The sequence below is a fragment of the Neophocaena asiaeorientalis genome, unplaced genomic scaffold (assembly GCF_003031525.2).
Source record: "Neophocaena asiaeorientalis asiaeorientalis breed wild unplaced genomic scaffold, Neophocaena_asiaeorientalis_V1.1 scaffold280, whole genome shotgun sequence".
NCBI lineage: Eukaryota > Metazoa > Chordata > Mammalia > Artiodactyla > Phocoenidae > Neophocaena > Neophocaena asiaeorientalis.
This window is the reverse complement of record NW_020185321.1, coordinates 5,965,821-6,037,909: the sequence shown is the minus strand read 5'-3', so window position 1 is coordinate 6,037,909 and position 72,089 is coordinate 5,965,821. Positions and strand designations below refer to the sequence as shown.

Here is a 72,089-nt window from a genome sequence, read left to right as displayed (position 1 = left end):
TGGTTGAGAGTCCGCCTGCTGATGCAGGGGACACGGGTTCATGCCCCGGTCCGGGAAGATCCCACATGCCGCGCAGCGGCTGGGCCCGTGAGCCATGGCCGCTGAGCCGGCGCATCCGGAGCCTGTGCTCCGCAATGGGAGAGGCCACAACAGTGAGAGGCCCGCATACCGCAAAAAAAAAAAAAAAGAAAAATACATGATTAATCCAAAAATAGGCAGGAGATGGAAAAAAGGAAGAAAGGACATGTTGAACAAACAGAAAAAACTAGGAAGACAGCAGATTTAAGCCCAAATATATAAGAAAATTACTTAAATGTAGATGGATAAAATATACCAATTAAAAGACAAAGATGCTCCTTATCTACATAGGGGGGAGGAGGCTGTGTGGGGCGTCCAATCTGGGTAAAGAGGACATCCACTTGTGGGGGCAGCCTTGTATAGGTTGTTAGGGAGTACCAGTGAGAAGAGGAGAGGATCCAGACAGAGGAGCAGCCCAGTATCTTCTGGACAAACCCACCATGAACCTAATATCTGTCATCCCACCAGTACCATTCAAATCACTATCAGGGACTTCCCTGGTGGCACAGTGGTTAAGAATCCACCTGCCAATGCAGGGGACACGGGTTCGAGCCCTGGTCTGGGAAGATCCCACATGCCACGGAGCAACTAATCCCATGGGCCACAACTACTGAGCCTGCGCTCTAAAGCCTACGAGCCACATCTACTGAGAACTCGTGCCACAACTACTGAAGCCCCCGTGCCTGGAGCCCATGCTCCACAACAGGAGAGGCCACTGCAATGAGAAGCCTGTGCACCGCAACAAGGAGTAGCCCCCACTTGCTGCAACTAGAGAAAGCCCACATGCAACAACAAAGACCCAATGCAGCCATAAATATAAATAAATTAATTAATTAAAAACCACTACCATATTCCACTGGGACAAATGAAATAGCCTCCTAATTGGTCTTCCTACTCTCCATCTTGCCCCCATTCGATCTATTCTCCATAGAGTGATAATTATAAAATAATTCAGCTCATGTCATTCCCCTGCTCAGAAACCTCCAATGCCTATCACACTTAAAAATCACATGCCAGGAGTTCCCTGGTGGCCTAGGGGTTAGGATTTCAGGCTTTCACTGCTGTGGCCCGGGTTCAATCCCTGGTTGGGGAACTGAGATCTGGCAAGCGGTGCAACAGGGCAAAAAATAAAAATAAAAGTCACATGCCTTCCCCTATGACATACAAACGTTTACAAGATTTAGCCCTTGCCTAACTTTCTGACTTCATCTTGTTACTCTACTTTTCACTTACCTTTTGAGTAATCATCCTGGTCTTCTTGCTGTTCCTCAAACATCAAAGCCTTTTTTCCTCCGACCCAAGACCTCTGCATTTACTGTTCCATTAGGACTGCTCTTGCTTCTTGCTTTAGATATTCATATGGTTTGAGCTCTTTTTTCATGTTTCCACTCGAATATCACCTCCTCAAAAAGCCCCAACAACCCTAAAACAAACCTGTTTACACCTGCCAATTTCTATCCCTCTTCTTCTCACTTTTCTTAGTAATAACACTTGTCAGTATATAATATTGTTTATTCATTTACTTGTTTAGTTAATGTCCTTTCTCCTATTAAAATGTAAACAGCAAGACTGCTGGAAACTACCACTCTTGCTCACGATTGTCCTACTGGTGTCTAGGACAGTGCTTGTTTCAGACTGGGCACACAAGTATTTGCCGAATAAATGAACGAACATATTTTTAGGCAAGCAAATATATATATATTAGTTAGACTGGAAAGAAACTGGATCCCATATAGATATTGCTATGGACCAAATTGTGTCCCTCCAAAATTATACATTTAAGCCCTGACACCCAATGTGACTGTATTTGGAGAAAGTGCTTTTAGGAGGTAATTAAGGTTAAGTGAAGTAATAAGGGTGGAGTCCTAATTCACAGGACTGGTGGGTAGAATAGGATAGGATAGGACTGGTGGTCTTACAGGAGGAAGAGAGAGATTGTGCTCTCTCTCTTCACCATGTGAGGACAGTGTGAGAACAGGGCCATCTGCAAGCCAGGAAGAGAGCCCTCATCAGGCCCCAAAATGCCAATCTCAGAGTTCTAGTGACCAGAATTAGGAGAAAATACATTTCTGTTGTCTAAGTCACTCAGTCCATGGTATTTTGTTATGGCAGCCTGAGCTGCCTAATACAGATTTAGATATAGATGAATTGTAGTCATTGATCAAGAAAAAAGAGTAGCTCCTCTCTTTGTCAAATCTTTTACCTATCACCCCCAACAGGACATTTTTATTTACTTTTTATTTTGAAATAACTGTAGATTCACAGGAGGTTGCAAAGAAATGTACAGGAAAGTCTCATGCAGGCTTCACCCAGCCCCTTTCAATGTTAACATCTTACAAACTATAGTACAATATTCAAACCAAGAAATTACCCTTGGTATAATCCATAGGGCTTACTTAGATTTCACCAGTTATACATGCCATCATGTATGTGTATGTATATAGTTCTATGCAATTTTATCACATGTATAGCCTTGCATAACCACTACCACAATGAACATACTCAACTATATCATAACCACAAGACTCCCTTGTGTTATTCCTTTATAGCCCAACCATCTCCTCCCCTCCCTATGTTCCTAACCCCTGGCAACCACTAATCCATTTCCCATCTCTGTAATTTTATTATTTCATAAATATTAGACAATTAGTCATACAGTATATAACCTTTTGTGATTGGTTTTTCTCACTCAGCATAATTTCCTTGAGGTTCATCCAAGTCGTTGTGTGTATTAATGATGTATTCCTTTTTGTTGGTGAGTATTATTCCATGGTATGGATGTACCTTTTACCCATTTTTTAATTGGGTTGTTCATCATTATACTGTTGAGTTGTAGTGTAGAGGCTGGATACTGGTCCTTTGTTTTACTACCGTTTTCTCTCAGTCTCTGACTCACCTATTCATTTTTTTATTAGTATATTTTGATGAGACAAAGTTTTTAATTTGGATAAATTGTGACATCAATTTTTAATTTTTATGGTTATTGCTTTCTCCTAAGAAACCTTTGCCTACTACCAAGTCATTCCCCTATGTTTTCCTCTAAAAGCTTTATATTTCTTATATATAAAATGTATACTTAGTTCTTAAATTTTCATTTTATTTTTTATACTTAGCTTTTATATTTGGCTTTTAAGATTTTTTAATGTTTATTTTTTATATTTATGTTTAAAATACATCTCAAATTAATTTTGGAATGAGACAGAGTTCAAGATTTTTTTTCCAGCTATTCCAGCATCAGTTGTTGAAAAGACTTTCCTTTCTCCACTAGAATGCTTTGATGCCTTTGTCAATAAATAAATGACCCTTTAAGCGCATGTGAGGTTTACATCTAGGGTCTCTGTTCTGTTTGTTGATCCTTAGCCAACACCATAATGTCTTGATTATTAGAGTTTTATAATATATCTTGAAGTATCTTGAAGTCATGTAGTCTAAGTTCTATAATATGCTCTTCCTTTTTCAAGATTGTTTTAGACATGCTAAGTCCACTGCTTTTCCATATAAATTTTAGAATCAGCTTGTTAATGTCTACAACAAAAGTTCCTAGGATTATGACTGGAATTGTGTTGAATCTATACAATAGACATTTTTACAATACCGAGTCCCCATCCCCAAAATGGTATCTTTCTATTCACTAGGTCTTCTTTTATTTCTCTTAGCAATGTTCCATCATTTTTATTATAGAGGTTTTACACATTTTGTCAAATTTATTCCTTAGTATTTTGTTTTTTTGACACTACTGTAAATTGACTTGACTTTAATTTTTCTTAATTGACTTTAATTTTCTAATTTTTTTCACTCTTAGTTTATAATAACACAATTGATTTTTGTAGCTCAACCTTGTATCCTGTGATCTTACTGTGATCTTCAAGTATTGCTTTGAGTAGCTGTTATTTTGATTCCTTATAATTTTCTAAGTATATAATTATGCCATCTCCAAATAGTTTTACTTCTTCCTTTCTGATCTTTACAATATCTCTTATCTCTTTTTCTTGCCTTATTGCAACGCTAGAACCTTCAATACAATGTTAAGTAGAACTGGGGAGACTGGGCATCCTTGCCTTGCTCACAATCTTGGGGGAAACTCTTCAATCAAGTATGATGAAGTTTATGATGTAGTATTTTTTCAGCAGATGTCCCTTATCAGATTGAGGAAGCTCCCCTCAGTTTCCTGAGAATTTTTATTATGAATGGATGTTGAATTTTGTCATATGCTATTTTTACATCTATGGAGATGATCACATGGTTTCTCACATTTCTGTTAATATGTTAAATTACACTGATTAATTTTTTAATGTTAAACCAAGATAGGGTTTTCCTGGGATAAACCCTACTTGGTCATCATTTTTATATATTGCTGGATTTAATTTCCTGATATTTTTTAAGCATTTTACATCTACATTCACAAAGGATAGAAATTACCAAAGGGAAAAAAATTATAGACTTATATCCTTCATGAACTTAGTAAAAGAGTTATAGTAGTCTCATAAAATGAATTGGAAGGAGTTCTTTCTTTTTCTGAAGGAATTTGTGTAATACTGTAATATTTCTTCCTTAAATATTTAATAGAATTCACCAGTGAAACCATCTGAGCCTAGCATTTTCTTTCTGGAAAGACTTCTGATAATGGATTCAATTATTTTAGCAAATATGAAGTTATTCATATTTTCTTTTTTCTCTTGTGTCAGGTCTGGTAAGCTATATTTTTCAAGGAATTTTTCCATTTCATTGAAGTTGTCAAATTTACTGACATAAAGTTATTCATGGTATTCTCTTTTTTTTTTTTTGCGGTACGCGGGCCTCTCACTGTTGTGGCCTCTCCCACTGCAGAGCACAGGGTCCAGATGCACAGGCTCAGCGGCCATGGCTCACAGGTGCAGCAGCTCCGCGGCATGTGGGATCTTCCAGGACCGGGGCACGAACCTGTGTCCCCTGCATCGGCAGGCAGACTCTCAACCACTGTGCCACCAGGGAAGCCTCTCTTATTTTTTTAATGGTTGTAAAAATGTGAAGTGAAAACCTCTCTTTCATTCCTGGTGTTAGTAATTTACATTGTCTCTCTTTCTTTCTTGATTAGTCAAGTTGGTGTTTATCAATTTTGTTGATCTTTTCAAGAAATCAACTCTAAGCTTTATTAATTTTCACTTTTTTCTTTTTCTATTTTGTTGATTTTAACTCATATTTATTATCATTTTTTTCCTTCTACTGAGAACAGTTTCTCTCTTTCAAGTGGGAGAGAAACATGAGACAAGAAACAGAGAGTTGTAATCGAGGCCAGTAGGAAGTTCCTTTGCTAGCCCAAAGGTTAAAGATTTTAATTTGCTTCCTAGGTCTCAGGTCTTTTCTCCACAGGCTATGGGCTTTTGAAGAGAGATGTGTAACATCTCGAGGGTATGTCTCTACCCTAACATACTTGGCTATTACCTACAGTAATGACTTCCCCATGCCTGCTAAGCCCTCACTCACCAGGGTGATGTCTTCTTGTCCCTTCCCTTACAACCATCCAGGGCTCCTTCCCTTCATCCAATAAGGTAATCACATCTGGTTTAGAAATGGAAGGTCCTGCTTAAAAGATAATGTGACATGAAATTATAAGCCCCAAAGTCCTTAGGTTCAGATTTGGTTAAATTTATAATAAACGATAGATCAAAATGGTACTTTATAAAGCCTAAGAGCAAAGAAATGCTAGGGAGTTGAAGAACACTCATACTAGGGTAACCTCAGGACCACAAGGAATAGACACCAGATGGGTAAGAAGAGGCCTTAAAACAATTTAAACTCATACCTCATACAAGCTCTGTTGAGAGGCAGTCTTTTGTAATAGTTGAAAACACAGAATATGGATCCAGACTGCATGGGTTCATATCCTGCCTTTGTTGCTATGTTACCTCTGCAAATTATTAACATTTTGTGCCTAAATTTTCTCATCTGAAATAAGGATAATAATAGCATATTTCTCATAGAGTTTTTGCGAGGATTAATTAATAACATACAATGCTCAGAATAGTATGTAAGTATATGCAGTTATATGTATATATACACATAATATGTGTGTATACTAGCTATTGACTTTTATTGTTATCAATTTGCTGAGAGAATAAGAAGCTTCCTCAGACATCCTCAGATTCTTACTAAGATATTCATTTAATGTTGAATGCAAAGTTCTTAGACTTTAACTTTCTACCACAAAGCAAGTAGAACTGAATATGTCTGTTATAGGAAACAGAATGCACTTACTTGAGTTTTAGATGAATTTTGTGGATCCACCTCATACTATGTAAGTTCTACAGGCTCCTCTGATTTTTAAAGAGACTCAGAATCCCTGAGTCTAGGTATTCTCTTTGCAGGTGGATTATAAAGGAGGGTTAAGCATCTACATCAATTCCGAGCCTGGTTTCTTGGAGAATGCGTCTGTCGTAAAAAACCCAGAATTCAAACCCAGCCCCTTGAATACTAAGGAAACATGGAAACAACAGAGCCTGAAGAAAGTCTGATGGACCTAGCCTGCTGAACCTGAGAGTGATGAAGTGTTAAAAGGAGGGGCCTACTTCCAACCTAACAAAGCTTGGACCATTCCTTTGGAACAGAGAGAAAAATTTTATCTAGTTTCTCAAAACATAGTCCCGATATTGATAGAAGAGAAAGCCAGTATAATTGGGGATAAATAGCCTTACCTAGTGAGATGAAGTTGCTATAATTCTCCCACATGACATCCCTATATAAGTCCCTCTGAGCTGAGTCCAGGAATTCCCATTCTTCCTGTGAGAAGTCTATGGCCACATCTCTGAATGTCACTGAACCCTGAAAAAATAAAACTCATGGATAACTTGTGAAAATAAATGAAATATTTTTTAAATGGAAAGAGAGATCAATGATTGCATTGCAGAGAGGGAGGGAGCACACAGCAAGCAAATTTATGACATGTGTAAGGACAGTAAGAAAATTAGTATCACTGAAGCATAGTGCTACATGTCCTGAACAGTCCTGTGAGTGCAGATGAGATTAAATTTTCCCCAGAAATACCTGGAAAGGAATAAAATAACCAAAAGAAGTTCCAGTTAAATGAAACTGTGCACACAAACCCTCTGCAAGCTGTATCTCCACCACAAATTCTTAAGAAATATGAGGTCTTCTACCTTCTTTCCCCTTTACTGATCATGAAAAAACATTGATAAAAATGAAATGTACTATGAAATCGCTAAGAAAATAGACTCAAGTTCACCATAAAGTCACATTTTATTATAAGCATCTTCCCTGTTATGACCAATTCTTTAGTAAATTTTAGAAAATTTGCTACATGGCAGTCCACATTTCAAATGTATTAAATCCAATCTTTTTTTCCTCTCTCTTTAGATGTCTGGATTCAACACAGTCTCAAAAATCTTCCTCAACTCTCACATTCTACTTTATGTATTACTTATGCATGTGGATGATTTTCTTACTATTTATCATCCATCATCCCTCACTGAACATCTTTCCTCATTCCTGAGTTAGAGGATACCGAATGGTAAAGGTATCACCCTGGACCAGTGGTTTTCAATGAGGAGTGATTTTACTTCCCAGAAGACATCTGGCCATGTCTGGAGACAATTTTGATAGGCACAACTAGGGTGAAGGGGTGTGAGTGTTAGAAGTGTCTAACTGGTAGAGGCCAGGGATACTGTTAAACACCCTACAATGCAGAGGACAATCCCCCACAATAAAATATTCTCTGGCTCAAAATATTAATACAGTTGAAACTTGAACAACACAGATTTGAACTGCATGGTACCAGTTATACGTATATTTTTTTCAATAGTAAACACTACAGTATTATGCAATTCTCGGTTGGTTGAATCTGTGGATGCAGAACTGCATATAATGAGGAATTCCAGATATGGAGGAATGGCATATACAGAGGGCCAGATTTTCAACTGCACAAAGGATCAGCGTCCCTAATCCCTGCGTTGTTCAAAGGTCAAGTGTAGTTCCAAGGTTGAGAAACCCTGCTCTAAACCAGCGCATCCTGTAAAACTACACGATGGACTCTGCTCCTAGTATCCTTCTCTCAGTGGAGAGACGCATTCTTCCTCTCTGTTTGCAGTTCTGTTCCAATCACCTCCTACTCACCCCATTGCTGAAGGAGAGATCCCTCACCCTAAATGGTATGAGATGACTGAATATCCGACACCTGACAGATGAGACTGACAGCAGGTTATTAGTCACATATACTCACAGCCCGGCAGAGGAAGACACCACACGTCATGCAGGGCCACACAGGGGTTGCACTCAGGAATAGGGTGAAAATGCAGGATCTGTGGGAGGCAGGCTTTATAGTAAAAAGAGGATGAGGGGTCCCTGGCCAATGCAGGAGGATGTGATGAGCTTGTTTGAATAATTCTGTGGGCTGGCAAGGAGGTGAAACCTATTAGGTTGAGGACTAAGAGGGGTTTAGCTGGTCTAGCTGATAGGGAAACTAGCCAGGTAAAGAGTCGTTTCCATTGCATGGGGGTCACATCTGGGGAGAGCACGGAACTCTTGGTTAGGTCTGATAAGATATCAAGGCAGCATATGAACTTTTAGGCCTCACAATACAAGGCTGCAATCATATCCCTACCTAATCCACCCAATCCTAAAAGCCTTACATACCATAAGATCTCAACGCATACAAGGACTAAGACCAGCCAATACTAAATCTCATCTTATGTACTTAAAAAATTCAGGTCTGTGGAGAAGTTTGGAGTTTTCCCTATAAGCAGTCAAATAAGACCAAATTCTGTATTTCATCAAACCACAAGATCATCAAGGAGTGTTCAAAACAGGGATCTCCCATTTAATATTAATAGTCCATTCTTGAAAATCAAGACATTCTAACACTATTTTCCCACCATTTTGGGTGGGTGCCTATTTTCCCATCATTTTAAAGCAAAGAATTATACTGCATTATATATCAACTCCAACCCTCCAACTAGCTTCACACATTTCCCCCAGGACAGAATTAGAGTACACGTGGGTCAGTGCACACATGATATCTCTGGCTTTAGTACTTTCACTGTCTCTTACCAAATTTTTTTTTCTCACTTGCTTTGCTTCTTTCTCTACAAGTTTCTTCAATACTTTTCCAACTTCTTAGGAACTCATTTTACAAAATGACAAAAACAGGGGCTACATGTGAAGTGCACTTTGCAAATGCAATTCCAAGGAGAACATAATGGCAGGCCTGGCTCACACTCTGTATGATGCTCTGAGGCCTCCCTTATCACCAGCAGTACCACTTATACACATCCCCTTTAATGATATCTGCATGCATTTCAAAACATCTGCAGATGGTTCTGATGATCCAGCAATTGTATTTGGAATATAGCAAGACTTCCTACACATTGTTTTCTGTTTTAAAAAAAGTTACATTGAACTATACAATTTCACTTACATAGAGTTCTAAAAATAGGCAACATTATTGTATGGTGTTCAAAGTCAGGATTACATTTGGTTACATTTGGACTGGGTAGGTAGAAAGTGACTGAAAGGGGGACATGTGAATGCTAGTAATATTCTCTTTCTTGACCTGAGTGCTGATAGCATAGATATACTCAATTTATGAAAATTCATTCAGCTGCACACTTCTGATTTGTGTACTATTCTCTATGTACATTATACAGCAATACAAAGTTAAAAAAAACTTTTAAAAGATGTCAAATTGTGTATTGGGGATGTAAATTTTTCCCATATAAAACTAGGCCCCAAATCACTGTAATTCAGAGAAATATGCTTTCTCTGAAGTTTAGGTATTAAAATCAAAAGCTAAAATCAAAAATGTTAATGGGGGGACATTCTGCAGAGAATACCCACATTCTTCTCAAGGCATTTCACTTTTGCTCCTTGATGGTTCTTGACAGAAGATTCTGTAGATAGGAGATGGTCCACATTAGTGGAAAAAAGGGAAGGGGGCACATAGGGGACACTGGGCTATTTGTCCCTAACTCTGACAGGAATGAGAGGAACTAGAGTGGGTTCTTGGATGGAATTCTGTTAAATAGGAAGTTTCAGGATAATATTCCTTACCCTGAAACATGGCCTAGAAATTGGCAATATTTCAAAAATGAAGAAGAAACACCAACTTACATGGGCCATTGTTTCCAACTGCAAGAACCGGTCAGTCCTTTTCAAGATTTCTCTGTTGGAGAACTAGAGTCCAGATAAACCAGATCTGGAAGAAGAAAAAGCAGCCATGAAACCAGATGTGCCTCAGAGCTCCCAAAATGACTTATGTTAGTATGAGCTTTTTTTTCTCTTCCATTCCTGCTTCCAAACTACTCCTCACCGCTATACCCACATTGCTCTCATCCCCAACTGGAGGAGAGTATAGGGAGTCTGAAGAAATCCAAGCCCTGATAAAACTCAGCTAAACAATGATGACCTTTGTGCAGAGCCCAGATACTTTAGCGGGAGGATTTCTATCCAGTTCCCCATCTGGCAGTGTGGATCTGGTCCTGACACTGGATTCCTCAGACCTGTCCTAAGCAGCATCTCCCCTCTCCAGTACAATTTTTTCAGGGCTGAGAAAGGGCCACAACATCCACACAGAGCCTCCTATGAGCCCCAGGATCCTGCCTGAACCTCCTAAACACAAAGACTGAAAACCACACAGATCGGGCCTGGCAGCTCCTGACAACGTAAAGCTGCACTGGTCTTTCCCCAGCCCGGACAACTCAGTACTCTGTTTCCCAATCAGAACCTCTCATACCATGACGTCCTTTCCCACCCCCTCTTTCAGTAGAGGATTCATGATTGTTGCAGTTAGTCAACAACAAACATTCATTGAGAAATTTCATGTGATGGCTGCTTTAGGTACATCACTCAGCATTGTTCTGCAAAGTAGTTCCTCTCTCCTTTCCATAGTTCAGAAAACTGATGCTCAGGGGTCAGATCATTTGCCCAGATGCAGTTATTAAGTGGCAGTGCTTTGAGTCCACATTTCTCTAACTAAAAAGTCATCTTTCAACTTTGGTTTTTGCCTCTGAAGGGTAGAATTTCTACTTCACTGAGAGAAACCTGAGCAAGGGCAATTCACTAAAAAATAGAAATAACCTTTCAAAAGATACTAGACCTCACTACTAATTAACGAAATGTGTTAAAGCAACCAAAAAATACCTCTTTACAGCGACTGGATTGGGAGAGCCAAAAGATCTAAAGACTGATGATATTAGCAAGGTCACAGCACACTAGGTTGGTCCAAATTTAGAACTGTGTGAAACAGCATTTAAACCCCATAACGCTGTAAACCAGAAACTCCACTTCTGGGACTAAAGGAATTATTTGCACATGTACATAGAGATGTTTGCAGAGATATGTGAACAGATTTGGTTTATAATAAATAAAAGCTGAAAATTAAACTGGGGAATGATTAAATAAACTGTAGTGCGGCCTCTTGCCTTCCAAGATGGCCAACACTCTGTCTATGAAGTGTGTATCTCCCTGAATAAATCTTTCACTTTACTATGTCTTGCTCTTGAATTCTTGCCTGCACAAAGCCAAGAACACACACTTGGCGGCCATCCCAGGGACTCAGACATGACTTGGGATGTGACCATCCTCTCGCACCCCACTCTCTTTCCTGCAACATCTTTTCTGGCACCCAATGTGGGGCCTCAAAGGCCATAATCTCGATCCACCTATTGGGCTATGGCTCCCCTCTGAAGGGTGGCTGGGACTTATCCTGAGCCATGTAGATTCGAGTAGCCCGTTAAGTGGCAGCTGACGTCGCCTGCAGGATCTGGCAAAGACCAGTTCTCTGGCCGTGAAGAAGCACACTGAGGCCAAGGCTTTCCCCCTCAGTCTTTCTCATTCTCCTATTGCTCTATCTCTTTGGACTTGAAAAGATCCACCCAGACGACCACCAAACATCCAAATTAAGACTGCGTGGCAAGTAAATGACAACTTGGTTGGGTCTAAAGAACTCCTGCCAGGGGGCTAACCTGGTGGTGCAGTGGTTGAGAGTCTGCCTGCCAATGCAGGGGACACGGGTTTGAGCCCTGGTCTGGGAGGATCCCACATGCCGCGGAGCAACTAGGCCCGTGAGCCACAACTACTGAGGCTGCGCGTCTGGAGCCTGTGCTCCGCAACAGGAGAGGCCACGACAGTGAGAGGCCCGCTCACCGCCATGAAGAGCGGCCCCCGCTTGCCGCAACTAGAGAAAGCCCTTGCACAGAACAGAAGACCCAACACGGCAAAAATAAAAAAATAAATAAAAAAAAAAAACCACAAAAAAACTGTAGTGCATCTATACCACTGAAAACCATGCAAAGAGTAAAAAGTGATGATGTTGCCCTAACTTTGATGAAATGGGTAAAGCCAATATGTTAAATACAAAAAATCCCAGCATGTGTGGCCTTAAACTATTTTGACAGAAAAAAAAAAATCACATGTGCCTAGAAGGACCAGTTAAAATGTTTACAGTGGTAGCCCACAACACTTACCACCATATTAAACACAGTGTGACCCTAAAGTATGCAAATACTCCGAGGAAGGGAAAGACTTTCCCAACTCAAGTTTTCTTCCAGTCTTCTGTTGAAGAAAAAAGTTCAGGATACTCTAAAAACAGCTGTCGTTTTTCCTGAGTGGCTTTTCTTCTTTACTTCAGCGTCTAATTCATGATTTAATCATGAACCATCTCCATGATTTAATTTACCCATATGTTAGAGTACTACCTAGAAAAGGATGACAAAGTCTCTGATATCTTTTAGGCACTGATGGCAGTCTCATGGCTGCTTCCTTTCACAGCGTCCCGACAAATGGGTTTCTTTTGCTTCTGAACTAATCCTTTGGGCTAAGATGCCTATGAAGCCCTCCAACTGCTATTAGATCTTCTTGTCCTATTTTTCTAACCTTGCATGTAACATCATTAAAATAAAAATTGTAAGGCATAAATCTTACTGTATGAAATCCTCCTTTTACAGAGACCTCACAGCTATAATCTGGACATAACTTGACAGTGCTTGCTGTCATCAGCTTAATATCACCCCCCTCATGATGGATTACTGAGTAAGGTGGGAAGGATTTGTTCAAGTAGATGTGATGATGAGATTTGGTATACTGTTGTAATTACTAACATAGGCTTTTCTGTCAAACTTCCAAGATATAAATCTCAGCTCTGACAGTTATTAAGTGTGTTACCTTGGATATGTTACCTAACTTTTCAGCCTTAGATTCCTCCCATATGAAATGGTGATAACTATAGATTCTATCCCAAAGCATTGTTATGAGTATTAAATAAGACACTACATATAATAACACACTAAAGTAGCAAATAAACATTTAATAAACATCAGCTATATCACTGAAGATGAAGAATACTACATACTTCTTCCCACAGTTATTAAAGAAAATTCTCTTCTGAGCTTTCTTTTTTCTTCCACAAAAAGTTTGAGTTTCTCAGCCCCGCTCTTCCTGAGAATGCTAATAAATTTCAGAGCTTCAGACTGATAGGCAATTCCTCTTGATTAACAACAATTTACAAAGGGAGGGTATGTGGATGGATGAAGCATACATGGCAAAATCCTCATAATTTTTGGATCTGGGTGATGAGGAAAAACATGGATCACACTTTAATAATATCAACTAAATCTACTGAGCACTTATGTATCAAGCATTATCTGAGGACCTTACATATATTAATTCACCTATTCTTAGCAACCCTACACAGTAGGTTCTATTATTATCCTCCTTTTACAGATGAAGGAACTGTGGCACAAAGAGATGAAATAAATTGCCCCAACTTCACCCAGCTCTAAGGGTGAAGGATTAGGATTAGCACCCTGATAATTTGGCTCCATAACCCATATTGCAACTATACTAAACTGCCTGTCATAAGACCACATAAATATGTGGCCTGAAACAAACTCATGCCGTCAAAAACCTCAAACCAATTTTCAAATTTCTACTGATGTTTCCCTTCCCTCCCACTAGTAACCCCTTGTCTTGTTAACACAGAGTTCTCTGTTAAAAATCTATCACCTTACCACTCCTAAAAGCTTCAAAAGCATAAGACCCTGTCACCAATCAAACCATCTCCTATCTTTCCCTGCTTTTGACCTCAGGGCAGTGGAAAAGATCAAAACACCTAGTGTATGATTCCAACTAAACTGTAATAAATAAATCATAATAAATCACAGCCTAAAATAAAGCTCTACAGTTAGCCTCCCTGCATGAGGTTTACCTGCAGACCATTCAAATTATTAGAAAGCAGCAGCTCACAGGTGGAATTAAATGACTGCCAAATGTTCATCTGAATAGCCACTGGAGAGGAGAGGATACCCTTGGTGGAGGTGGGGGGGACTCTACCCTCATCCTCTCCACCATTCATTGGGAAGGAAGAACAAAGTACCATGCCAATGGATAGGATATTCCGGTGTTAAAGCCTAACCAACTAAAGACTACCTGTAACAATCCTGTACAGTCCAACAAAATAAGATTTATTGACTCAAGAGAGGGAGGAAATTCTACAGGAATGGCTGGAATGTGATGGAGGAGAGGGATAAGAAAAGCTCTTTTGTAAAGAGCTGAATTCCAGCTGAAGGATTCTTAAGAAGTGGGGAACCATACTTCAGTGACTGCTGTTTCTGAGGTGAGAATAGGAGCGGCAGGGATTAATTGGAGATTAAGTGCTAGAAAGTGAAGTGAGGGTAATTTAGTAACTGGGTATCCCCAGTGATAAAATAAAATCAGCAAGGCAGGTCTGGTGCAACACTGGTAAGAAAGCTATAAGCTCTCAAAAAGGGAGTCTTTATGGCATTTTACAACTGCTGCATGACCTGGGCAGAAATAATGTTTTCTATTAACTCTGCAGCTTGCTTTATCTGTCTATCCTCTCCCATCCAGATTAATGGCAGGGCCGCTTTATCTTTTTTCAGTCCGACCTGATTTTTCACTCTTTCACAGGAGAAGCAAACGTCCCCACGTCTAGAAAAAAATAAAAATTACATTTCATGGAACAAAGAGGAAACATAAACATATATATAATCATATACATATATATATACACACACACATATATAATTGTATATACATAATTATTTTCCCCTTTCTGACTCCATTCCTAAAGATCAGCAGGTTGGGGGACGGAGACGGGAATCTGGACACATTGCGCCTTTTTCGGAGCTCAGCCTGTCCAGATTAAGGACACACCCCCGCTACCACATTTGCTCCCGCCATCCACCACACACATAACTCGATGGAAGTAAGAAGGAGCCTGGGGAGAAGCTGACCCTTCTGGGTGAGAATGGCCAGAGTACAAAGACCAGGGCTGGAATACGTCTCGGAGTTCTCAAAAGCTGCCTTGGGAGGGAGCTCTGGTTAAGCTGTGGTTCTGAGAGCTGTTGTTCTGCGTCTTTTTGATAGGGGCCTTCACTGTGAGGTTCATAAAATCTAACTCGGAGCCATTCTGGGCCGCTGCATCTGTGCGGCCCTGAAGCAGGAGGACAGAAGACGCACCAGGGTGCCCAGTGTCCAGTCAGCGTCACAAACTACACAGTCACTTCAGCCGAGTGCACACAGAGGCCCGTGCCGCCCCCGCGCCGCCCCCGCGCCCATTTCCTCAATGCACAAGACCAACTCACCTCTCCGAGCCGACACCAGAAAGGAAGCCGGAAGGAAACTAGGTGCAGAGGCTTGTGGGAAATGTAGTCCCGGTAGGGAGGGCCTGGTCCTCGCCCCAACGGGCTGAGAGGAATGCGCAAGCGCAGGCGCGAGCGATTGGGGCGGGAGCGGGTGGTGGACCTCCGGACTTGGATTTTATGTATTAGTTCATAGATGGAAGGATTTTTCTCCTCTCAAAAAACTTTAGAAATTATCTGAAAATATCTAGGCTAATCTTAAATCTCATTTTTCGAACAGCAGAATATGTATGAAGTAGGAGATACATGAAAACTGCGATTGTGGATTTGTCTATTTCTACCTTTAGTTCATTCAGTTTTTGCATCATGTATTTTGAAGCTGTTATTATAGCATACGCACATTTATGATTGTTTCTTCCCAATGAATTGACCCTTCTATTATGAAACATTTCTGTCGCTTGTCTTTTTTTTTTTTTTTAACATCTTTATTGGAGTATAATTGCTTTACAATGGTGTGTTAGTTTCTGCTTTATAACAAAGAGAATCAGTTATACATATACATATGTTCCCATATCTCTTCCCTCTTGCGTCTCCCTCCCTCCCACCCCTCCAGGCGGTCACAAAGCACCGAGACGATATCCCTGTTCCTCTGTCTCTTGTCTTGACATCTGTTTTATCTAATATTAGTAGAGTCACTCTAGTTTGCTTGTGCTTACTGTGTGCACAAGTATATCTTGTTCTACCTTTTCCCCTTGAACCTATCTGTGATTACATTTAATATACATTTCTGGCAGATAGCATGTAGTTTGGGTTTCACATTTTTTCTCCAGTGTGGCAGTCTTGGGGCTTTTCACTGAAATATGTAATCAATTTATATTGACGTAATTATTAATTTGTTTGGATTTATGTTTACTGTTTTGTTGATTTCTATTTGCCACATTTTAAAAAATTAACTATTTCTCCTTTCCTGCTTTCTTTTGGGGGGGTTGATTAATTTTTTCTGGTATATTTGAATTCTGTTGACTCTTCAGCTATACCTCTATGCATCTTGTTAGAGGTTGCTCCAGGGATTAAATATGCATCTTTAATATAGTTTACACTAGAATTAATATCATACCACTTCATGTAAAATATAAGAACCTGTAACAATATCATTTCATTTGCACTCCTCATTCTTTTTTTTTTTGCCACACTATGGGGCATGACGATCTTAGTTCCCCAACCAGGGATCGAGCCCACACCCCATAGGGGAAGCATGGAGTCTCAACCACTGGATCACCAGGGAAGTCCCTGAACTTTTTATTCTTTGTCCTACTGTTGTCATTTCAACTACATACCTTATAAAATCCACCGTACCATGTTACATTATTTTGCTTTAAACAGTCATATATTTTAATAACATTTAGGAAAGAAAACAAATTTTATAGTTACCCACATATTTTCCATTTCTGATACTCTTCTTCCCTACCTGTTGGTCTTTCCTTCCTGTATCATCCAATGTCAATTCCCTTCAACCTGAAGAACTCCCTCTAGTGTTTTCTATACTACAGTTCTACTGGTTATGATATAAATCTTCACTTATCTGAAAATATCTTCATTTCATCTTCATTTTAAAAGGATATTTTTCTCTGGGGATAGAATTCTGAATTCACATTTTTTCTTTAATACTTTAAAGATGTTATTCCATTGTCTTTTATTGTTTCTGATTAAGTCAGCATCATTCATATTTTTGTTTCCCAATATGTTATGTATTGTTTTTTTCTATCTGCTTACAGGATTTTCTATTTATTAGATTTGGGGGATTTTGGTCATAGTTTTTGTTCTACCACATTCTATCAATCCTCTCATTCTAGGACTCTATTTACAAGTACAGTAGGTCACTTAATATTGTTCCATAAATATCTTTCTTTTTTCAATCTTTTTCCTTTTTGTACTTAGGATTGAATAATTATTACTGATCTATCATGGAGATTACTGACCATTTCTTCTGATGCCCCCCATCTGTTCTTATGCTCATTCAGTGAAATTTTTGTTTGTTTTTTCAGCTATAAAACTCTCATTCCCAATTCTATTTTACCCTTTCCATTTTTCTGCTGAAGATCCTGTCCATTTATTCATTATGACTATATTTTCCATTAAGTCAATAAACATATTTATACTGTCTCCTAATTAATTCCAATATCTGGGTAATCTCATGTTCTATTTCCATTGGTTGCTTTTTTCCTGCTTTTTTGAATGAGTAGTCATTTTTGATTGTATGCTGTACATTGTGGATGCTATGTTGTTGAGAGTTCAGATTTTGTTATCTTTCTTTAAAGATTATTGATTTGTTTATAGCAGCCAGTTAATTTACTGGCAGAACAGTCTGATCTCTTCAAGACCTGTTTTAAAACTTTCTTCCCTTAGATCTAGAGTAGCCTTTGCTTAGGGCTAGCATAACCGTACTCTAAAGGTGTGGTCTTTTTAGGGTGTGAGCTGACTACTAGGGTGTCCAGAAGTGTCTGTCCACTCTGAATGTTTGGAATTTCCTTTTTCCCAGCACTTCTAGAATCTCTGTGAAGCTCATAACTCCCCAGAAGCTGTTCTCTGCTAGGCTTTGTGGAGTCTCTCCCTGTACATGCACAGATTAGTATTAATTAAAAATGTAAGAAGATCCCTATGCACAGTTCTGGGACTCCTTCTTTGCAGAAAACTATTGTCTTGACTCTACCCCACTAATTCCAGCCACTTAGCATCCCCAAACTCTTAGTCTTAGGCCAAATTCTTAGCCTACTCCGCTCAGTGAGACTCTGAGTTTACTTGGGCTATACCTCTCCATACCATACTCCAGAAAGTAGCCCCAGGCAGAAAGCAGAGACAATCATGGGCTTACTTCATGTTTTTCTCTTCTATCAGTGATCACAGCCCTGCACTGCCTATTGTCCAAAGTTTGAAAACAATTGCCTCATATATTTTGCCTAGTTTTATGATTGTTTTTGGCAAGAAACCTAGTTGGATATCAGTTACTCCATCATGGTCAGGAGGCTTTAAAATTTTTTAAATTCCTGGAATCCATACCTCTCTTGTATTTCTAGTTCACTAGGATTGTTGGTTGGAGACTGAACCAACATTCTTTGCTAGTTCACAACCTTAAGTAAGTTAATTAATTAATCTTTTAGTACATTTGACCTATCTAGCACTTAGGAATACATTGCTTTTATTACAGTGCTCATGATGTACTTGATTGGATTCAAGAAAAAGAATCTGCCATTTCAGGCATCTCAGTGGAAAAATGAAACCGTGCCCTGCAGTGATTGTATTTTATGTTTTTAAATCTAAGATAACTGCGTTTTTCTTTTACTTTAATGAGACAATTAGGCTTTTGATACCACCCTGTGTTTAGGTGTTATTTTTAAAATGTTAATACTTTCTCTTACTCACATTTAACTGAAAGAAAGTCCTTCATAATTTATTCACCAAATACTTATCATACACATAGACCAGGCTTTTTTTTTTTTTTGGCCATGCTGTGTGGCTCAGCATGTGGGATCTTAGTTCCTAAACCAGGGATCGAACCCGTGCCCCTTGCATTGGAAGCACAGAGTCTTAATCACTGGACTGCCAGGGAGATCCCAGCCAGGCATTATTATGCATCAGATACATTAATTAATTAATAAGTAAAATCACACACAAAAGCCCAGTTTCTACCCTCAATGAGCTCACAACCAAGAACTAAAAAGTTACCATTTTATATTTATTTATTTATTTTTATTTTTGCCTGCATCAGGTTTTAGTTGTGGCATGCGGGATCTTCCATTGTGGCACGAGGGCTCTTCGTTGTGGTGTATGGGCTTCTTTCTAGTTGTGGTAGACAGGCTCAGTAGTTGCGGTGTGTGGGATCTCTAGTTGTGGCACACAGGCTCTAGAGTGCATGGGTTCTGTAGTTGTGGCGCGTGGGCTTAGTTGCCCTGCAGCATGTGGGATCTTAGTTCCCTGATCAGGGATCGAACCCACATACCCTGCATTGGAAGGCAGATTTTTAACCACTGGACCACTAGGGAAGTCCCTGAAAAATGACCATTTTAACACAATATGTTAAGTACAAAATTAATCTGACAAGACTGGCTTGATCAGGACTCTTATTCACCATTTCATCAGCAGCATCTCACCTAGTTCCTGGCAAATATCAAGTGCTTAAACATATGAAAAATGAACACATGGAGACACTAGGGTATAAAAGTCTCCTTTTAAGATTTGAGTATATAGTATAGCCAATTATTGGGTGAGAATGTTTACATACACAATTCAGATATCAGTTTGTTCCATTGAGAACAGTAGATATTTCTTGACTATCGAGTTTGGTAACACTGGTAGATTCTGGGCATAAAAATTATAGAAGGAGATTATAAACATAAGGTCTAGAAAGCAGTTACCCATCATTTGAATTCACAGGATGCAATGAGAATTCAAATGATGGGTAAATGGTTTCTAGACCTTATGTTTGAACTGAATCTTAAAGCACAAGTATGATTTTTTCAAGAAATATATATGTTCCAACCAAAAGTATGGAGTTATATAAAAAGATAATGTTTGGAGAACTCATATTACTGATTTCAAGATTTTCTATAATGTAATAGCAATTAAAACAGCATGGTATCAGTAAAAGAATAGATGAAATATCAGTGGTACCAAAGAGGGAGCCCAGCAATAGATCCACACAAATATAGTCAACTAATCTTTGACAAAGGAGCAAAGGAAATTCAATGGAGAAAGGATAATCTTTTCAACAAATGGTGCAAAACAACTGGATGCCCATATGCAAAAAGAACAAAAAGCAAAATAACACAAAACCTTGATACTCAAAATGGATCATAGCCCTAAATATATAACACAAAACTATAAAGCTTTTAGAAAAAAAATAAGAGAAAATCTGTGTGACCTTGGGATGGTTGATGAATTTTTAGGTACAACAACAAAAGCATGAGCCATGAAAGAAAAGATCAATAAGTTAGACCTTATTAAAAATCAAAAACATTTGTTGTGTGAAAGACACTAAGAGAACAAAAAGACAAGCCATAGACTGAAAGAAAATATTTGCAAATACATATCTAATAAAAGATTTGTATCCAGAATATATTTTTAAAATCTTAAAACTCAACAATAAGAAAATAACCCATTTGAAAAATGTGTAAAAGCTTTGAGCATATACCTCACCAAAGAAGATATACAGGTGGCAAGTAAGCATATGAAAATATTCTCAACATCATTTGTCATTAGGGAATTGCAAATTAAAACAACGAGATATCACCACTATCTTAGTTTGGGCTGCTATAACAAATTAGGATAGGGACTTCCCTGGTGGTCCAGTGGCTAAGACTCCACGCTCACAATGCAGGGGACCCGGGATCAATCCCTGGTCAGGGAACTAGATCCCACATGCCACAACTAAGAGTTCTCATGCCACAACTAAACATCCCACATGCCACAATGAAGATCCCGCACGCGGCAACAAAGATATCGCATGCCGCAACTAAGACCTGGTGCAGCCAAATAAATTAATTAATTAAATATATTTTTTTAAAATAAGGGGCTTCCCTGGTGGCACAGTGGTTAAGAATCCGCCTGCCAATGCAGAGGACACCGGTTCGAGCCCTGGTCCGGGAAGATCCCACATGACGTGGAGCAACTAAGCCCGTGCGCCACAACTACTGAGCCTGCACTCTAGAGCCCATGAGCCACAACTACTGAGCCTGTGTGCCACAACTACTGAAGCCCACGCGCCTAGAGCCCGTGCTCTGCAACAAGAGAAGCCACCGCAACGAGAAGCCCACGCACCACAACGAAAAGTAGCCCCTGCTCGCCGCAACTGGAAAAAGCCCATGCACAGCAATGAAGACTCAATGCAGCCAAAAATAAATAAATTAATTAATTTTTAAAAAAAATCTTAAAATAAATAAATAAAACAGCTGCTCCGTATAAAATAATAAACAAAAACCAAAACCAAATTAGGATGGACTGGGTGGCTAAAGCAACAAACACTTATTTCTCACAGTTCTGGAGGCTAGCCAGCAGATCAAGATCAAGGCATAGGCAGATTTAGTGTCTAGTGAGGGCTTGCTTCTTGGTTTGCAGATGGTTATCTTCTTGTTTCATCTTCACATGGCAGAAAGAAGAAAGAGCTTAAGCAAGCTCTCCTGTCTTCTTATAAGGGTACTAGTCTGAAAAGGCTACATACATACATTTTATATGACATTCTGAAAAAGGCAAACTATTAAGACATTAAAACAGTTCACTGATTGCCAGAGGTTTAGGGATTTGGAAGAGTTGAACATGTGAAGCACAGGGAATTTTTTGGAGTGGTAAAACTATTCTGTATGTTACTGTGGTAGTGGATATATAACACTATGCATTTGTCCAAATCCATAGAACATAACAGCACAAATAGTGAACCTTAATGTTTACTCATAAAAAAAATAAATTAGGAAGTTGATCCTGAGGGATCCCAGGATGAAATTCAGACAATGGCAAAAAATCCAATTCAATCCAATTGATCCAGTTGTATTAAAAATGTATGATAGGTCAGGAAAAAAAAAAAAAAATGTATGATAGGGCTTCCCCCCCAAAAAAAAAATGTATGATAGGGCTTCCCTGGTGGCGCAGTGGTTGAGAGTCCGCCTGCCGATGCAGGGGACACGGATTCGTGCCACGGTCCGGGAAGATCCCACGTGCCGCGGAGCGGCTAGGCCCGTGAGCCATGGCCGCTGAGCCTGCGCGTCCGGAGCCTGTGCTCCGCAACGGGAGAGGCCACAATATTGAGAGGCTCGCGTACCACAAAAAAAAAAAGTATGATAGGGCTTCCCTGGTGGCGCAGTGATTAGGAGTCCGCCTGCCGATGCAGGGGACGCGGGTTCGTGCCCCGGTCCGGGAAGATCCCACATGCCGCACAGCGGCTGGGCCCGTGAGCCATGGCCGCTGAGCCTGCGCGTCCGGAGCCTGTGCTCCGCAACGGGAGAGGCCACAACAGTGAGAGGCCCTCGTACCGCAAAAAAAAAAAAAAGTATGATAAACCTCATTGAAGAATATGGGGGGCGGGGGGAAAGCTGACTTAAGTAACTTTGGGAATGAGTAGAAACTGTAAGTCTAAAGACAAGTGTACATAAACGGTGTATGGGTAAACAATTCTGAAACCACTACATGTAAACAAATAAATAAATGGATGAAAGACAATGAAAGCCAGGTTCCTCAGTCTTGGAGTGGGAAGTTCCAGACCACCCAAGGCGGGGAGATAAGAGGATTATAGTCACCAATTACAATGTGTGCCACCAAGCAATTTTTGGACACCAGCTGGATGTCCTACAATTCAACCCAATTCTGATACCATTTTCCCAGAGATAGCATCAGATTCCACAGGCTGAGGGCTCAGTCTTATAAGATTGCCCACTCCTCACCACTTCAGATGCCAATTGTAAGCCCAGATTGTTACCTGTGCTTCTGACCAATTGGAAGCTAGGTTGTTACCTGTTTCTGACCAATTGGTTATGGTCGCACAACCCCTTCTTCAGGTTTGATTAATTTGCTAGAATGGCTCATAGACCTAAGGAAACCCGTTTACTTACTAGATTACCGATTTATTATGAAGGATATTAAAGGATATGAATGAACAGCCAAGTGAAGAGATATGGAGGGGAACATCCCAAAGGAGCATCTATTCTCATGGAGTTTGGGGCCGGGCACAGTGGCACATGGAAGCATTCTGGTTCCCTAACTTAGAAGCTCTCTGAACTCCCTCCTTTTGGGTTTTTATGGAGGCTTCATTATATAAACATGATTGAACTCAATCTTCAGCTCCTCTCCCCACCCCCCAGAGGTGGGACGGTAGTGAAGGAGAGGAAAAGGGGGACTGAAAGTTTCAACCTCTAATCACACGGTTGGCTCCACTGGCTACCAGATCTCATCCTTAGGTGCTTTCCAAAAGTCACTTCCTTAACACAACAAAAGACAACTTTATCACTCTCATCATGTAGGAAATTTCAAGGGTTTTAGGAGCTCTGTGCCAGGAATGGGGTATAAGACCAAATATATACTTCTTATTATAACACAATATCACAGAAGGCAGAATGAACTATTTGTTACTGGATTAGAGTCAGAGAAATCAATATGAATTCATATTTAGCTTAATACATACACATATATAAATAATATAGATTTGTATGTATACCTGCGTTAGTATACACAAATATGTTCTCTAGCTCTGTCTGCTGAGAGGGCCTAGAAACAATCCCAGGAAAAAATGAGCAATTCCTATGCCCAGCATTTGGTTTCTAATATCATTCAACAATGAAAGAAGTGTGAAATATGAAATAAAATGGAGTCACTAATGTCAAGGGGTTTTAAAATGGAGCCAGAAAGCCATTAGAAGGTGGACCTTATGCACGTCCTCACCAGGTGGAGCCAGGTGAGGCCAAACCACAGATATTCCAAGGACTCTGCAAGAACACCTGCAACTTGTCACAGTAACGAACTTTTACCTTCCTGCAGTGGTAGCCTTAGTACCCAATCATGTTTAGCCAAAACTAGCTTCTGCCTCCAACTCCAGTTAAGAGTCTGTAATGCAAACTTCCTTTCTTCACCTTTGAAAGTCCCTGAGTTTTACTCCCTAGCGGGACACTGGGTTGTTACCAGAATCTACGTGCCTCAAATTGCAATTCTTCGATCCCAAATAAATGTTTTTTTTGCTTGATTATTGCGTCTTAGGTTTATTTAGGTTGACAGGAACCAGAACTCCTTGGAGAAATGGCTGATTCTAAGGCTGGGCAGGAAATATACAAGATGAGCCTGCAATGTCTTGTAGCACCAGAAAATAAAGGAAGTGCTTCAAAAAACAAAATGATGGGGTATGTCAAAGGGACACAGGAGCTAACTGAAAGAGCTCACAATAGCCAAAGCTGGAACAATTTGAGAAAAACAAACAAAAACAAAAATACATAATATTGAATTATAACCCAAAGTATAAAATAAATATCAATGAGTCCATCCTGACATAAATAAATAGTTGAATAAATAAATGGGGGAGATTGACCAAATCTCCCATATAGAAGAATTCTAAATAATTTGTGTGGATTACCCCTCCTCGAGTAGTTGAAACATTACTTCCCACCCCTTATGTGTGGGCTGTGCATAGTGACTTCCTTCCAAAGAGCATAGTCTGGGAAGAGGGATAAAATAACTGTACAGTGGAGAAATCTGGCAAACACTACCTTGGCTAGGAATTCAAGGCTAATATCAGTGATAAGTTATGTTGATAGCATATACCTCTAATATGTTTTAAGAGTGGCAGTTAGTGTGGTCTACTTCCCCCAAATTCAAACTCCCAGTCTAACTAGGAAAAAAACATTAGACAATCACAACTTCAGGGACATTTTATAAAGCAACTGACCAGTACTCCTCAAAACTGTCAAGGACATCAAAAGCAAGGAAACTCTGAGAAACTGTCACAGTCTTGAGGAGCATAAGGACACAGAGGAATAAATGTAATGTGGTATCCTGGATAGGATTCTGGAATGGAAGGACATTAGGTAAAAACTAAGGAAATTTGACTGGAGTATGGGCTTCAGTTAATAAGGATATACAAATGTACCATAGTAGTATAAGACGTCAACAAAAGGGAAAACTGGGTGCTCATTATTCGGGAACTCTGAACTATTTTTGCAACTTTTCTGTAAATCTAAAACCATTCTAAAAGAAAATCTTATTTAAAATAAAGTAGGGACTTCCCTGGTGGTCCAGTGGTTAAGAAACTGTCTTGCAAATGCAGGGGATGCCGGTTCGATCCCTGCTTGGGGAATTAAGATCCCACATGCTGCAGGGCAACTAAGCTCGCACGCCGCAACTACTGAGCATGCGAGCCACAACTAGAGAGCCCACGCACCACAGGTACTGAGCCCACATGCTCTGGAGCCTGCGCACAGCAATGAAAGATCCCTGAGTGCCACAACTAAGACCTGACGCAGCCCATAAATAAATAAATATTTTTAAAAATAAAATAAAGTATGAGACTATAGAACAAGACAACGGGTGCAGGAAACTTGCATTAGACCTTTTAAATTAAGGAGTAACAGTGAAAAGTGAGATTTATATAACTATACTAGAGTGTTTTAAGGATCCCAATGGCAAAAAAGTGGCTGGACCTCAAGAATTTGGAACAGAACTTTAAAAACTCACTTAGGCCTCTGCCTTGCCCCCCACCACTGCCCTCCACCTTACTCCTTACCTTCTGAAACACCAGAAAAGAAAGAGTATGCATAAACCCAGATTAGACTTTTCTAAAACTAATCTACTTTCTTGGAGATTAAACACATGAAGTAAATAACTCAACAGCTTGGCTGAATAGTAGAAGTGGAGATATGTGGAAGAGTAACTATAAGAATAGAAAAATCATGCTCAGAGTTTCTCCCAAAATTCTGTACAAAAGGATAAAAGTGGAAAACATGAGAGAAAATGACATGTGAAAGGCAGTGCCAGAAATTCTAATGTCTAATAGGAATTCTACAAGGAGAAACTAATAATAAGTAAGAAAAGGGAATTTTAAGAAAAAAAGGAAGACAGAGAAAACTTTTTGGAGGTGAAAAGAGACAAATTTTCAAGTAAAAATTATAAAAGCTAAAATTTAAGTGCTCTTTCTTTTCTTTTCTTTTTTTGCAGCACGCGGGCCTCTCACTGCTGTGGCCTCTCCCGTTGCGGAGCACAGCCTCCGGACGCGCAGGCTCAGTGGCCATGGCTCACGGGCCTAGCCGCTCCGTGGCATGTGGGATCTTCCCGGACCGGGGCACGAATCCGTGTCCCTTGCCTCGGCAGGCGGATTCTCAACCACTGCACCACCAGGGAAGCCCTAAAGTGCTCTTTCTTTTACCAGGCCTAGTTTTAAGAATGTTACATGCATTAATTATTTTTCATAACAATCCCATCACGTGGGTACCATTTCGATCCTCATGTAACAGACACAGAAACACAGAGAGGTGAAACGACCTGTTCAACATCACAGAGCAATTCATGGAGGAGGCATAATGCAAACCTGCTTTCTTTGTTAATGAAACTTTTTATTTTGACATAATATCAAATGTACAGAAAAGTTGCAAGAATAGCACAAAGAATTCCTGTATACCCTTCACACAGATTCTGTAAATGCTGACATTTACTGCATTTACTTTACGATCCTATTTTTTTCTGAACACTTGGAATTTCATTCAGAAAAGTCAGTTACCCACGTAAGGCTCCTTTATCCCTAAATGCTTCAGTGTATACATCCTAAAAGCAAAGACATTCTCTCCCGTAATCTCCATAATTACAATGATCAAAATTATGAAATTTACATGGATGTAATACTTTTGTTTTAATATTTACCTTATTCAAATTCACAATTGTTCCAATAAAGCCTTTACAGAAAAAAAAAATTTCTGTTCCAGGGTCATATATTACACTTGTAATGTCTCTTTAGTCTCCTTTAACCTGAAACAATTCCTCAAGCTTTGTCCTCCTTGACCTTGACATTTTTGAAGAGCAAAGGTCAGTTATTTTGTAGAGCATTGCTCAATTTGCATTTTTCTGTGATTTCCTTATGACTAAATTCTGGTTATGCCTTTTGGCAGGAATATCACTGGAGTCGCTCTGTTCTGGAAGTACAGGATGTCATTTTGTGCCACACTGGTTATGTTAACTTTGATAACTGGTCAAGATGCTGTCTGCCAGGTTTCTTCACTGTATTGTTACTACTTTTCCCTTTGTAATTAATATTTGTGGAGAGAGTCTTTACAATGGCATCAAATTCTGTTTCTCATCAAATTTTCACCCATTGGTTTTGGCATACATTGATGATTCTTACCAGAATCAATGATTACTGTGATGGTTGATTGATGGTGATTTTCTAATTTCGCCATTCCTTCTACATTTGTAAGTTGGCATTCTACTATAAAGCATGTTTCATGGATTCTTCTTTTAGTCACTGTGTTAGTCAATGGTTTTACTCAATCTGCTACTATTATGACCTGTTTTGATGCTCAGATTGTCCAGATTTGGCCAGTGAGAACTCCTTGAGATACTGTGACTTTTTGACATACTTCAACCATTTTTTGAGCGCTTCCCTACTTTCTACCCCCTCAGAATATTCCAATCTCACCTTGTGTTTTCTCTGCTCAGTGTCTTATGCTATTTCTCCAAGGAGCCCTTGTTCCTGGGATCTGGGTGCTGGATATTCTCATTGCTACAGCGGTGTAATTGCTTCTATATCCTCTCTGCTAGGGGGACATACATACACACACCTTTATATGAATTTCTAATTTTTTTTTTTAAAGCATGACTTTGTAGTGATACCTCCAATTGCAATCCAACACCACAGGGTTCATCCTAGCCTCCTGCTTTCCCTATTGCAATGCCCTTCTCCAGCAACAACAAACTTGGCTCCCATTATATTTACTTACTCCCAAGTACAGTTACTTTTTTGCTTGATTCTAGAATACATGAAATAGTTCCAGAATTACTAATCTATATCACCGTGTAAATCAATCCTACTAACAAGAGTTAATTACTTGTTCACGGGTTTTTTTTTTCTTCTTCTGTTTTTATCCTGAGGGAATATGGTCAAATTGTCTTCAAAAGTTGCTTGCCGGGCTTCCCTGGTGGCGCAGTGGTTGACAGTCCGCCTGCCGATGCAGGGGACACAGGTTCATGCCCCGGTCCGGGAAGATCCCACATGCTGCAGAGCGGCTAGGCCTGTGAGCCATGGCCGCTGAGCCTGCGCGTCCGGAGGCTGTGCTCCACGATGGGAGAGGCCACAACAGAGGCCCACGTACCGCAAAAAAAAAAAAAAAAATGTTGCTTGCCTAAGTCTTTTTTCCCCCTTTAGTGTGAAGGCAACTTTATTTATTTTTTTTGCTTATATTTCAACTTAGGTTCTCTTCTCTGTTATTCACTTAAAAAAAAATTGAACTATAGTTAATTTACAATATTGTGTTAGTTTCAAGTGTACAGCAAAGGGATTCAGTTATACATATATATTCTTTTTCAGATTATTTTTCGTTAGAGGTTATTATAAGATATTGAGTATAGGGACTTCCCTGGTGGTGCAGTGGTTAAGAATCCGCCTGCCAATGCAGGGGACACTGGTTTGATCCCTGGTCTGGGAAGATTCCACATGCTGTGGAGTAACTAAGCCCGCGAGCCACAACTACTGAGCCTGCATGCCACAACTACTGAAGCCCACGTGCCTAGAGCCTGTACTCCGCAGCAAGAGAAGCCACCACAATGAGAAGCCCGCACACCACAACTAAGAGTAGACCCCACTCACTGCAACTAGAGAAAGCCTGCGTGCAGCAATGAAGGCCCAATGCAGTCAAAAATAAATAAATAAAATAAATTTATTTTTAAAAAAGATATTGAGTATAGTTCCCTGTGCTATACAGTAAATCCTTGTTGTTTATGTGTTTTATATATAGCTGTATGTTAATCCATACTCTTAATTTATCCCTCCCCACTTTCCCCTTTGGTTGTTATTGACTTTTAAAAATATTTATTTATTTATTGGCTGCGTCAGGTCTTAGTTGCAGCACGCTGGATCTTTTGCTTCAGCGCGTAGGCTGTTTGTTGCGGTGCGCGGTCTTCTCTCTAGTTGTGGCATGCGGGTTCAGCTGCCCCGCAGCATGTGGGATCTTAGTTCCCCAACCAGGGATCGAACCAGTGTCCTCTGCATTGCGAGACGGATTCTTAACCACTGGACCACCAGGGAAGTCCCTGTTACTGACTTTTAAAATTTGTAAAACATTAATATGGTCCCTAAAATAAAAAAACACAAAAAATAAAAAATAGAATGTGTCACGTCCCTGTCCCTTTATGTACTAAAATCCCCTATGTATTTGGGTCTACTTATGGAATTCTGTTCTATTCCACTAGTCTGTTCATGCATGAGTACCACATCGTTTCGATTATAGGGACTTTTTAGCATTTTTAATTATCTGGTTGGACTAGTACCACTTTGCAGCTTTTCTTTTTCAGTGTTAGCCTGGCTATACTTACATAAAACCTGTATTGCTACCACTATAGATTCTGTATACACTTCAGGTGAAAAGATTAACTGAATTGTCCCCCTCCAGTAATTCTCCTTCCCAGTATCTTTCTCATCATGACCCTTATCAGTATGTGAAGTTTTCTTAGTTACGTACTCACTGGTTGTCTGCTTTCCAGATTTTCCTGGAGATTGGGGATCTTGTCTTTAATATCCACTAGCATATTGAAATAGCCAGAGCACACCATGGCACCCTCCAGGTATGCATTATGCACAAGCATTTGCACGCATTTTTTTTATTAGCTATTCTGGTGGGTGTACAGCCATATCACATTGTGGTTTTAATTTTTCCATTTTCTTGATAATTAACGAACATGAGCACGGTCTGATATCTTTATTGGCCATTTGGATATCCATTTTTTGGAAGTGTTTATTTTATTTTTGGCCATGCTGCACGGCCTGCAATGGAAGCACGGAGTCTTAACCACTGGACCGCCAGGGAAGTACCCCCATTTCTTATTTGGTTGTCTGTCACTTATTGATTTGTAGTGGTTCTTTATATATTCTTGGTCAAATTTATGTATTGTGAATATAGTCTCCCAGTCTGTGGCTTGCCTTTTCACTTTAATGGTGTCTTTTGATGAAAATAGATTTTTTAATTTAATATAGTAAAATTTACTTTTTTTTCTCTATATGGTTAGTGCTTTTTGTGTTCTGTTTAAGAAATCTTTGCTATCCCAAGGCTAGAAAGATATTCTATGTTTTCTTCTAAAGTTTTTATCGTATATTCTACAATTACATCATTAACACATCTGGAATGTGTTTGTGTGAAATGTAAGATAAGAGCCAAGGTTAATTTTTTATCCATATGGATATGCAATTGATCCAGTGCTACTTATTGAAAAGAACATCACTTCCTCTGCAACCACACTGCAGAGGAACCTTTGTCGTAAATCAGATGACCACATGTATGTAGGTCTGTTTCAGGGCTCTTTATTTTATTCTGTTGGTCTACTTGTTCGTTTTGCATCAGTATCATGTTGCCTTAATGACCAAAGTACACCTTATCACATTAACAAATTCAAGAAGGAAAATATATCAGTGTGCCAAAAAGGCATCTGACAATATTCAGCAGGCATTTTTAATTTAAAAAAAAGTTAAATAGGGACTGAAGGAAACAAGTGAACCACACAAGGTCTGTTTACCTCAAACACAGAGCAAACATTACACTAAGTGATTTCCATTATGTTGGGAAAAACAACTAGATGCCCTCTATCACCACTAATCCTAAATCTTGTTCTGGAAATTATTTCTGTTAGAGGAAGAATAATAAAATAATCACTATAAATATTCAGGAAAAAATCATATCTATTTGTAGTTGACATAACTCATTGCCTAAAAAATCAAGTCTAGTAAAAAATGAATTTTAAAGGTTATTGGGTAATGAAAGCAATGATTGTATCCATATTTAAAATTTTAATATGACAATATCACAATAAAAACAAATAAGCCACAGTCTGGGAGAAGGTGAGTCCATCATAATACTAGGTAAAGGATTACTATCTAGAATGTTATTTTTAAGAATCCCACTATTTTTATATGAATGTTTCTTAAAAAATGGAACATGGGCAATACATATGAATTGGTAAGCTATAGTATTTAGCAATAAACATATGTGAAAAGATGCTCAACTCATTATTTACCAGGAAAATATTAAAGCACATACCAGAAGTGGGGATATGAGGAAATAATATTTCACTGGTTGAAGGGGTTGTAAATTGGTACCATAAGGATGTTCTCCTCTTCTACAGCAATATCTAGCAAGGTTGAACATGAACATAACCTCTGACTTACCAATCTCACCTTTTGATAAATACCTCAGAGAAACCCTTGTTATGTATAGCAAGAAACTCAGATATTCAACAAGATATTTTTCAGTGAGAAATTATATATAACCTAAATATTGACCAATAAAAGGCCTCAATACATATGGTGTATTTAGATAAAGAAAAGGACTAGGGGTTTTCTAGTCTACTGAAAAGAACCATGTTAAATCCAAAAAAAAGCAAGCAGCTGGTTGGACAGCATGCTGAGTTGCTTGCCTTGCTAGATAACCACACACCTGCCACAATGCTGACATTTCCATCCTTGAAGCCTCTCCTTTTGGTTAGGGCAACAGCTGCCAAAATGGAATTACATCTACAATAGGTATTGGGAATGGGAGCTCTATAGCAAAGTATGAGATACATTGAGTTAGATAAAATGAAACATTTTTGATAGTCTTTTGATAGGCACTTAATGTGAATTTTTTCTCCCAAGAAATATAGAGCTTGCATGCTTGTTTGACCACAAAATCATTTTCTTCAAGAACCATTAAGTATTGGTGTTTTCTGGAACATACTTTAAGAAATTTTGAGTTAATGTACTGTCCCCAAAAGACTTCAGTTAACAAGAAAATGTTACCAGGGTGAAGAAACACATAATAGCACTTAAAATTCTCATTGTGTATGTCACATTTTTGTGTAAACACTGTGTAATGTCCACAAATTAAAAGCAATTTGAAATCATGAGTGGAAGAGATTTATTATTCTAGATGGTGACTGATTATTCAATGACATCTGCCCAATCTGCCCACTCTGAGCAAAATGGACTTAGAGGTACAAGTCAGTGTATGACAGTGACATTCATTTGGTTGAAAATAAAGTGCTGTGGCAATACTTGTTTTTCTTTTGTAGAAGGTAATAACTTTTAAGTATTGAATGCCTGTTTTTCAAATAATCTTTCATTCCTTTTATAAAATTGATGAAGCTAAAATAAACGAGAAAAAGAAGAGAAACAAATGAAAGAAATTATTGGGGCAGGATCACATCATTTTTCCCAACACTGTTACACCGCTCAAGTTAGAAAACCTAAATGCCTAACTAAATCACAAAAGGTCAGGCCCTCGGTATTCCTGGTAAATCATTTTATGTTTTATAACTGTTTTATCAGACTACTGAGTTCAATTTACTGAACTTTACTTGGAATGTCTGCATGTATCTTAAATGATACTGGTCTAGATTTTGCTTTTTAGGGATTACCCTCGTCTAAAATTTTATTATTGGGATATCTGCCTCATAGAATGATCCTGCAAAATTTTGTTAGAAGTTATCTATTCTTTAAAATTTTATTGCCTGAAAAACTATCGATTCTAGTTTTTAAAAAACAAGAACATAACTCCATTTAAATTTCCTTTGTTTACAGATCTCATACATTATAAAACTATAAATTATAAAATCTATAAATTGTTTCAAATATAAAATAAAATATAAAATCTATAGATTGTTCAGGCTTTCTATAGTCTCTTGAGTCAACTTTGATCATTTTGGTTTCTCTAGATAGCTCATTCTCTATATATTTTTTTTTAATATTTTTATACATACTGAAATATATGTATATAGTAACACATAAATTTAAAAACTTTTAAATCTCTTTGATATATGTACCTATTTCACCATTCCCATACATAAAGCTGTAATTGAATCAACTTTTGTCCTTCAATAATAACTGCTGATTCTATATTAATGGTCTTTTCAAAGAGAATATTCTTGGATAAAATCTACTACTTTATTAACTATCTTTTACTTTTTAAAAAAAAATTTATTTTTTAATTTATTTTTGGCTGCATTGGGTCTTCGTTGCTGCATGGGGGCTTTCTCTAGTTGCAGTGAGCAGGGGCCACTCTTCGTTGCAGTGCGTGGGCTTCTCATTGTAGTGGCTTCTCTTGTTGCGGAGCACAGGCTCTGTGTATGCAGGCTTCAGCAGTTGCGGCTTGCGGGCTCTAGAGTGCAAGCTCAGTAGTTGTGGCTAAGTAGTTGGGCTTAGTTGCTCTGCAGCATGTGGGATCTTCTCAGACCAGGGCTCGAAGCCGTGTCTCCTGCACTGGCAGGTGGATTCTTAACCACTGTACCACCAGGGAAGTCCTTCTTCTACTTTTTTAAAATTGTACTTTTACTTTTATTGTATGAATTACTTCCTGCTATTTACCTTAATTAAAAAAAAAAAATGGGGCTTCGCTGGTGGCGCAGAGGTTAAGAATCCGCCTGGCAATGCAGGAAACAGGGGTTTGAGCCCTGGTCCGGGAAGATCCCACATGCCAGGGAGCAACGAAGCCTGTGCGCCACAACTACTGAGCCTGCACTCTAGAGCCATCGAGCCACAACTATTGAAGCCCACACGCCTAGAGCCCATGCTCCACAACAAGAGAAGCCACCGCAATAAGAGACCCGCACACCACAACAGAGTGGGCCTCACTCGCCGCAACTAGAAAAAGCCTGCGCACAGCAACAAGACCAAACGCAGCCGAAAATAAATTAAATAAATAAATAAATGTTTTCTGGGAATTCCCTGGCAGTCCAGTGGTTAGGACTCCATGCTTTCACTGCTGAGAGCCCGTGTAAAAAACATGTTTTCTGGCTTATGTTAATGCTTCTTTCCCCCAACACTTTTGTCAACTGCCTGCTATGTGACAGGCACGGTATGTGTGGTAACAGAGTCGTGAACTAACTGCTCAATCCAGGTTTTCTAAATGCATTAAGTTTGTTAATTTCCTACAATGTAGAGCTTTGGTGGCTTCCCACAAATTTTTTAAAAATTTATTTATTTAATTATTTTTGGCTGCATTGGGTCTTTGTTGCTATGCACGGGCTTTCTCTAGTTGCGGTGAGCGGGGGCTTCTCATTGTGGTGGTTTCTCTTGTTGCAGAGCACAGGGTCTAGGCGCCCAGGCTTCAGGAGTTGTGGCTCATGGGCTCTAGAGCACAGGCTCAGTAGTTGTGGTGCATGGGCTTAGTTGCTCCGCGGCATGTGGGATCTTCCTGGACCAGGGCTTGAACCCGAGTCCCCTGCATTGGCAGGTGGATTCTTAACCACTGCGCCACCAGGGAAGCCCTTCCCACAAATTTTTATCTGTAGGGATCAAATTATCATTTATCACTAAGTAGTCTAAAATTTCAGATTTTCCACTTAGACAAAAACTTTATTATGGAAGTTTTCAAATATATGCAAAGTAGTAAGAATAGCACAGTGAACCCTATGTACCCATTACCCGGCTTCAGCGATTTACAGCATTTTTCTGATCTTGTTTCATCTATCCTTCCCATTTTTTCTTTAGTATTATAAAGCAAATCATACATATAATTTCATCCTTGAATACTTCAGTATGGCTCTCTAATGCATAAGGAAACAGGGGTTTGAGCCCTGGTCCACTCCCATGCCATCATCATGCCTAGCAAATGAATAATAATTATTTAATATAATTTAATACCCACTCCAGGTTTACTTTTTCACAATAATGTAAAAAGTTGTCTTTTTTTTATTTGTCCAAATCAGGATTGTATTGCCTGTATTTTCTTATTTTCTGTATTCTTGATGCTCTGGCATTTGGGGACTTGATCTTGGAGAGACTACCGCTTCTAGGGCTAGCAAATTCCTTGACAAATGACCCTCTTGGCAAGCATGCCATTGATATACAAGCCAACCAATCCAAAGTCCACACCCCTTTATCAAACATCTCCTTTATCAAACTCTCATACACCAAGCCATTATTTCTCCTGCCCTAAATCACCCCAGGGCCAGGTACTGGACAACTGAGGACCACCACTGGAGCTCAGAGCCCACAAAATTATTCAATCTACCCAGCCTTAAACTTGCTCAGTGTACCTACCTGGCATCACGTCACCCATTCTTTCCTGGGAAAACTCCAGTAAAGGTTCTGAGTCATGTTCTGCCCTCTTCCGCCTTCTGCCTCCTAACAGGACTAGGTGCTCCTTCCATGTTCTCCTACATATACTCGGTTCCTCCTGTTTGCAGAAATCTCCGCGTATAAGCGTCTTCCTTCATGATAATCATTTCCATGTCTTCGTGACTTACCATACCTGATTAAAGCAAATCCTGGGTACATTTTAACACAAGCATCTCAATACATTCCATACACTGTATTTAATTAATATGTCTCAAGTCTCTTTTAATTTGTAAAATTCTGTTTTTATTAACTTAACATATATTGGTTAAGAAACTAGGCCTTAAAAAAAAAAAAGAAACTAAGCCTTTTATTTTGTGGAATTTCCCACATTCTGGATTTGGCTGTTTGCTTCTTTGTGTCATGAATTTGTTCATTTATTTCCCAAGTTTCCTGTAAACTGGTATGTTTAGAGACTGAATTACACTTTTTTTTTTTTTTTGTGGTACGCGGGCCTCTCACTGTTGTGGCCTCTCCCGTTGTGGAGCACAGGCTCCGGACGCACAGGCTCAGCAGCCATGGCTCACGGGCCCAGCGGTCCACAGCATGTGGGATCCTCCCAGACCGGGGCACGAACCTGTGCCCCCTGCATTGGCAGGCTGACTCTGAACCACTGCTCCACCAGGGAAGCTCTAAATTACACTTCTGAATCAATATTTTGGACAAGAATACTCCACAGGTAGTACACATCCATTGCATTACATCAAGAAGCACACAGCCTTGCTGATTTAATTTAGAGATGTTACTATAGGTTAGCGGGTTGTCATTCTGCTCTGTCCTTTAAAACCTTCGAATAATCTCTCACCTAATGGTTTTCACATCCACTGATACCATCAAGATCCATTATTTCATAAAAAAAAGTGTCATTTTTTGGATTCTATCATTCCTTTGACCTTTATTAGCTAGAATTCTCTAATAATAAAGAACTTTCCTTCACCAACTTTTGGTTGTCTTGAAATATAGTTCATAGAGGAAAGGCAGGATAAATGCTCCATTTTCCCCCTTTATTTATTAATAAATGCCCTAATGTGCTCTGTAGCTGACCAATGCATCTTGTTAGAAAAAAAAGAAGCTATCACAGGCTACAGTAATCATGATAAAAGGACACAGGATCCAAACTGAGGGGATTCCCACTGGCCAAATATAGGACAATTTGAGCATTTTTTTTTTAAAAGTCTACAATGGATTTTTAAAAATTGATTCTGGACTTATAATATAGGTGATTTTTAATTTCCAAATAGTTTCTTTTTATCTTATTCTTTGTTAATTTTATTTACTTAACTGAAGTATAGTTGATTTACAGTATTGTGTTAGTTTTAGGTGTACAGCACAGTGATTTGGTTACATATACACATGTATATGTATATACAAACATATGGCGTATATATATATATTCCTACATACAGTGAATATATATACATATATTCTTTTAAAAAATTATTTTCCATTATAGGTTATTACAAGATATTGAATATAGTGCCCAATGCTATACAGTAAATCCTTATTGTTTATCTATGTTATATATGGTAGTATGTTATCTGTTAATATCATACTCCTAATTTAATTTATCCCCCCCACTTCCCCTTTGATAACCATGTTTGTTTTCTATGTCTGTGAGCCTGTTTTTGTTTTGTATATAAGTTCATTGGTACTATTTTTAGTTTCCACATACAAGTGATACAATATTTGTCTTACTCTGTCTGACTTACTTCACTTAGTATGACAATCTCTAGGTCCATCCATCCTCTGTTAATTTTAAATCAAATTTATACAGAGGCCAGAGAGTATAGATTGTAGAATATATTCTTTTTTATGAAAAAATTGAAAAAGGATTTCTCACTTTCACTATTTTAACAAGAGTAAGTTATCTGACATTCAATAATGGATGAGTGTTGGTGGAAGGCATTTCCATATTCAATGTGCCCATAGTCATTCATATGGATTTTCAAGAGAGCAATATTAATGATGATAATAGTAAAACAATAGTTAGTAGCTTAAAATAACAACCATTTAATTGTATCTCATGATTTTGTGGGTCAAGAATTTGGGCAGGGGCTCAGTTGGTGGATTTTTCTGTTCTATATGGCATCAACTGAGGTTATTCACTGGCATTGAGTTGATGGCTGGTTTGGAGGATCCAAAACTATTTCACTCAGATGTCTGGTGTTTTCATGGGCAATCTGGAAGACTGGGCACAGCAGAGCGCCTCTCCTTCTCTAGGTAGTCTCAGGGCCTTTCCATGTGGTCTCTTCAGCAGGGTAGCCAGACTTTTTAACATAACAGTTCAGGTCTGAACTTGAGAGAGTATTCCAAGAGATGAGGCAAAATCTACCAGTAAAGTCTGGGTCCAGAAACTAGCACAGCAGTACTTCGGCTATTCTACTGATCAAGGTAGTGACAGTCTGCCCAGATTCAAAGGGAAAAGGATGTGGATTCCACATCTTGATGGGTGGAGTACCAAAGAATCTGCAGTAATCTTTATTCTGCCACAGTATTATAATTTTATAAATCAAGAACTTATAGCATCAAGCAGTTAAACATCCTGTTCAATATAACACAGGTAGGAAAGTGATGGGCTAGAAATGATGATAAGTGTCTTTCCCACATTTGTTATATTAATAGGATTAGTTTCTAGAATGAATGTGAAGATTCTCAGGTCTGAGTGATGGTGGAATATATTAAATTAACACATTCTTTATAATGATAGAAACCCCGTTATGCTAAGTCAGGTGCATGGAGGAGGCAAAAGGAACTAATTACTACATTCATAGACTAAAAAGTCTTTCTTATATTTTTACATTATGAATTTTCAGATGATGGGTAAGGTGTGAATGTTGTCTAAAGGCCTTCTTACATTCCTTACATTCATAGGGTTTCTCACCAGAATGAATTCTCAGATGCTGAATAAGAGATGAATTAAGCCTAAAGGCCTTCCTACATTCCTTACATTCAAAGGGTTTTTCACCAGTATGAATGCTCTGATGTAGAGTAAGTTTTTGGCGCAATCTAAAGGCCTTCCCGCATTCCTTACATTTATACGGTTTCTCACCAATATGAATACTCTGATGTTGTGTAAGTTGTGAGAGTAGTCTAAAGGCCTTACCGCATTCCTTACAGTCATAGGGTTTAACACCAATATGAATACTCTGGTGTGAAATAAGTTGTGAGTAACGACTAAAGGCCTTCCAGCATTCCTTACATTCATAAGGTTTCTCACCAGTATGAATTCTGTGATGTAGAATAAGATGATAACCACGACTAAAAGTCTTTCCACATTCCTTACATTCATAGGGTTTCTCACCAGTATGAATTCTCTGGTGGAGTGTCAGTTGCTGTCGTACTCTAAAGGCCTTCCCACATTCTTTACATTCATAGGGTTTCTCACCAGTATGAAGTTTGTGATGTACCCTAAGGCCAGAGCCACACAAAAAGGCCTTCCCACATTCTTTACATTCATAGAGTTTGTCAGCAATATTAAGCTTCTGATGTCGAGTAAGGTGTGCATACTGTCTAAAGGCCTTCCCACATTCTGTACATACATAGGGTTTCTCACCAGTATGAATCCTCTGATGTAGAGTAAGTTGTCCACGAACTCTGAAGGCTTTCCCACATTCTTTACATTCATAGGGTTTCTCACCAATATGAATTTTTTGATGTACTCTAAGGTCTGGGCCACATATGAAAGATTCTCCACATTCCTTACATTCATAGAGTTTTTCACCGGAATGAAGTCTCTGATGTCGAGTAAGATGTGCCGTCTGTCTAAAGGCCATCCCACACTCCTTACATTCATAAGGTTTCTCACCAGTATGAATTCTGTGATGAAAGGTAAGTTGTTGGCGTACTCTAAAGGCCTTCCCACATTCCTTACATTCATAGGGTTTCTCGACAAAATGAATTCTCTGATGTGAAGAAAAAGATGAGTGTTTTTGGTAAGAGGACACTTTTTGAGATGTAATTTTCACTTGATTGAAATATTCCTCTTGTCCTTCAAATTTTCTTTTGGACTCCCAATCATTTTTTAAAATGAGTCTGTTAAGGCCATGGTTTTTAATTCTCTCCATTACCTTCCACTGGGATAAGTTTATTTCATGAATGTCATTTTCTGAAGATAATTTCTTGGTCTCATAGTTGGTCTCCAAATCTGAAAGAAAACAAGAGAGCAAACATGTAGTTCTCTTTTTCTAAAAGAAGTAAAATTTCTACAGCAGAAGTAAAAGACAACCAAAGTACTACCCAATGAAATTCTAAAAATAGTTACATAATTAAAAAAAGCAAAAGGCAACCCAGGAAAATGAGAGTTCATGCAGGAAAATGAGATTAGTGACTAAGTAAATATTTTAAGTCAGTGGTTCTCAAACTGAAACGTGAATCAGAATCACAAGGGAGCTTGTTACAAATACTATGATTTAGATACCACCTAAACCACTTGGATCAGATTCTACAGTCCTGGGCAGTCCTATATTTAATATTCTCCATACGATGATTTTGATGGAAATGAAAGGTTGGGAATTCATGCTTAAATTCTTTCAACAATTTCTCTTTATTCTTAGAATAAAATCAAACTTGTTAAAAGGCCTCTGCTTACCTATAACGCATCATCTCAAACCACTGTTCTCTTTACTGCTACTTGGAGAGGCCTCTTTTCAGATCTTAGAACATGTTCCCACTTACTTCCATTGGACTTTTCAGTCTGCTCTATTTCCCCACAAATCTTCTGTTTGGGCTCTTTGCATGGCTGGCTCCTTCTCACTCTGAGGTCTTAGATTAAGTTACTTACTCTACAGCTGAATCTACTGACAGTACTTAAAGCTATGTGTTTACTATACAGTTGACCCTTGAATAACACGGGTTTGAACTGTGCAGATCCACTATACATGGACTTTTTTCAATAAATATACAAACGTATATGTGTAGAACATCGTGTGCAAGACTTGTATTGAAGTGGATAACCTATCCTTACATAGGCAGAAGATGAGTGATATTTAGTATAAAATTAATAACGTGTTAGCTTTCTTACTGTTTTACAACTTTGCTTTCAAAGAATTACATTACTATATAGTGTGCTTCTTACATAGGCAGAAGATGAGTGATATTTAGTATAAAATTAATAACGTGTTAGCTTTCTTACTGTTTTACAACTTTGCTTTCAAAGAATTACATTACTATATAGTGTGCTTCTGTCTCTTGTGACTGGATAAACTGCATATCAGCCTATCATCACAGGTAAATGGTTTTTAAAAACATGTAACAATGTTTCCAATACTGTTTTATAAATGTGACTGTAATATTGTATACCATAAAAGTTTTATGCTGATTCACTCATTACTGTATAGGCTAGGCTACCGTGAAGCATTCATATCGATTACACTAGGTTACCGTAAAGCAATCATATTGCTGCTTCTTCATTACCAATGCATAAGTCATTATATCTGTAAATAAATATAAATTTTTTTCACATTATCTTTTCATTTCTGATGTCCAGTGTTAGTAATACATATAATATGTAATGTGTTTATCATATAGGACAATACTGATGTAGGTACTGACAGAAAATTTATCTTATAAACAGACAACATAAACTTATGGTATCAATAAATACAGTACAGTACTGTAAATGTATTTTCTCTTCCCTGTGATTTTCTTAATAACATTTTCTTTTCTCTAGCTAACTTTATTATAAGAATACAGTATATAATATATATAACATATGTGTTAATCGACTATTTATGTTATTGGTAAGGCTTCCGGGTCAACAATAGGCTAATAAGTAGCTAAGTGTTGGGGGAGTCAAAAGTTATATGTGGGGACTTCCTTGGTGGTCCAGTGGTAAAGAATCTGCCTTTCAACGCAGGGGACACAGGTTCAATCCCTGGTCAGGGAACTAAGGTCCCACATGCCACGTGGCAACTAAGCCCATGTGCCACAACAACTGAGCTCATACACCTCAAAAAGAGAGCCTGCATGCCACAAACTACAGAGCCCACGTGCTCTGGAGCCCGCGCGTCACAACTAGAGAGAGAAAACCCCCATGCCACAGCTAGAGAGAAGCCCGCATGCCACAAAGAAGACCCAATGGAGCCAACAAAATAGAAATAAAATAAATAAATAAAATAAATAAATATATTTTTTAAAGTTATATGTGGATTTTTGCATATGCTGGGGGGGCAACACCCTAAACCCTGTGTTGTTCAAGGGTTAACTGTATATCTGCATAGTTATTATACATATATTACATACAACATAGAGCTATGTTGAAATTATCTATTTATTAATTTTTCCAATTGTTATTCTGCTTATTTTCTTACCCCTAAACCTCATTAAGGGCAGAAACAATCCCTGCTTTACTCTCTATTCAATAATAAATCCAGAGCACAAAATAGATTTCACTCATTTAATTCCTATACTTATATATTTATTCTGAATATATTTCTCGGCCTCTAACCTCTCACATCTTACTACAATGATTAAATATCTCCTTTATTCATTTAAGCTAGCCCAGCTGACTATATAAATGAAAAATGGTGGTTGTATTTTCCTGTACATCCTTCCATTGTTTATACCCTTATTTATGCAGTATTCTCTACATTGCCATTCCCTCCTTCACATAGCTATGGGTTGCTCTTTGTCTCCACATCACAACAAAGACACTGAGAAACTTACGTACTTCAGCTCCCTTTAAGCTTATTCTACTACTCATCCATTTTGCAAATGCTCAGTGGGTTTTGTTCCTTCATCCCCTTTTTCTGGTCTCCTCCCTTCTGTCCCCTCAGAGGCAAGACCATTCCTTATTTCCTAGAAATGTGACTTTCAGACAGGAAAACATGTTTATACCTTATTGAAGTTTATGAAATCTTTAGCAAAAAAAAAAAAAAGACGTAATTTGTAAGTAACTCACTAATAGGGTCAAAGGGTTTTGCAGTAACTTGAGTGTGAAGAACTTGCTAACAAAGGTCATGATAGATGTAAACCAGAGGATGGTAAGCCAGGAGGAGAAACAGCCAGAGGGGAATTTAAGTGCTGAATGAGCTGTGTATGAGAGAGAAAAATGATGATGTTTTCAAGTATTATAATATAGTCTGTATAAGAAAACTGAAATCATATAGGTTCTACTAAAACTGGAAATTAATAATAACAACAAAAAAGTAAATCCACTTGGAATTTTAGAAGTCTATGTTAAATAACTCTTAGATCAATAGAGAAATAAGATCCCAAATGGTATTTGTTTAAAAAAAACAATAGTAACAATAAAAAAAAACTACATTAAATTACCTGTAAAACTATAACCACAGTGCGTAGAAGAGAATTCAAAAACTTAAATACATAGGACTTCCCTGGTGGCGCAGTGGTTAAGAATCCACGTGCCAATGCAGGGGACACGAGATCGATCCCTGGTCCGGGAAGATCCCACATGCCGCGGAGCAAATAAGCCCATGCGCCACAACTACTGAGCCTGCACTCTGGAGCCTGAGAGCCACAACTACTGAAGCCTGCATGCCTAGAGCCCGTGCTCTACAACAAGAGAAGCCACTGCAATGAGAAGCCTGTGCACCGCAATTAAGAGTAGCCCCCTCTCACCGCAACTAGAGAAAGCCTGTGCACAGCAATGAAGATCCAATGCAGTCAAAAATAAATAAATAAATAAATTTATTTTAAAAAATATCTTAATACATACAGCAAAAAAATGAAAAAAAAATTAACTAAAAATCCCACTCAAAAATATTAGAAAAGCAAGCTGAAGCAAAGCAGAAAAAAGAAATTAACTATATAAAAGCAGAATTAAAATAGTTAGAAAACAGAAAAAAAGAACTAACACACAAAGTAAAACCAGATTCTTTTTTTATAAATGAATCAGCAAAACAGATAACCATTAGTTAGTATAATAAAAATAGCAATAAATAAATAAATAAATAAAAATAGCAAGAACGCACAGACGTGGAAATTTAAAAATGGCAAAGTGAAAATAATCATGATTAAATACAGAACATAGTTGGAAGAAAGATTACTTTGCCAGTAAGTTTTAAAACACAGCTAAAATGAATAATTTTCTAAGAAAATATAATTTACCAAAACTGACCACAAAAGAGATACAATGTTTCAACAGATTAATTTCCATAAAGCAAACAGAGATTGTAGTCAGACTTACCATCTCCTTCTTCAAGGAAAAAGCTTAAAAATGTTATTAAAGCTTTAAAGAACAGGCCATACAAATTCTGTTTAGACTGAGAACTAGGAAAAAGGAGGACTTCCAAACTATTTTCATGATGTAATAATATCATACTAAATCCTGTTCATAAAAAGAAAACTACACACCAGTTTTCTGAAAACTGATGTAAAAATTCTAAGCATCTAATAAAACAGTGTGTCAAAAGACCCAGTGTTGTTTATTCAAAGAATGTTAAAGAGGTCCAGTATGGGGAAATCTATTAAGATAATTCAACTCATTTAATACAGCTGAGGAAAGGGAAAAATAAAAATCACATGATCGGGGACTTCCCTGGTGGTCCAGTGGCTAAGACTCTGTGCTTCTTATGCAGGGGGTCCAGATTCTATCCCTGGTCAAGGAACTAGATCCCACATGCCGCAACTAAAGATCCTGCACATGTCAACGAAGATCCTGCATGCTGCAACTAGGACCTGATACAGCCAAATAAATATATTTTTAAAAATATTTATTTGGCTGTGCTGGGTCTTAGTTGTGGCTCACTGGCTCCTTACTTGAGGCATGTGAACTCTTAGTTGTGGCATGCATGCGGGATCTAGTTCCCAAACCAGGAATCAAACCTGGGACCCCTGCATTGGGAGCTTGGAGTCTTAACCACTGCACCACCAGGGAAGTCCCAATATTCTTTTTTATTTCACATGATCAACTCCATAGACGCTGAAAAGGCAACTAAAAAAGGGAAACATACCTGATTTTTCAAAACAGCTCAATAAAGGAGGAATAATTACCTCCCTAAAATGATAAAATATATAATACCTTAACAAAAAGACAGCTTTGGAGTTATTAGTCAAGACACTTAAATATCAGAAAAAAATGAGCGGTAGTCTTAAGAATTTAAAAGAAGAGATAAAACTGTATTTTCAGATGATAATTCATAATTGGAAAACTTAAGAGGTTTAAATAATATAAATAACAGAATTTAATAAGGTAGGAGGATATAAAAACAAAAACTAATAGCCTTTATACATACATTTAATAATAAAATATGATGGAGAAAAAAAAGATTCCAGTCACAACAGTTTCAAGAGCAAACTTAAAATATATATATAACCTTTATGAAGAAAACACTGAAACACTCACGAAGCATCTGGCATTAGATTTTCTGAAGATATCACACATGAAATCACAAGAGGGAGATTACTCTGCACAAGGGGACAGCAGTCCATCAAGGGTATCCATACTGAGAAGCTGAGCAGGTATGGAGACAATGGCAAACAACAGGGCAAATTCTGTATTCAAAGTAGCCAGGTATATCGAATCCTGCAGATTATCACCCCTGGGCCAGATAGCAACTTCTGCTGTCTGCCTGCAGAGTAGGCAACAGATATGCGGGCTAGGGCATGAGAGACAGGCCAGTGGCTGGTCACGTCCAGGGGATATGGCCCCCTCCACGGGCCCAGTTGACAAAGCACTCCTATCTCACAAGAGTTAACTGTGTTTGTTCCAAACAAGTTTAGGCCAGTTTCACATTTTCCTGAAAGTACCCAATTTAATTAAACAATATGTAAACTTATAAGTAACTATGAGAAGAGATTGGTTCTATGAAAATGAAATTGAATACTTTAGAAAAACTGGTTGTAAATACATTGTTAAAAATCATGGCTAACAGGGACATCCCTGGCGGTCCACTGGTTAAGACTCCGTGCTCACAATGCAGGGAGTACAGATTTAATTCCTGGTCGGGGAACAAAGATCCTGCATGCCACATAGCACAGCCAGAAAAACAAAAAACAAAACATGGCTAACAAAAACTAAGTGTGGAAAAAAAAAAAAAAAAAAAAACTAAGTGTGGGAGAGACAACAGTAAAAGATGGGGAAAACATAATAATCAAGAAGTGTTCTGTACTTGTTGCAAATTTGGTTCTTGTTCTACTTAAAAAATTTTTAACTAGAAATAGTAATAGACTATAAATTGTATGTGTGGTTTAGATGAAAAATTAAATAAGAGACACAATGGAAAGAAAGCCTTAGACACGTCAAAAGTATTGACAAAGAGCTACATTTTAATGTTGAGAGTAAAAATATTACTTCTATGGTATGTACATAAAATATCTAACCCTTTTTTATGAATAAACAAACCAAATACCAGTCCCAATTCTGTTAGACCAAAGAATTTCTATTCTATTACACAATGCTGATGAGAATATAGAAAAATATAAGCCCTTTCTTTGATCAGTTAAAAATATATGAATATAAAAAATCACAAATGTGATTCCCCCGTTTCAGAGAACCAGCTTCAATTAAATGGAAAATGTCACATAAATTACCTGAACTTAGTACTTAGTCTGTTTAGGCATTTTATTATTAACCACCTTGCTTTGTTGATACAAGACTAGGATATAGAAGATTTGGTTCCAAGGTAATCCTATTTGCATTTCAACACTGTGGACAGAGTACAAAGATCTGAAAATAATAAAACCTAACATCCGAGGAACTGTACTTCTGAAGTATCAATTTTAGTCACATCCTGAATAAGGCCATAGTGAATGCTACCATTGAATAATCCTCATTCTATTCATGATCATCTTTCTGATTTCACTGAGGAAATAACAATAGAAGAATATGCTGTCCTCTCTCCACTACCCAGACCAACTTACTTGCATTCATAACTACATTGTTTTCCCTTTAATTCTCTCTTGTTCCCTGGATCCTATCCCCTTCCTCCACTCCCACCTCAAGGACACTGCTTCCAAATTTATGCTCTCTCTACTGCATCAATTTCCCCCACCTACAGAATCATTCCCATGGGCACACAAACATGGTCTATAATTGCACACCATAAACTACACTGCTTATAACCCAAATCCCCAGTGTAACTACCAACTCCATTTCCCAGCTTCCCTTCATACATACATCTTCCAGAGTTGTCTTACACCCATCTCATCACTGCCTTACCTACTCTTTTTTTTTTGTGGTACGCGGGCCTCTCACTGTTGTGGCCTCTCCCGTTGCGGAGCACAGGCTCCGGACGCGCAGGCTCAGCGGCCGTGGCTCACGGGCCTAGCTGCTCCGCGGCATGTGGGATCTTCCCAGACCGGGGCACGAACCCGTGTCCCCTGCATCGGCAGGCGGACTCTCAACCACTGCGCCACCAGGGAAGCCCTACCTACTCTTATTAAGTCACTCCAATCAGGTTTTCACCCTGACTCCACTAAAATCACTCTTGACAAGGTCACCAGCATTCTCCATCTTGCCAGAATCTGGGGTCAATTCTCATCCTCATTCTCTACTCCTTCCATTTTGAAACATTTTCTTTTGTTTTTATCAGTGGCTGCTCCTTCTGCATGTCCTTTGCGGCCCCCTCTTTCTAACGTCTGAATAGGGGAGTATCCCATGAATCAGTCTTTAGGCCGCTTCTCTTTATCTGCTTTCTTCTACCTGCATGTGTTCCTTAGATGAACACATTCAGACCCATGGATTTCAATTTTAACCATAAAGTGAAGACACCCAGATGGACATCAGGCTGTAACCTCTCCCTGAGCTCCATGTGTATATACATATTCAGCTGCCTACTCAGCATCTAAAACTGGAAAAATAAAAGACAATTCAAACTTAAAATATCCAAAACAGAAACTCTCAACGTCTACCTGCCAACCTGCTCTTCCTATCTTCCCTACCTCAGTAAATTGTGCTTCCATTCACCTAGCTTTTCAAGCTAACACCCTTATCTCCTCCTTTGATATGTCTTTCTTACTTACCGCATTTATAAGTCCATCAGCATGTTCTTTTGGGACTCCCTTCATACATAACCTGAGTCTAACAGCTTCTTACTACCTCCTATGGCTGCCAGCTTTATCCAAACCACCATTACTTCCAGTCTGAACTGAAACTGCTTCCACACTGGTCCTTCCTACTTTTGCACTTGACCAGAGGGATCATTTTAAAACAGAAAGCAGACTATAGCTTCCAATTTCTCTTAATGATTATATTATATGGCCCTTGACTAACTCTGATCTCATCTCTTATTACTTTACCTTCCTCTCCCCCATGTTCTAGCCATAATGGCTTTCAAACATGCAAAGCTAACTTCTTCCTTAGGCCTTTTCTATCTGCTCAGAATGCTCTTCCTCTAGAGTCAAATGGCTTGAGCCCTTACTTCACATCTCTCCTCAAATACCGTCTCCTCAAAATACCTTCCTTCATTTGTCCACTTTTCTATATGCATTTATACTTCAATAAAACTTAACTAAAAAGAAGAAAGAAACAAAGAAAGAAAAGGAAAGGAAAAAATAATGACCTTGTTTAAGATGTCTAACTTTGAATCAACAGTTGTTATTTTGGCTAAATATTTCCTGACTAAACTGATATTATCTTATTCACTTGGAGCCACTGTATTTCATTATTTTTGTAGTATTAACAGTTGTAAATATCATTTAATCAGATGATAGAAAATAAGTTAGGGTTGGGAAAAACAGCATACTTTTCTTTCCTTTGGTAGAAAGTGAATCAGAAGATATAACCTTATAAACAGTATGGGCACTGAAATGGCTCTGGTGTTACAAAAGAACTTTTAGCCTAAAATGAGTCTCCTCTGTCAGACCTGAACATAACACAGAGCAAAATATAAAGTGACAACATATATCTCTGTATCAAGAGTTTTAAGGATCTTTCTTTAACAAAAGGTCCAAAGAGAGATGAAAATAGCACAGAGGTAGAAGCTAAACCAAGGGATCATTTTCCATATAGTCTATTACATTCATGTTTCTTCCTGATGTGAAGGTAGATATATACATACATGGAAAAAGGTAAATAAAAATGATATTCTGTAAACTAAGGATCTATCTTCTAGAGTAATTCACATGAAACTTCAGTTGCTGATAAAACGAATGATATTATTACCACGTCAAGAACACTCATCTCCATAGTCTTCTATTTCCCATTTTTAATTTTATGAGAAAAGTTAGGGAAGAAAGGCTTTCCTGACCATAACTAAAACAGTTTTCCCATCCCATCCCATTCTCTATTCCCTTACTGTGCTTACCTTTATTCATAGTACTCCCTTATTACCTAACATTATATTTTCTATTTACTTACTATGTTTCTGTAAATCAGGGTAAATCCTCATAGGGACAGGGATTCTAGTGGTTTTATTTACCACTGTATTGATGGTGTCCAGCATAGTGCCCGGCTCAGAGCCCAGTTGGTCGATCGATCTATCTATCTGTCTGCCTATCTATCTATACATGCAAAAGAAGAAATCAAAAGAAGAAATCAAAATATAGATAGAATAATATTGGGAACAGAGAGCACCTTTCCATACCTTATGCCCCCTTCAAAGGGGAGGAAAATTAGAGAGAACAACAACAATGAAAAAAGGAGAGTGGTAAATAGGATACAGTAGTACTATGAGTAACCCCAGCTAAGTCCTTAATTTGCTCCCAGGGTCTCAGACCTTTTCTCCTTAGGCCATGGTCTTTCAAAGTGGGTTTTCAAAACAACATCAGAAGGGTGTGCCTCTTCCTTAACTAGCAGGGAAGTTTTCTCTGGTGATGGTTTCCCCTACTCTATTGGCCCTCACTTACCTGGATATCGTCTTCTTCCTTTCCTCACTACTTTCCAGGGCTCTTTTCCTTGCTCCAATAAGGAAATCACATCTGGTTTAGAAACAAAGCATCCTGGACAGAAGAAAAGAAATGTAAGGTAACGTGGAAATAAAAAATAAATTCACAATTACTTTGATTCAGTTTTGGTTAAATTTTTAATAAACTATAGGTCAAGTGGTAATTGATAAAGACTTTACAACAAAGAAAAGTGAGGTGATTAAAAAACATCGTGTTAATATTACATAAGAAATGGAGATTGCAGAGGGAGGGGAAAGGTCTTATTTTCATTTATATTCACACAAGTACTCCTTTTCTTGAGAGCAATAGTGGTTGACAGACGTCTGGGTTCAAATTTTGCCTTTGCCATAACCCAGTAGTGTGACCTTGGACAAGTTACCACTCTGCTTTATTTTCCTCACCTATAAAATAGGGATAATTATAGTACCTATCGTACATGATTGTTGTGCAGGTTATATTAATATATATCCATATCTAAACATTGCCTAGAATATACACTAAGTGCTACATATATTTTATTAGCTATTATTTATTACAATTACATTTGGTAGTGTATATATGTCCATGCCACTCTCTCACTTCGTCCCAGATTACCCTTCCCCCTCCCTGTGTCCTCAAGTCCATTCTCTATGTCTGCATCTTTATCCCTGTCCTGCCCCTGGGTTCATGAGAACCTTTTTTTTTAGATGCCATATATATGTGTTAGCATACGGTATTTGTTTTTCTCTTTCTGACTTACCCTGTATGACAGACTCTAAGTCCATCCACTTCACTACAAATAACTCAATTTCATTTCATTTTATGGCTGAGTAATATTCCATTGTATATATGTGCCACATCTTCTTTATCCATTCATCTGGCGATGGACACTTAGGTTGTTTCCATCTCCGGGCTATTGCAAATAGTGCTGCAATGAACATTGTGGTACATGACTCTTTTTGAATTATGGTTTTCTCAGGGTATATGCCCAGTAGTGGGATTGCTGGGTCATATGGTAGTTCTATTTTTAGTTTTTTAAGGAACCTCCATACTGTTCTCCATAGTGGCTGTATCATATAATTGCTATTTTAATGAGAGGAAAATAAGAAGTTTCCTGAGGCATTTACTGTTTTTTCTTAGGATATTCATACAGTGTTATATGCAAAGTTCTTGGATTTTTGACTTTTAATCATAAAAGTAGGTTGGAGTGAATATGTTTGTTTATTAATATAAGACATGAGTTCTCTTGAACTGTAAATAAATCCGGTTGATACCACTTACCACTAAAAAAATTATGTGTTCATCTGAGAGTCAGAGAAAAACCAAGATATAAGGTCTAGCTATTTTCCTTATAGGTATACCAACAAATAACAAAACACCTATAGCAATTCTGAGTTCAGATACAAAGTGAAGCCTGCTTTCTTTGACACTGGTAAGGTTGTAAATCACCCAGATTTCAAACCCAGTCCTTTCATCATTAAGGAAGACCTGAAGGCCACATAAGGATGGGCAAGATGAATACGCTTAGTGAAGGTGCTCACTTCCCAACAAAAAGAGCTCAAACCATTCCCTTGAGAACAGGGAGCAGAAATTTAGATAGTTTCTTGAAAGATATTCCTGAAATTTCTAGAGAAGAAAGCTAATTTTGCAGAGAACAGAGTCTAAATTTCTAGAGGCAGATAACCTTACCCAATGAGACCAAGTTGCTGTAGTTCTCCAACATTACATCTCTATACAAATCCCTCTGTTCCAAGTCCAGGTAGTCCCACTCCTCCTGAGAGAAATCTATGGACACATCACTGAACATCACTGATCCCTGAAATGACAAACCATACAACTGAAATTAAAGAATATTTGTTTTAAGATGGCAGAAAAAAATGGAAGAGATACTGCAGGAAATGGATCATAGAGCAAGCAAACAGGCTTGGGCTGGAAGCCTGTAACACAGTAGTTAGGAAATGAGTGTGCTTGAAGCAGGATGCCTATATGTTCCTGAAGGATCCTGTTGCTACAGATACAGCCTCCTGTATACTCTAGCTTATCTTAACTATCCAAACACATCTGGGAAAAAAATAATCAGTATGTATGCATGTATTTATGTATGTATGTATTTATTTATGCTGTGCCAGGTCTTAGTTGTGGCATGCAGGATCTTTAGTTGCAGTATGCAGACTTCTTAGTTGCAGCATGTGGACTCTTAGTTGCGGCATGCATGCGGGACCTAGTTCCCTGACCAGGGCGCAAACCCGGGCCCCTTGCACTGGGAGCGTGGAATCTTACCCATTGGACCACCAGGGAAGTCCCTCAGTTTTCTAATTAAATGAAATACTGTGTATAAGCCTTCTGTCTCTTGTATGTCTCCCTCACAAATTCTCAAAAAATGTGTTCTTCCACCCTTTCCCCTTAAAGAACAAGATTTTTAAAAAAAAGTTTTCCTATGATATCTCTATGTTGGAAAAGGATCTGAATACAATTAAAACTTTCTTCCAAGTTCACCATTGAATCAGATCATAAACATTTCCCCATTTATGACAAATTCTTTTATGAAATTTAAAAAATTGGTTGTATAATAGTCTATGCAATAGATATCTGCATGATCTTATCTATCATTTTCCATCCCTCACTCTATGCATTCATTATTCCTGAGTTAGAGGATACTGATGTAGATTCTGGATACTGGTGATCCAGAATCACAAAGATGTCATTCTAGACTAGCTCATCCAGTTCCAATATAAATGGTATACAACTCTTAGGGATTTCCAGAGAAGATACTTGAGCTCCCTGCATGCAAGACCCAACCATAATCCTACCTAGTCCTAAAAGCCTCATAAAGCATGAGATCTCACCATGTACTGAGGCTGAGGTCAACCAACTGCAAATCTTACCTACTTGGAAAACTCAAGTTTGGAAAAATTCAGCGATTTCCCATGAGCAGTCAAATGGGCCCATACTCTCTCAACTACTCAAAAGAGATGGTGAAAACGTCTCCCTAAAGGGATTTCATTTCTGCTCCACTGCAGCTTTTAGCAGAAGACTGAGCACATATAACAGATGCTGAATGATTTGTTCAATGAATACATGAACAATGACTGGAAAAAAGAGGACTCACAAGGAGGGTATTGTACTATTTATTTGGCCTCATCTCTCACTGGATTTGGAGGAAATGGGTCCTTAGATGGGGCTCTGATGAGTAAGAAGTTTCAGGATAAAGAAAAGTTTATAGGAACTTAACTTCCAGAAGGTGAAAGAAACAGCAACTTACATGGGCCATGGTTTAGAAATTCAAGAACTGGTCAGTCCTCCTTGGGGTTTACTTGCCTGGAGAAGCACAGTTCACAGAGGCCAGAGCTAGGGGGAGAAAAAGGGGGCCATGAGATAGGCCTCAGAACTCTCAAAAAGACTCAGTTTAATATATTCTTTCCCCTCCCTGGACCTCCCCACCACACACACACACACACACACACACACACACACACACACAGACACACATGGAAATTTGAGGAAGTATGGACAAATCTAATCCCTGCTTATAAATTTCAGGGCTGATAAGGGACCACATCATCTAAACCAGAATCTCTTTCAAAACCTCACAAGCCTGCTTAAATTAAACAGATACAAAGAGAGAAATCCATAGGACCAATGCTAGCAGCTGTTACCACTGAGAAATTACTGCACTGGCAGCCCTGCCTGCCTGCAGTCAGAACAATAACTTCCAGAATCCTCTGGGCTCATAACTATTTTCAATCAGAATCATCCACATTGCTTTCCTGGATGACTTCATCTGTCATTCTGTTTCTTACAACCTAGGCTGAAGAGGTGTGAATTCATACTGTCAGCAGTTAGACAATAACATATATCTATTTATCAAGACTTTTCACAAGAAAATGAAATAAAAGGCATCCAAACTGGAAAGGAAGAAGTAAAACTATCTCTATATTATATATAGAAAATCCTAAGGACCCCACAGGAAAACTGTTAGAATAAAAGAATTCAGTAAAGTTGCAGGATACAAAATCAATTTACAAAAATCAGGTGCATTTATATCTACTAATAATGAACTATAAGAAAGAGAAATTAAGAAAACAATCCCACTTATAATTGCATCAAAAGAATAAAATAACTAGGAATATATTTAACCAAGGAGGTTAAACAGACCTGTACACTGAAAACTATAAGACACTGATGAAAGAAACTGAAGATGACGCAAATAAATAGAAAGATATTCAATGTTCATAAATTAGAAGAATTAATATTGTTAAAATGTCCATACTGCCCAGAGCAATCTACAGATTAAATGCAATCTCTATCAAAATTCCACTGGAATATTCCACAGAACTAGAACAAACAACCCTAAAAGTTGTATGGAACCACAAAAGGCCCCAAATAGCCAAAGCAATCTTGAGAAAGAAGAAAAAATCTGGAGGCATCATGCTTCCTGATTTCAAACTATATTACAAAGCTACAGTAATCAAAACAATATGATATTGCCCCCCCCCGCAAAAAAAAAAAAACAGCTATATAGTTCAATGGAACAGAATAGAGAGCCCAGAAATAAAACCCATGTGTACATGATCAATTAATTTACAAAAAGGAGCCAAGAATATACAGTGGGAAAAGGACAGTCTCTTCAATAAATGGTGTTGGGAAAACCAGACAGCCACATGCAAAAGAATGAAACTGGACCACTATTTCATACCATGCACAAAAATGAACTCAAAATGGATTAAAGACTTGAATGTTTAAGACCTGAAACCATAAACCTCCTAGAAGAAAACACAGGAGGTAAGTGCCTAGACATAGGTCTTGGTGATGATTTTTTGACACTAAAAGTAAAGGCAACAAAAGCAAAAATAAACAAGTGGGACTACATCAAACTAAAAATCTTCTGCACAACAAAGGAATCATCAACAAAATGAAAAGGCAACCTACTGAATAGGAGAAAATATTTGCAAATCATATATCTAATAAGGGATCAATTCCAAAATATATAAAGAACCCATACAATAGCAAAAAAAAAATCTTGATTAAAAAATGGGCAGATCTAAATAGACATTTTTCCAAAGAAGTCATAACAGATGGCCAACAGGTACATGAAAAGATGCTCAACATCACAATTGTCAGGGAAATGCAAACCAAAACCACAATGAGATATCATCATACACCTGTTAGAATGGCTATTATCAAAAAGACAAGAAATAACAAATGTTGGCAAGAATGTGGAGAAAAGGGAAACTTTGTGCACTGTTGGCAGGAATGTAAATTGGTACAGCCATTATGGAAAACAGTATGGAGGTTTCTCAAAAAATTAAAAATAGACCTACCATATGATCCAGCAATTGCACTACTAGGTATTTTCCGAAGAAAATGAAAACACTAATTTGAAAAGATTTATGCATCCCCATGTTCACTGAAACATTATTTACAACAGCCAAATTATGGAAACAACCTAAATGTCCATTGATGGATTAATTGATAAAGAAAATGTGAAACACACACACACAGGAATATTATTCAGCCATAAAAAGAATAAAAGTTTGGCGTGGTTGGAGTTGGTGGCTGACTTCGCGGGCGCACGCCCTGGCCCACTGGTCGGTTGGATTTGGACCCCCTGCGAAGGAAGGCCGGCCGGGGACGTGTCTCCCGCCGGGCGGAAGGGGCGGGGGCGAGGTGTGTGCATTGCCGCTTCTGCCCCCACCCCTTGATTTTATTTATTTAAGAAATAAGTGAATAAAGGGAAATGTGACAAAATACCCTGGCCATTTTCAGAGTTGAAGGCATCCACCAGGGATACTTCTGTCCCCAGCATCTACCCGGGCGGCACAAGTGGCACTGGCTGGAGCCCACCTCGACTCCAGGGGATTATCCCTCGCGCTGGATCAACACCAGCCTCAGGCCTCACCTCCATGTCCCAGCTCCGCCCGTCCCCTGGTCAGCAGTTTGGGTCACCGGCCGTGCTCCTTGACCCGTCTCTGCAGAGGTCACTGAGCGACCTTGGGGCGAGACGGGCGGGCTTATTTTTCAAGGCGGAAGAATACTAAGCGGTTTCAAGATTGCAACTTTTTCAAGAAGGGGAAAGTCCCTTCTACTTTGGCCCGTTAAGTTTTTTCTTCTTTTTCAGTAAAATTTATGGTAAGAAAAAAAAAAAAAAGAATAAAATTTTGCCATTTTCAGCAACACAGACGGACCTTGAGTGCATCATGCAAAGCGGAATAAGTCAGACACAGAAAAACAAATACTGTATAATCTTGCTTATATGTAAAATTAAAAAAACACAAACAAACTCTAACCAAGCTCACAGATACAAAGAACAGATTAGTAGCTTCCAGAGGTGGGGGGATGGGAGGGGTGGCGAGGGTGATACGGTTGAAGTGAGGGGGCAAAGGGACAAACTTCTAGTTTTAAAATTAATGTCATGGGTTGTAATGTATAGCATGGTGATATAGTTTATATATATATATATATATATATATATAATATAGTACTGCATATTTGAAAGTTTCTAAGAGAGCAGTTCTTATCACAAGAAAAAGAAAATTGTAACCATGTATGTCTACAGATGTTAACTAGATTTACTGTGATCATTTTGCAATATATGCAAATATCAACTCATTATGTTGTACACTTGAAACTAAAACAGTGTTCTATGTCAATTATACACCAATTAAAAAAAGAAGAGAAAAAAAGGACTTCTATATGATAGGTATTTTATATGTTAATTGTATCTGCAGGATTGCTATGTAGTATCATAATTATCCTATCTATGCAATGGATCCGAAAATTCACACTAAAAGAAGTGAAATCACTTGCAGAAATTCAGCTAGTAAGTAGCAAAGCTGCATTTGAAATCCTTATTTTTCTAACCACAAAGTCAGCTCTCTTTCACCTCTAGCTCTTGCCCCTGAAACCCAGAATCTCTTGTCCCAGTGAGAGAAACATGAGGATGTATGACTCACTAAAACATAGAAATAACACATCAAATTACCTAAAGATATTAAAACTCGTTTTTTTTTGGTTTTTTTTTTGTTTTGTTTGTTTTTGCGGTACGCGGGCCTCTCACTGTTGTGGCCTCACCCGCTGCAGAGCACAGGCTCCGGATGCGCAGGCTCAGCGGCCATAGCTCACGAGCCTAACCGCTCCGCGGCATGTGGGATCTTCCCGGACCGGGGCACGAACCCGTGTCCCCTGCCTCGGCAGGCGGACTCTCAACCACTGCGCCACCAGGGAAGCCCCTAAACCTCGTTTTAAGAGTACTGATGCCCATATTAGCAAGCCTGTAAGGATATGAACATTCTAACCTGTAGACTGCACAAAATTTAAAGTAGGTACAAGCAGCATTTAAACCATGAAAACCCTTTGATGCAGAAATTCTAACTTATGGGATTAAAGAAAATATTAAATAATTGTATATATGGACAAAAATGTAAAAGTGTGCTGACAGACATTATTCCTAGGGGAAAAAAGCTTTCCAGAACTGAAACATCCTTCAGTAGAAATAGATTTAATAAATTATAAAGCATCCATAGAGTGAAAAAACTTTCCATTTAAAAATTATGATGTAGGGCTTCCCTGGTGGCGCAGTGGTTAAGAATCCACCTGCCAATGCAGGGGACACGGGTTCAAGCCCTGGTCCGGGAAGATCCCACATGCCCCAGAGCAACTAAGCCCGTGCGCCACAACTACTGAGCCTGCATGCCTAGAGCCCGTGAGCCACACAACTAGAAAAGCCCCCACAATGAGAAGCCTCTACACCACAATGAAGAATAGCCCCCACTCGTCACAACCAGAGAAAAGCCCACACGCAGCAACGAAGACCCAATTTCACTGCAACTACTGAGCCCGCGTGCCACAACTACTGAAGCCCACGTGCCTAGAGACTATGCTCCGCAACAAGAAAAGCCCCCGCAATGAGAAGCCTGCACACCACAATGAAGAATAGCCCCCACTCGCCACAACCAGAGAAAAGCCCACACGCAGCAACAAAGACCCAATGCAGGCAATATAAAATAAATAAATTTAAAAAAATTCAATGAGAAGCCTCTACACCACAATGAAGAATAGCCCCCACTCGTCACAACCAGAGAAAAGCCCACACGCAGCAACGAAGACCCAATGCAGGCAATATAAAATAAATAAATTTTAAAAAATTTTAATAAATAAAAATTAAAAAATTAAAATTATGATGTAGATCTTTAATAGGAAAGATGGAAATATGTTTACTACATGTTGCTGAGTGAAGAATGCAGGTAACAACAGTTGTGAGTACTGTGATCCTGTCATGGCAGGTAAAAACACCTATATGTATCTATATATTCATGTATGTGCAAAGTAATCACTAAATGCTAACCTTTATTATTAAAAATTGTTTTCGATTGAGGCATAGTTGGAAAATATTATATAAGTTTAAGCTTTAGAAAGTACACAGACATACAAAATATTCAAGATATGCAGTCTTTAGAAAAATAAAATGAAATGGTTATTATAATTATTTGTAAAGTATACATATATATTGGCATAAAGAGGTACTAACAGGCATCAACAGACAGAAAAAAATCTGCAAAGATTGCTATTTCTACATTTTTTCTTTTTTGCTTACATGTACTAATTTTCTTCTTTTTGCTTACATGTACTTCATAATTTTCTTCTTTTTGCTTACATGTACTTCATAATTTTATATGGCCATATATACCCTTGAAATATATATATATTTTAAAATTTTATAAACAGGAACTTCTTCTTCAAGTAGGTGAAAGAGATATTTTAAAGCAGTCATCCCTTGAACCTGGAGGAAAAAAGCTGCTATTTTTAAATTTATTTCAGCTCCCAATATCTGAACCAACTCTATGATTTCTAAGTTTCTGCTGCCTCTCATAACTTTTTGACTGATGAATTTATCTTGGTTCTGAATTAGTCATCTTAGTCATGATGCCCTCCAAAGAGCTAATGAATTGTCTTTCTTCTGTTGGTCTCGCTCTGCATCAACATCATGAGGAAAAAATAAACTGTGAGACAAAGCTTATTACATAAAATCCAATGACCTCCACAGAAATCTGATGGGTTTGGTACTATTTGGTCACAACCTGATAGTGCTTGCTATAATCAGATGATGTCTCCTTTCCGGGAACTCCCAAGCCATGCCATCAGACTTCTTCATTGACTTTATTTTAGTCTTATTCCTGTAGAGGTTTATCTACCTTGATAGATAAAAAGCAACTTAAGGATTTTAGTTACTGTATTTTCCCCAAGCACTAGCACAGGATCTGGCATGATATGAGTTCTTTTTAAATGTCTGATAATTTAACCTAGAAATTCCAATTCTAGGAATTTATCCTTAGGGAATATTTGTAAAAGTATACACAAAGAAGTATATGCAAGGAAGTTCTTCAAAGAATAATTTATAACCAAAAGAATACCTAACAATAGTCAACAAGCTAAATAAATTATGTTCCACTGTATGATGGCATATTATACAATTATTAATAATGATGATACTGGTTCATATTAATTAATGAAGAAAGATATCCATGATAAACTGCCAAGTACACTAGGCAGACTAAAAAGAATATGCACAATGTTGGGAGGTGATTGACTCTCACATATGAAAAACACAGGCTTTGTTGTCAGGATCCAGTATGTGAATCTAAGCTCTGACAGTTATCAACTAGGAGGCTTTGGACATGTTACTAATTTTCAGTGCCTCTGTTCCCTCATAGAAAAACTGGAGAATAATAACAGTATCTAGGGGACTTCCCTGGTGGTCCAGTGGTTAAGACTTCGCCTCCCAATGCAGGGGGTACAGGTTCGATCCCTGGTCGGGGAGCTAAGATCCCACATGCCTGGAAGCCAAAAAATGAAAACATAAAAACAGAAGCAATACTGTAACAAATTCAATAAAGACTTTAAAAATGGACCACATCAAAAAAATACAGTATCTATCTTATAGGGTTGTTGTGAACCGTTAATATAATACATATAAAGAACTTAAAGCAGCTTATTATAAGCACTGAATAAAATGAAAAACATGTCCATTCTATTTATTAAAGAAAATTATCTTTAACAATTTTTAATTAAAAATTTTAAATTTTTGATAAATCATCTCTAATAATTTTTTTTTAAGGAACATTTATTTTTTGGCCACATCGGGTCTTCGTTGCTACGTGCAGGCTTTCTCTAGTTGCGGTGAGCGGGGACTACTCTTCGTTGCGGTGCGCGGGCTTCTCATTGCGGTGGCTTCTCATGTTGCGGAGCATGGGCTCCAGGCACGCGGGCTTCAGTAGTTGTGGCACGCAGCCTCAGTAGCTGTGGCTCATGGGCTTGGTAGTTGTGGCTCGCGGGCTCTAGAGCGCAGGGCCTAGTTGCTCCATGGCATGTGGGATCCTCCAGGAGCAGGGTTCAAACCCGTGTCCCTTGCACTGGCAGGTGGATTCTCAAGCCACTGAAGCCCTCTAATAATTTTAATACTAGCATGCCCTTTCTCTTTTTTCTTAACAGTACATTTTTTGAGATTTTCACAACTGGCCTTTCTTAACAGCATCAATAAATTTTAGAACTAGGTTTAAGAAAGTAATTAACAAAAATCAATGCCTCCATAACTAAAAAGTGTAAATTCTTGAAAAGTTTTTCAAATTAGAGGGGAACCATTGCACTCCCCTTTACCCTGTATAGGCATAACAATATAATAAATCTTATGACTGCACTGGATTGCTTTTTCATAGTGTTGGAGAGTCTTTATCTTTTTAAATAACCAATTTTTATGATTCTATTTTGCAAACCAAACATATATACACAAGTGCACAAAAAAATATTTGGAAAAACAAACATCAGAATTGTAATATTCATTAACTCTGGATGATGGGACTAAGGGCATTTAAAATTTTCTTCTTAAAACTTCCTTAGGTTCCTGCATTTTTTTTCTTTTTACAATAAACCTGCATGAATTCTATCATCAGAAACAAAAATTAAATTACTATTTCCATACAAATAAAATAGAGTTGGGAGAGGGAGTACCTTCCAGTTGTTAAGAGAAATGTGAGTCATAGGCCTGTGACATGAGAGGGTTCTACACACACACACACACACAGACACACACACACGCACACACAAATTAGCATGGCAGAAATAAATAACTGTTCTTTTACTGTTCATCAAAACGATAAGCTATCTTCACAATCCTTCTCCTGTAACTGAACACAATGAAGGTAAACAGCATTCCCAAATTTAGAAAGAGTATACCAAAGCAGACAGAACAGTATTTGGTATACAACGGATGCTTTACCTCCTCCTTTCTCCACTGAATAACTATTAAATTTTCATATTAGATATATCATTGCAAAATGTCACACAAACCCCTAGTTTATTAAAAGGAATTCATACATAACTAAAAATGTCTTGAGTCATCTTGTTCAAAACTGTAACTATTGCTTAAAATTGATCATTTTACTTCTTTTCCTTCTCATGAGTCAATACCAATGGCATAAAATTGCATCATATGGATGGAATGTGATTTATTTAATAATTTCCTATCATTAGACACATTTTAATTGATCTTATCTTATCTTATTTTATTTATTTTTGGCTGCACCACGCAGCTTACAGAATCTTAGTTCCCTGACCTGGGATTGAACCCAGTGGCCCACGGCAGTGAAAGCGTGGAGTCTTAACCACTGGACCCCCAGGGAATTCCCATAGATACTAATTTTATATAGTTCTTATTTCAAAGAACATTCTCAGACATTAGCCTTTGATTCTAGGCCAATGGATCTGAATCTTTTTGGGTCATGTTTGACAATCTCATTAAATTACGGACTTCCTTCCCAGAAAAATGGCATATTATCAACTATTATAATTTCACATACAATCTCAAGGGGTTTCTGGTAAAGTGAAAGCCCCAAATGGATTTAAATTACCACTAGTTAAGAATTCCTATTCAAACCATTTGAGTACCTCATTTTTAAAAAAAATTTTTATTGGAGTATAGTTGCTTTACAATGTTGTGTTAGTTTCTACTGTACAGCAAAGTGAATCAGCTATACCTATACATATAGCCCCTCTTTTTTGGATTTCCTCCACATTTAGGTCACTGCAGAGCATTGAGTAGAGTTCCCTGGAGCACCTCAATTTTTTAAACTAGGAAATGTTCAACACAATTAGCATGGTATTTCCATTTTTCCTGATCTATTGGAGGCCGATGGGGAATTGCTCCAAATCACCACTTAACAACAAATAGCTAATGTTTATTAAGTACTTATGAAGTATCAGGCACTGTTATAAGACCTTTACACATAGTTAAAAAAAAGAAAGCTCTCAGAAGTAAGGGGAAGTATCTGCCACATGGATATATGCATATAGGCACTAGGGAGGGGAACTACATATCAAATTAATGGACAGGTCATACTAAGCAGAAGGAAGCAAATGTTTACAGGTTCTAAAAAATAAAAATGCATTTCACAGAACAAGTGGAAATACCCACTCGTCTTGACCTTGACTTTTAAGTGGGCAGTAGGAATTCATTCCTCCTCCTCATCAGAGCCCTTTTCTTAGTTTGACAAGACTGAGGAAGAAGGGAATCTTAAGACAATATAGGCCTTCCTTGGAGCCCTGCCCACGCCGGCTAAATTAGGGCACGTCACGACCGTATCTGTCCCCACCACCCACCACCCACGCACGCCGCCCAGAGTAAGGAAGAGGAAGGGTACTGACTCTTCCCAGTAATAGAGAAAAGCCAGGGTCACGGTTGTGCGGAGAGGGAATTCCTGGCTCCGAAACCTGCAGGTGGAAAGTGCGGAGCTGTGTGAGCCACCGTGCGTGTGTCCGCGTGCGCCCGCCAGAGAATGTAGTGCGCTGGGAATACTCCCAGGAGCCAGCCTGGGGAGCACGTTCAGTTCTAACATTCTTATCCCAAGACGGGTCTGAGTCTTTTTGCTGGGAGTCTTTTCTCTGGCTCTCAGTTACCTGACTGGGGGCCATTTCTCTACGGCTGGCAGAAGATTCAGCCGTGACGCTAGGGTCGGAGTCACCCAGTCCACGGCAACCGACGGTCACACAAGAGGCTCTGCACCCCATTCAGTCACACAAACGCCATCACCCACTAGTTCCAGCCTCACAACCGCACATAGTCCCGATGCCATACCCCGGTACAGTCACGCCCACAGGCACACCACACCGTTACACCTCCGCGGTTCTCACGCCCACTCGGGGCTGAGATGCTGGGCTCCCAACACTCTGAGGTGCTGCAGCGCTTCCCTTCCCTCTCCCTCATCCCCGGGCCGCAACGCCTTTCCTACCGATGGCCAGAACAAATGCTCCGAGCCAGGACTGCTCACCTGGGGCACCGAACCCGTTTCACGGTGATGCCCAGTGGAAGAGAGCGCGCGACACCTCAAGTAAGTCCACAGCCCCCGGAGCCTAACGGGCCGCGCGCGGGGCTTGTTGGGAGCGTAGGCTGCACGCACTGAGTACGCAGGCGCGGCCGAGCCCCAGGGGGCGGAGCGTCATTGAGTGAGCTGCTTTGCGTGGGCTGTGTCGAGTGAGCCCGAGATCCAGTCGCTCCGCAGTGGGGCGGGGTTCTCGGCTCTTTGTCCTGAGGAAGTCGCGGCTGGGCCGGAGCGGGGCGGGGACGGACTACAGGCGCATTAAAGAGGGATGTGTATGCGAAAATAGGACTCTCCGCGGGGCCAACCGGAGAGGTCCATGACCAAGGACAGCGCTTGTGTATCTGTCTTTGGAGTGGTTCCGGATGCGATTTTTTTCATTGAATGTGGCTGGTTGTGTTTGAGATGGTGCGACTGCTAGGATTGGAATGCGGTTTATGAAGATTTTATGACTGGAATTGTGTCGGGCTGTGTCGGACTGAGAATGTTGTGAGGGCCTGTGAGATAGTGGAGCTGACTGTGAGTGTATGAGGTTGCGTTTCTGTGAACGTGTCTGTAATTGAGCATTTCTGTGGCTCGGTTTTGATAGATTTGTTTTCCTTGGGCCTTCTTTGCAGACCCTGGATGTGAGTCACTCAGTGTGTGTCTTAGAAACGACCTGCCTGATTGTGTGGCGAGTGTGTGTGCTTCTGGTATGTTCCTGCAGGACTGAGGAGGTGGCTATCTGGATGATTGGATGTGACCAGGAGCCTCATTCTCCTCAGCTCTGAAGAGGGAAAGGAATATTGCATCTTCAAGGAGCATCAACTTTACTGAAGGATTTAGTGAAAAAACGGATTTTTCTGGGAAATCATTTCACATTTAATCACAGGTTTCTTCTGGAGAAAAATGGAAATAAGCATTACTTTAAAAATAAGATTTCAAAGGAAATTTCGGCATAGAGTAGTTGATTTGCTTCTGCCCCAAATTCCCATGAGTGGGCTTTCCCTCTCATGGGAAAGGGGGTTTTGTTAGGAAGATTTAAGAAGCCCTAGTCTATGCAAAAACATCTTTACACAAAAGAGAAGCAGTATGGCTAGAGCAGACAGTCCAGGATTAGGAAGTCAGATATCTTGAGTCCTGGATTAGACACTATTTTCCCTATGTTCAAGGAGGGCAAGAAAGACTCAAAGCATGAGTCCATACTGACATTACTAATTCAAATTTAACATTACAGAGTTTTATTCTTACTTTTTATTTTATATTTCTGCTTCTTTTCTCTAACAGAAATCCTAGTTCCTAGCAATATTAACATATTTATTTATTTCCCTTAGCCTAGAATTGCTATAAAATAGTTTAAAATTGTAATACCTATATCTAACAATCAAGCCAGTAAATATAATTTTAGACTGTAGTTCTTTTAAAGCAGGGGTTGGCAAGCTATAGCCTGCAGGCCAAATCTGGCCTGCCACCTGTTGTATAGCTAGTGAGTGTCTATGTTGTCTGTGTTTTTTTAATGGTTTAAAAAATCAACGATAATAATCAAGAATATTCCATGAGGTGTGAAAATTATATATTTCAATTTGGGTCCTACACAAAGTTTTATTGGGACATAGCCATCCTCCTTTATGTATTGTCTATGGCTACATTTGAACTACAGGGGCAGAATTGAGAAGTTAGTGTAGACTGAATGGCCTGTGGATTCTCATTATTCATGGTAGTTATATTCTATAAAGTTGTTGCAAACACTGAATTAGTGAACTGTTGCTCCTAGCAGAGAAACAAAGTTAGTTTCCTATAAACATCTGGTCACAACATTTTCCTCAACCAGTCAATATATAACATTGTTTTATGTGTTTCTATTTAAAGACACTTTTTATATGTTATTGATTTATTGACACTGAACTCAAGGCCAACAACAGCATAACTCATTCCTGAATGAAGTTTATCTAACACATGTATTGTCTCTGTAAGGCACATCTCTGTAATCCTTCTTGCCCTCAGGAACACTAGACAGCACTTCAGCGTAAACTTGGGGACCATTTTAAACAGCAAAATCACCAACAAAAAGCACAAAGATGAGGGACTTCCCTGGTAGTCCAGGGGGTAAGACTGTGCTCTCAATGCAGGGGGCCAGGGTTCAATCCCTGGTCGGGGAACTAGATCCTGCATGCATGCCACAACTAAAGATCCCACATACCACAACTAAGACCCAGCACAGCCAATAATAATAATAATTAATAAATAAATTTTTTAAAAAACAAAAATGAGAGGAATAAAGTAATACTAACCACACTGAGAAAAGGATACTTGTTTATGGTATAAGAACAGAAACAAGGGCTTCCCTGGTGGCACAGTGGTTAAGAATCCACCTGCCAATGCAGGGGACACAGGTTCCAGCCCTGGTCTGGGAAGATCCCACATGCCGTGGAGCAACTAAGCCCATGCGCCGCAACTACTGAGTCTGCGCTCTAGACCCCGCAAGCCACAACTACTGAGCCTGTGTGCCACAACTACTGAAGCCCGCGTGCCTAGAGTCCATGCTCCACAAAAAGAGAAGCCACCGCAATGAGAAGCCCACACACTGCAATGAAGAGTAGCCCCCATTCACCGCAACCAGAGAAAAGCCCGTGCTCAGCAACGAAGCCCCAACGCAGCCAAAAATAAAATAAATAAAATAAAATAAATTAATTAGAAAAAAGAACCGAAACAAGAAGGCAGAGGGTCCCCTATTTGACTTCAGCTGAGAACATGTGTGTCGGGAGACTCATTGGTCATCAATTTTCACATGCCAACGAATGACTAAAAAGGTTCTGGGAGTATTGACTCTGGGGTTACAAATGAATTTTAGCGAGTAGGTTAGTTTGCAAATATGGAATCTGCAAATAATAAGGATAGACTGCATTTACTATCTGGCCTTTTACAGAAAAAGCTTGCTGTCTCCTGTTTTAGAGTGTATCCTTCTTAATTATAGAGTGTTTAAAAACTACTTGAAATAATTCTTTTCCTGTGCCATCAATAAATTCCATAATTAATTATAACCCATTAAATAAATTAAAATCCATAAACAAGAGAAAAAGAAGAATGCCAGCTAATAAGTTTGTTTTACATGGCTGTGAACTCTGCTTCAAGTACATTTACAATATTTGGATTTGATGAAGATTTTTGTATAGAATGATGTTTTCCTTTAAGTTCACATTCATTTCTATTGTCTTCTCTCATGTCACCTATCATCTGCAGTTAGGTAAGATAGTGACATTGTTAAAATGGATACATCTTCATGGCATGAAGGCTAGCCATTGGTAGGATAATATTATAACACAATTTATCAGGCAATACTGAGTTTTCTTTGAAGTCAGTCTCTATCTGATTTTTCCCAATGCTTAATGTTTGCCTTGCCTGCTGCTGACCAGCACTTCTGCTTCTTCACAGAGCCTTGACACTCATAGTGCCACTTGCATTGGTAGAACAAGGTGCCCAGAGAATAGCTTTTCCAAAGCTGGGCAATAGCTGGGTGAATGAGTCCTAATTAAAGAAGATGTGCTGGTAGTTTTTGTGCATCCTCAAATGTATTTCTACCGGTCACTCTCCAGGGAGGGAGGGCACTGTTGCACTGCTCACTCCTTAGGTGTAGATTGCCTAGACTAAACCTCATATTTGCTTACTAAAGAGCTCTGCATCCCATTTCAGTGTGTGTGTGTGTCTGTGTGTGTGTGCGCACGTGCGTGTGTGTGTGTTCCCCACACCGCCAAGCAATTCTCGGACACCAGATGGGTGTCCTGCAATTGGACTCAATTCTGATTCTGTGTACCTAGAGATAGTGTCAGATCCCAGAGGTTAAGGACCCAGTCCTACACCTCCCCACCCCCAACTTCAGATGCCAGTTGCAGGCATGTGGCACCCAGGTTATCACCTGTGCCTCTGACCAACGGGTTATAGATTGGAGATTCGAACAACCCCTCCTTGGGTTTGATTAATTTGCTAGATCAGCTAACAAAACTTGCAGGAACATTTTACTTGCTGGATTACTGGTTTATTATAAAACAATATAACTCAGGAACAGCCAGCTGAAGGAGATGCATAGGGAAAGGGCACATAGCTTCCATGCCCTCTCTGAATCTCCATGTGTTCTTGCACCACTATCCCTGAATCTCCATGTTTTCACCAAATCAGAAGCTCTCTGAACCCCATCCTTTTGGGTTTTTATGGAAGTTTCATTACATAGGCATGATTGGTTAAATCATTGGCCATTGGTGATTGATCCAACCTCCAGCCCTCCTCCCCTCCCTGGAGGTCAGGGGTGTGGGACTGAAAGTTCTGACCCACTAATCACATGGTTGGTTCTGGCAACCAGCCTGTAGCCTTAGGTGTGGTCCGTAAGTTACCTCATTAACATACCAAGAGACATCTTGATCACTTTCAGCACAGGATATTCCAAGGGTTTTAGGAGCTCTGGTGCCAGAAACAGGAAAAAGACCAAATATTTGTTTCTTATTATAAATCACAATATCACACTTACTCTCCAACATCATTGTTGCCATGAGCAGGTATGTTTCTGAGTGTGAAGTGCTACTCAGAACTGGCAGGACAAGGCATTCTCTTAGTGACTTCAAAGCCTATGAGAAATTGCAGGGAATTCCCATTGCGGTCCAGTGGTTAGGACTCTGCATTTTCACGCCGAGGGCGCAGGTGGATCCCTGGTTGGGGAACTAAGATCCCTCAAGCCACAATACGCAGCCAAAAAAAAAAAAAAGAGAGAAATTGCAAATGTATTCGTATCTTTACTGCAAATTCTCACATATTATTTAATGCAATGAAAGAAAGCAATAACAAACAGTTGAACATAGCAATGGAAAATGGATATGAATAGGCAACTAATAAAAGAAAAAATGCTGCTAATAAACACACAAACTTAATCAAGTTAGTGAGAAGAAATATCTCAAAAGAAATAGTTAAAATGAATTTTTTTTAATTAGGAAGAGAAAATTTTAAAAGATGTAGAATACCAAGGTAGGCATAGAAGTGGAAAACAGCCATACTCATGAGCACTGTTTAGTAACATGTCTCAAAGGCCAGTGATTCAACTTTTAAGAAGTTATCCTAAGGAAAATTGGGACAAATGAACAAAAATATGTGTGAATGCTTGTTCGCCACAGCATTGTTTATAATACTGGAAGTAATACCTGATCAGGGAAGTAGTTAACTTTGGGGGTCCCAATATAAACTATTAATCTAGACAAAAGATACTATATATAGATTTGTCTGGAGATGAATGATGTATAAGTATATATGATTTCCAGATTAAATTAGATTGTGCAAATCACCTAGATGAGAATGACCTTTATTATGTTCTCAGGGAAAAATTTACTTCCTAGATATCCACAATAAAAGAAAAGAGTAATGAATCTATTTGGTATATTATAAAATCTATTCATGTAATCAGTGTTTAAATGTCACTTGAAATTTTCTTATATATTATGAATAACACACTTAAAATAACATAATGAACATTTAATTTATTGCATACCCTTAATAAATATGCAATTTAATGGATAAATAATTTTTTTGTACTGGATGTGGCTCTTTATTTTATACCTACATATTGATACATTTTCCCTTGATAGGGAAGTGGTGTCATTCTTTCTAATGTAAGGAAAAGTTAAATATTTGACATTGTTCATAGTCCCTGGAAAAGAAAATGTGACTCCATCTTCTGCTTGGTTTTTTTAGGTTTTGAATTATATCCTGGCCTGAAATTCATTTCATACAGAAAATGACTGCAAAGCTTCATTTTCCAAATAGATGATGCCTTCAGTGCATTCTTTCTCTAGCCTCTGTGCTGGAAAAGGGGCCAAGGAGGAGGTTACCAAAGCATAATTAAGGTATCAGGAAGATGAGCTTCCTAGCATTTTAGAATAAACCTGGGCTACAGGCAGAATTTTTGGCTTCTTGCAAGTAGAAAATACACTTGTGTTCTCTTGTGAGCCTAGAAGATGAGTCAAACTTACCTTATTAGAGATTTTTCCCATTTCTCTGTTCAGGAAACCACCTACTTTCTTGTCTGTATTTCTCCTCTAATGGAGGTATACCAATATAAAGAAAAATTAAAGTGACTTGACTTGATGCCTCTGCTGCAATTTGGACCATTATTTTTCCTCTGATACAACAGTTTTCTCAGCCTAAATACCATTTCAGGCCAAGTGATTCATAAACAAAAACATAATCTCAAACTATGTAGGAATATGAGTGCATATTGGCTGTTTAGGCCAAGGCAGTGAGATACCACAGAGAGAGAGAGAAAGCTCTTCGGTTTGGGACTGTGGATTTCAGGTTGGTGGTCATGGTGGGAGATTTCAGCAATTGGTTTCTGAGCTAACATAGCATATTGTTCATCTATAGCTATTTGAGAATCCTTGGAGATTTGCTGGAGAGGGATGACAAGTGGCCATTCATTGTGTTCAAGTACAGATAATTGTTACCACTCTGCTTCCTTTAGATTTTAGTACTTAGAAAAGCAAACCGCATCTTTTATCTTGTAGACAAATCTATGACCAAAATTCCAGTGTCCCTCCTATGCATTGCGGAGCACTGGCTCTAGGCACTTGGGCTTCAGTATGTGCAGCATGCAGGCTCAGTGGTTGCAGCACATGGGCTTAGTTGCTCCGTGGCATGTGGGATCTTCCCAGACCAGGGATCATACCCGTGTCCCCTCCATTGGCAGGTGGATTCTTAACCACTGTGTCACCAGGAAAGTCCCTTTTTTATTTTATTATTATATTTTATTTTGGCTACACTGCACAGCTTGCGGGATCTTAGCTCCCTGACCATGAACTGAACCCCGGCCCTCAACAGTGAAAGAGCCACATCCTAACCACTGGACCGCCAGGGAAGTCCCTATTTTAACTATTTTAAAGTGTACCATTAAGTGGCATTCACAATGTTGTGCTTCCATCACCAACATCTAGCTCCAGGACATTTCATCATCACCCCCACCCCACCCCCAAACAAAAAAATCCCATATACCCATTACATAGTCACTTCCCATTCGCTACTTCCCTCCAACCACTGGCAACCACTAACGTATATTCTGTGTCTATGGATTTCTTTTGATGGTGTTCCATTAAGTCCCAGACTGGATAATTTCAAACGAGGTGTCTTCTACAATAGTTCACTGATTCTTTCTTTTTATTGGTCTACTCTGCTATTGAAGATCTCTATTAAATTCTTAAGTTCAGACATTGTATGCTTTAGCTCTAGGATTTTTTTTTTTTATGATTTCTGTTTCTTTGTTGAACTTCTCATTTTGTTCATACATTGTTTTCCTAATTTAGTTTAGTTGTCTGTCTGTTCTTGTAGTTTGCTGAACTTCTTTAAGATGATTATTTTGAATTCATTGTCAGAGTTCATAGATCTCCATTTCTTTAGGGTCAGTTATTGGAGCTTTATTCGTTTCCTTTAGTGGTGTTATGTTTACCTGATTTTTTGTGATCCTTGTATCCTTGAGTTGGTAACTGCACATTTGATTAAATGGTCTTCTCTTCCAGACTTTACATCTTTGCTTCAGCAAGGAAAGAACTTCACTAGTTTACTCAGCTTGGGGTACTGGATTGGTGAGCTGGTAGCATCCATGAGCAGCTGGGGCTTGTAATCAGGGTCTCTAGATGGGTGAGGCCACTGCCCATGCTCTGAGGTCAGGGGTTGCCACTGCCTAGGTTCTGCTGTTGGGTGGAGTCACTAGCTGGGCTCTGCAATCACTTCTGGTCACATGGGGGTATCAGGCTGTGTTCCCTGACAGGGCAGTGCCACTGGTTGGCTTCTGTGATTGGGCAGGGTGGCAGGCTGTGCTCTGAACTGATCTTGGTTGGCTGGGCCTCAGGTTGTGCTTCCTGACTAGATGCTGCTACTGGCTGCAGTCTAAGTTCAGGTAGGGCCATAGGCCGGGCTTCATGGTAGTTTGGGGCCTCAGGCTGTACTCTGCAATCAGCAGGAGCTGCAGATTGTGCCCCAAAGTTGGGTGGGGCTTCAGGCTGGGCTTTGTGACTAGGTACACTATTGGCTGTGCTCCACTATTGGGCATGGTCACTGGACAGGCTCTCTGGTCAGGCAGGGATTCCTGTTGTACCCCACAGTTGGGTGGGTCTGGAAACTGTGCTCCATGGTTAGGCTGGGTCATTGTTCAGGCTCCGTGACTGGGTGGGGCCACAGCCTATGCTTTGCAATTGGGTGGCGTCACTGGCTGAGCTCCCTGCCTAGGCAAGGACCCAGGCTGTTTTCAGTAATTGGGCAGGGTTGTGGTCTGGGATCTGCTACTGGGTGGAGGTGTAGGCTGGGCTCTGTGGTTGGGCCATAGGATGTGCTCTGCAGCTGCTGAGCATCTGTGGTTATACTCCCCAGAGGAATGGAACTAGATGCTATGCTCAGCTGTTTGGTGGTACTGTTAGTTTGCAACCCTGCCTAGGTAGGCCAAAGGATATGCTCTGTGGGTCCTAGGTGTCTGTGGTCAGGCTTCCTGGTGGGGTGAGACTGGTAACTATGCTTAGCAGTTCCTCTCCTGCCTGAGTGGAGCCACGGAATGGGCTCCATGGCCAATACAGCTCATTGGCTGGGGATCCAAATCAGGTAGAACTGCTGACTGAGCTCCCTGGCCATGGGACCACTAGCTCAGTTTTACAGGTGGGCAAAGCTACTAGCTAGGATCTTTGCTCAGGCACTGCTGTAAGCAGGAATACAGTCTGTAAAGATCTAAATGCTGGTTGCTTCTTTGTCCACCTCCCTTCTTCATCTCTATCTGATCACTTGTGGTAGAATTCTATAGGCTCCCCCAGTGAATCCCATGAGGTAAGACCTGAGTGGTTTTCCTGGAAAGTGTCCTACAATGCTGGGGAAGCTACATGTCCACCTTGGGTCCTCTTTTTCCCAATGGAATAACTGTAGGTCTGGGGGGTCCTCCTTGGTAGAGTGTTGTGCTGGCCCGGGGGAGGAGCAATGTGGTCAAAATGAAGCCACTCTTCTTACCCTTCTATTGTGGTTCTTCTCATTCTTTGTGATCAAGCAGGGGTACTTCAGCTCAACCCTGGGTTCTGGGATTTTCAAAATAGTGTCTTGTCTATGGATAGTTTCTGGTTGGTCTTCTTGTGAGGGGGATTGAAGTTGGGAATGATCGATGATGCCATCTTATGTGCCCAGTCTCTAAAATGTTCAGTTTCCAAGAAAAAATTGTGACACATGCAGAGAAACAAGAAAGTGTGACCCATACACGGGAAAAAAGCAAAAAACAGAAAATTTCACTAATAAGGTTCAGACAAAAACTTCAAAGTAGCCATTATAAATATCTCAAAAGAACTAAGTTAAACCATACTTAAAGAAGTAAAGGAAGTTATGATGAAAATGTCTAACAAAAATAGACAACCCTCAGAACGCAGAAAATATTTGCAAATGAAGCAACTGACAAAGGATTAATCTCCAAAATTTACAAGCAGCTCATGCAGCTCAATATCAAAAAAA

At 39.1% G+C, this 72,089-nt stretch overlaps 2 protein-coding genes across 5 annotated transcripts in view; both read right to left on the bottom strand.

The window, feature by feature from the left end:
• LOC112392252 (zinc finger protein 14 homolog) overlaps positions 1–15,695 on the bottom strand; it is a 38,190-nt gene extending 22,495 nt beyond the window's left edge. Inside the window, exons 1-5 of one of the 3 annotated variants that reach the window (XM_024733883.1) lie at positions 15,669–15,695; positions 14,970–15,012; positions 10,177–10,261; positions 6,750–6,876; positions 5,542–5,640 (exon numbers count right to left, since the gene is read on the bottom strand). In XM_024733883.1, the coding sequence (XP_024589651.1) occupies positions 5,542–5,640; positions 6,750–6,876; positions 10,177–10,185 (235 nt within the window). In that variant the 5' untranslated portion in view covers positions 10,186–10,261; positions 14,970–15,012; positions 15,669–15,695. Of the gene's footprint in view, positions 1–5,541; positions 5,641–6,749; positions 6,877–8,290; positions 8,384–10,176; positions 10,262–14,969; positions 15,013–15,668 lie in introns of those variants that run through there. The other 2 variants (XM_024733884.1, XM_024733882.1) reach the window with 2 other exon arrangements.
• A 21,484-nt stretch (positions 15,696–37,179) lies between these two features.
• On the bottom strand, positions 37,180–62,643 carry LOC112392258 (zinc finger protein 82 homolog). Of its 2 annotated transcripts, XM_024733892.1 has the most exons (5): positions 62,559–62,643; positions 52,502–52,587; positions 50,929–51,055; positions 49,222–49,314; positions 37,180–39,619 (listed from the first exon to the last, which is right to left on the bottom strand). In XM_024733892.1, exons 2-5 carry the CDS (start codon positions 52,508–52,510, stop codon positions 38,262–38,264), a joined length of 1,587 nt encoding a protein of 528 aa, XP_024589660.1. In that variant the 5' UTR covers positions 52,511–52,587; positions 62,559–62,643; the 3' UTR covers positions 37,180–38,261. The 2 variants fall into 2 exon arrangements, with proteins under 2 accessions (XP_024589660.1, XP_024589661.1); XM_024733893.1 differs by lacking the exons at positions 50,929–51,055; positions 52,502–52,587 and having other exon boundaries at positions 62,559–62,635.
• Between the last annotated feature and the right edge of the window lie 9,446 nt (positions 62,644–72,089).

Bases quoted from the DNA above. Each gene is read 5' to 3' on its own strand.
- LOC112392258 (XM_024733892.1), bottom strand. The intron at 49,315-50,928 runs GTAAGGTTATCT...TCTTCTGTCCAG, and splicing joins CAGCAACTTGGTCTCATTGG to GATGCTTTGTTTCTAAACCA. The intron at 39,620-49,221 runs GTAAGTGAGGGC...GTTTTCTTTCAG, and splicing joins AGGAAGAAGACGATATCCAG to ATTTGGAGACCAACTATGAG.